The 72,089-nt window shown below is 43.8% G+C and overlaps 1 protein-coding gene across 1 annotated transcript; it reads right to left on the reverse strand.

The window, feature by feature from the left end:
• Nucleotides 1-3,199: 3,199 nt before the first annotated feature.
• Nucleotides 3,200-40,936, reverse strand: CCDC85A (coiled-coil domain containing 85A). The gene is made up of 2 exons (XM_078649309.1): nt 40,346-40,936; nt 3,200-10,904 (listed from the first exon to the last, which is right to left on the reverse strand). The coding sequence occupies exons 1-2, from the start codon at nt 40,553-40,555 to the stop codon at nt 9,942-9,944; spliced, it is 1,173 nt and encodes a 390-aa protein (XP_078505435.1). The 5' UTR covers nt 40,556-40,936; the 3' UTR covers nt 3,200-9,941.
• Between the last annotated feature and the right edge of the window lie 31,153 nt (nt 40,937-72,089).

A 72,089-nucleotide genomic window follows, 5' to 3' on the forward strand; every position in this document is an offset into this window, starting at 1 on the left:
ACGTTCGTTAGACATATAAATACCTTTCCAGATAGCGAGCAAGCGGGCATGTATTTCACAAGTCCCCTACAACAGCCTTATCCTAAGGCTCAAATCAACTTGCGCTCTTACTCGTCCCTACCTGGCACTGTCCACCTCTCACTAAGTCTCTATTTTCTCCATCTGATCTCACGCCCTTCACTATCTCTTCATACTGAAACCTCTGTTGCAGCAGCAAGAATCTGATTACTTTCCACTGTAATGTCTGAAATGCAACCCTGAAACTCAAAATAGAAATGGTCCTACAATGCTTAAAGACATCTCACAACCACTATCAGCCTCCATTTTCAAATAGCCCCATTGTCAACCACTAACTTGCTTTCCCTCTCTGATACTCTAGGTTGGGATAAGGAGCTATGAGTCTCCTGGTACAGAATTACTTTGATCAGCTCTTCATGGACAATACTTGAATAAACAATAATCAATGTGTTGAGTGCTCCTAGCTTTTTTGTTTCGCTTTCCCTGCATATGAACTGTATGTGGTACTTTGATTCTACGTACAGAATATCGGACTAAGATGCTACAGGAAAGAATAGTACTCTGTACATCTGTATAGTACTCAACCACGATCACTTCTACACCTAGTTGCTGCCCCCTTTGATGTGAGTGAACCAGTGTTTAAGTGCTGGCACAAGAGCCAGTAAAAATGGCTACTATGTGGGCACAGCTTCAGCAAGCGTTGGGGGTTGGTTCCGGTTCACACTGGGTCTGCTTATCTTCTTTGTGGCACTGTATTGCAAGATGCATGGGGGTGCCTCAGGTGTTTCTGAAGTACACTTGGGCAAGAGGCATGAGTAAATATGACCCTGTAATGCAAATGAAAAACGTAAACACAATGAAAAAACGAAAACAAATGACACACTATTTATCAGAACATTAATGTTACATTGTAAAAAACCTAGTAACACATCTTAAGTTAATAAAAAATATTTGAAAGGCAAAATGCATATGTCCTTCTGATATTTCATTTGAAACTATTGAAAGAAATGGCCCATTCCTAGAAATGTTTACCTTGGAAATCCATTGTTGCATGTCTAAATAGCCATCAACTCGCACATTTTGTATTGCCAAGTCGTACTTTAATAACCGACCTTAGATAGCACTGGCTTTGGGTTTCTGCTAAAATTTTGGCCACCAGCGCTTATTCTTTTACAAATTATAGGGAGCTAACAGAATACCTGTACCCATAGAGACGGTATGAATTTAAACAATATTTAGGACGCATAATGTATGCAAGATGATATTTCTGTAGATGTTATTCAGACAAAGTGTCTCGACTGCCAGCACTGTCTATCAAGTATTGTATAATGTATACGAAAAAATAATATTTTGAAAGTTTGTGATGCAGCTATATTTTTTTTAACACTTCACCATGCTCAGTGTATGTCCAACTTTTGATTAGCATGAAATGACTGCCACCAAAACTTGAGTTGCTGAATTTCTTTTAAAACATTCCTTTTTAGATCGTTACCCATCTGAACCACAAGTAACCACACAAAATAACAAGGAGCAGCAGACATCATAGTTGCCACAGATAAGTCAGAAACAACTCTAACCACACTTCCTCAAACACCTCCTGGTATCTCAACCCCCAATCTTATGATCAATATATAAGGAACGCCATTGAGTCCTCAAATATGTCAAGTCTTTTCTCTTAACACAGCTATAGACATCTTAAGACACAAAATGTACAAGGAGAGTTAAAACACACGCATATATTTAGCCCATGGTAGCCGAGTGAGTTGCGCCAAAACAACAGACAATTTTGCACATTTGTGGAACTCCAGTGCATGCAAAGTTTAAGATATTTTCATGTTTAACTCAACAACAATTCGACTCCTTCTGTGAATGCATTTCTCAGATGTGATATTTCCTAGAAGTAAACATGTTTCACAAATTGCTTTTGACAATATAAAGCTGGGGGACATTCTAAGGAGCTGTGTAAAGCTAAAGCCAAAGGGAATTTTTCTTATTTGTACAATGTGTTCGAGAGTGTCATATCAGATCACATACTGTGGCACTGCACATAATCACTGTTGGTTTCATAGCCTGCTGTAATGCCACAAGGCACTATGCAACCCGGTAAGAAAGGAACTATTACAAATATATTGTTGGATATGATTTGACTTTTAATATAGAATTACGAACGCTCACCAAAAATACTCTTTTTTTTCGCTGCTGTTGTGTGAAGCCAGCTTCCAGTTATTAATAAGAACATCCTTCATCAAAGAAAATCACACTTCTGTAGTCATGATTACATCAGCAGAGTTAAGAAATTGGCAGACATTTCTGTTTAAATTATCGTATAAGAATGTGGCTTATTGCTAACATTCTTGAGATCAAACAATATCAGTATTTGTGGATAGGCACAATGTGAAATGAGATGCCTGATTTAAAAGGAATGCATACCTTCTGAAGGTATTCCTGAATTTGAACAATAGTGGAAATGAAATGCAAACAAACAATACAACAAAAAATTGAACACAAACAGTCCAATATAAATCCAGTATTAAAGGCACACATATTGCAATCGCACGGAAATTGTTCAACAAAATATCAGAGAACAGTTTTGACAAAAGCCAAAAAAAGAAAACAAAGATGCGTTGCTATGGATAGGAAGCACATAATGTATTATCAATCAGTTTTATATAGCCTTGTAAAATTCTGAATTATTTGCATTTGTTGAAATTTGTTCGGAGGTTTCTTTGCTGAAAAATGTGATTGTCAACTTACTACACATGCCTATGTGCATCTATCTTAATTTGAAATGCTAGTATCAGGCTTGCCTGCATTCTAAACCCCGTAGTTGAAAACATATAGCTAGCCTAAAGGAAACGATCAACAGTCCATGGCTACTGGCGGCATGAAATAGGTAGCTTGGCTCTTAGTGTGTTCTTGTATGTATGCCATCAGAGTCGAAATAGTGCTATGGGCCCTGCTGCAAGCAAGGACATTTGATGTCCTGCTCTCCACCTGGGGAGTAAAAGACAGCCATAATTTTGGTGCAGAGGCCCCCTCATGCCCCTGGGTCCCAGTGCCCCCGCAGCTGGCTAATCATAGCCAAAGCACTGAATGCCACAGTCAAATATCACAAAGATTCGTTCAACTGTACCTCCAAACAAAACAAACACAATATATATATATATATATATATATATATATATATATATATATATAATATAAAAAAATCACACACAAAATAAAACATAAATCAATAACAACCTACAGTAAAGTTGTCCTTGTGCACAAGACAGAGCATTATCAATTTGAAATTCATAAAACATACATCTTGTTTTAAGCAGAGTATTCTGCACCATGAAATATGCAAAAAATAAGCTATATGTAATATATATTTATGTAATTACAAGTGGGCATATACATACATGTATATATACCTACACACACATACGTATATATGTGCACAACCAACACACACGTTTGCAATGAATTTCGCATGTGTATGAGTGTGCAGAGAGACTTTAACAATACTAATTGTTTGCATTTTCTAATGTTCACTCGTATACATGTGTGGTGTGGTTAGCAAACAGCATGTGTTACCTCATCAGTTCATTTACAGGTCAACTCCACACCATGATGTGCCATTTACCATTTAGTCTTTAACATTCTCATTTGACACAAAATCAAAGCTCATTGCTAATCATAAAGTGCCCAAGGTACAATAAACATAAATTCTACACCTCTTAAAGCTTCCAGATTAATCAATGCTTAGAGCGTGACAGCTGTTTCTCGAAAGTACGTCATGAAAAATTCTGGAGCCGTACACACATACCACAAAAACTTCAAAACCAACATCTCACTTTACCCACTTGGGTAATCAGAAATGGATCCGACCGTCTCTGCAGAGGTTACCTTTGTCTCTAACAAGTGGTCATAACTGTGTTCTTCAGAAAAATTGTAACTATGACCTTTGGTTAAACCTCTTGACGGTAAATATGTACTGAAAAGTAAATCACTTTTGCAGAAAGTCCATATTTCACCAAAGCGTCTGCCTCATGATTGAAGCTATCGTCCTCGGGTGAAGCCATACGAAAATTTTATTTTAGCCTGAAGTTTAATATTAGTGTATATGTAAATGTTCATTTGCAGGTTGGAAATGGTTTTTAAAAAGATATGCTGTCTCCTAACTAGATGAGTTTAATTCACCACATCTCCCAAAACCCACCCACTCTTGCCACTTTTGAACCAAGAATATCCCCCATGTAGACCTATGCTGTTTTTTAGAGTATGCAAAAATATCCAATTTTTAAACACAAAGTTCCTTTAAGGACTAAGAAAAATCTATCTTTGTCTCAAGAAATAAACATACAAGGCATAGACACAACACCTTTTCAGTTTCTATGACACGTTTCACTGAAGAAGGGAGATTTGCACTTCAGATGCCCTGCCACCTTAAGCTTGTGAAAAAAACTAGAGCACTTGATGGGATAAGGGATGACAGAAACCGTATGTCACAAAAACTACTACTTCCCAGCAGAAGCCGAATAGTCAGGGAAGGAAGAGTGAGATTTCTAAAAGTGATTTGAACTGCTGTCCTAAATGGACTCTTGGCAATGGCTGAACGCAAAATGATGCCTCCCACCCTCCCCTCCCCCTACTGGCAGAATATGAAGAGGGGTCCCTGAATCTTCAATATCTCAGACATTCATTGGCCTTGGGGTTGAATTGGGGGCCATAAAGGTTTGGGAACCCAACCATATGGGGGCCCTTTGTGCAGCAGGACCCTGTGAACCCCATCTGACTCTGGAAACGACACCCTCTACACACAGTGCATGGGGTGAAGAAACATTGACCATACCATTTCAAGCTAACCCCTTGAATACATGACGGAATACATTCCACAGTTGTTATTTTTGAATGTACTAGTTATTAAGCTACTCCGCCCTACTCCCGGACAAGCTTAGTAAAATAGCAGGCCTAGAAGCAAAGAATTTTGATTCTAAATACACGCTTGCAGTTCTTTCATCTCATGTATAAATTTGATCCATATTTGTAGTAACCTAAATGTTCAACCAACTTGAACTATGTCTTGGAGCAATAATGGTTCCTGGAAAACATTTAAACATTTATAGTGATTAACAGGGAGACATATGCTGCCATATCACCCCACCAGGGCCATGAGCATGGGGTGGGTTCTGCAATAAGAACATTTTGCAGGCAGGCATACCCAACCCAGAAATAAGTATACGATAGCGAATGGGCTGATTCCAGGATAAAACTGTATTTTTCTATATTGAACATTGCAAAAGGGAATACCAGTGTCATTGATGGATACAGCTGGTATATTGACAAAACTTTGTATAATGTTACCTTAATCCGGATAAAACAGAACATGAACCCATACAATGTCTGCAAGAGTAGAAAGGGAGGGTTCTGGTAGGAGAAGCAGATTACCAAACGTGTTGCAAATTCAGTTTTGGTGTCCCCTTCTACACCTTTGCCTATGTATTGTCACTCACCTCTCAGGCACCAGAGAGGCATGTACCATTACCCCACATCCAAGGCACCATGACAATCCCTAGCGTACCTTCCTCAAGATAAAATAGCATCTTTGGGAAAAAAAGGATAATTCAAAAGTAGCCTTTCACCAATACCAGGCACATGGAACCTTCAGACCGTGTAGAATTCTCAAGATTACCACCCCCCCTACCCTATACTACATATGCGCATAGTACCAGGCAGGAAATTTGTGGACTATCCCTTTAGTTATGGAGTACTTGCTCAAACTGTAAAACTGAACAATTACTATGTAGCCCTGGGAACCCAGGCACTTTGGAATATTCAGGATCCCTGCTAACACTGCTGGGGATTTGCAGGGCCCAGTATCCCGGCCAGGGACTCCTGCATGGCAATACTGATATCCGCCATTTTCTCATTCTGGCGTGTCTGAAATCAAGGACTCCGGCAGCTGTCATGAGGCAGCGGTGTCAAAAATTAAATTGTGGTGGCAGAAGATCCTCCAACCAAGTCTAAAAGGAGGGCCTACATGTCTAAAACATTGTATTAATTTAGTTTCTTGAAGTTTAATGCGATTATGCATTTCTGAAAACCCCGCTCTAATAGTGTAGTCACAAATGTGAGGAGGTTTATATCATGAACTCAAACACCAAAGGCGATAGAAGAGAGTCTTCAGCAATTTGATAATCTCTTTAGAATTATTAAAACAAGCCTGGCTTTGACGACAGGGGCCTAGGCTGCCAAACAAAGAAACACAGCTCGCCAGGTTACCTCACTGCGACCCAGACATAGTCTGAAAATCTCAAAAAGGCAAACATCCGGTTTAGCAAAACTTTCCATCACACATACTAAGAGTGAGACAATGCATGGAGAAGGCAGTTTAGGTGAACAAAAAATAACTTACTCAGTGAAGCAGAGCTACTATTCTAATAGTTCTAAAATTGTGTTTTGCTTCAGTACAAAACTAATGTATTGTATATACATGGCAAATACATACGCATAGCAATTCTAAATGTAAAAGGTCATTATTTCAAACATTTCCTGAAAAAATATTCATTTTCAGATTTCAGGCGTCTTACAACAGAAATATTGTGTCCTACAAAAAGATTCTCGTGGAATGCTTAACAATTCTGAGTCACACCCCTGCCCTTGTTTTTTATTCTTTTTTCAAACATGAAGAAAGTACTATTTCCAAAAACAGAATTTGCTGGCAGACCAAAAGTGCCCGCCACGTCCAATCTGACCATGATCCTGTCACATCATATTACAGGCAAAAAAGAGACAGGCGACCCAGTTGAGAATATTCGTAATTAATATCCATCTAAACATTAGCCATCAGACACTCCATACAAATAGCATCAAATGTCATGTCACCCAGTTGGCCCCTGTTGGCGGACTCGTTTGCTACAGTTGCAACTTCTCATCTAGCGAAGCATCTCTTGGAAAACGGAAACCTAACACCGCTGTGGTTGAAAACATAAGGCAAGCCAACAAGTCTGTAAAATCTCTCTTTCCACACATAGTAAAGTGTACGATCACCTCAACGATTGGATCTGCTTTCAGGTCCAATGTGATCTTCTGTTTGAAAAGACAGAAAAATATTTATGTGGAGCAAAACCCGAAGTATGCCCTTTCCAGTATTTTTTTTGCCAACACGGCAAGTATATTTTCAGCCATATCTACAGAAGGCATCTTTTTATCTTGCCGAAATAGTCATTGCAGTTCTGTCTTGGCCTAAACAACCTGGCATCTCTCATAAAATTTAGGGAGGGGCTAGGCCACTCCTGCAGCATTTTCAGCATATTTATGATTTACCACTTTTGCCACACAATCCACCATCTTCTGCATTATTTGGAAATCATACAGCTTAAAAGTTGCTGTAAAAGAGCCACATGTGCGGTGGACAGTGGCAGACCCTTTGCAAAGGTTAAGCAGTGCTTAATTTGTAACAAAAAAAAAAAAAGTGCCAGGGCCCTCCTCTGGACCTCTGGAAGCCACACCAGGGTGTACCACGTATTACCCCTGCCAGCGCTGCCAATTACAGTACCAACACAACTACTAACCCTCACACTCCTACAAGTGTGATAATTCAGACTGTTCAAGGCCCCCACAGCTCTAACAATGGTGTGGGAGCTGGTATTAGCAGTTTTTAATACATATTGAACGAATAAACAACAACTGTTCTGCTTATCTTTAAATTACCCAAACAGTGCCACCATGTGGCAGCTATCATAAGCGCCAGAGTTGTTATTTAAGAGCCGGTGCTGGGCGCCGGATACCACCGGCTCAAATTAAGCACTGTTAACTAGTCACTTTTACGTAACTTATTTTATTAAGTGTTGCAGTGGGTCTCATAGATATAACTTCTGGTAAGAGTATTAATGTGTTAAAATGACAAAATAATATCACACTGCATTATTTGCCATTTTTTACTGCAAAATGTAGCTGATCCTGTCTCATACAGATTTCCTTCATTACTGCATAATTCCAGTGGCCTTGGTATGGGGCTTGCTTGGTGAACATTGTTGTGTGCTCCCAGTAGTGTACTGCAAAGTACATGATGGTTCCCCCCTCCCCCCACCCCTTCCTGCTTGACCCAATCGGGAACTCTCTAGTCATGGGCCCGATGCCCATGCACAGTATCGGAGGGGACACCCCTGGAGCTCATCCGTCACCCTCCACAAACCGCGAGAGCCACAGGGGTTAATGTTACGCCACTGTGGTCTCCATATAATTAATAGTGCCGCAAAGTTGTTCGCCACAGTTTCAGAAACAGCCGTGCTTTTTTTTTTACTGTAATTTGATGTGGTAATTAAATCAGAGACCGAATCGCATAAAAATCAAAACATAACACAGATGCCCACAATGATGATCGTGTATCTTCCTCATAAATTTATGGTTTGTTTTTTTGGATTATCGGAGCGCATATTAGTTTCTTAAGAGCATGCTTTTCCTTCACTAAAGAGGTTTGATGTTTTACGTTATAATCAAGTGCACACTGTTTCATGGTGTTTGGTGCTCAAATTGCATTTTGTTGCATAACTTCCTATGCATATCAAATCAGGAAAACGTAAATGTACCATCAAATCGAAGTATGACCAGGAATTTACCTATGTTGTCATGTTTTATTATGGTACATCACTGTGACACAATGAGTACACTTTTTTGCATCCAACAATATGAGACCACAATGGGGAGACCTATGAGATCACATTGGCATTAATTAGTCACTTCCAGATCTGTAGAACAGGGACAAAGACATCAATTCTACCTGTATCACTGTCCAACAAACATAATAAATGAGGAAAAGTAGGGATATTTCTGGGTAAAAAAATCTTACTTTTCACAAAGGTAGGTGTAAGCCTTAGCTGAGATTCATCCGAGCTAGACAATATACCAATTAAAAGTCATGAAGTGTTTCTAATTGCATTGAGCCAATTCATACCAAGCACCTAGCCATTTCATCAAACCAAACAGCTTAGAGAACCTCAAAATATTTGGTCCATATAAAAAATTAATGCCATGACTTCCATAAAAGAAAGGGCAGCAAGTCCTCCAAAACTCTTCTGACCACACCATTACAAATCACATTTGAGCATCTCTAACTGGTCTGTCTTTCACAACAAAACTATTTAGTTTACTTCACAAATTGATAAATGTGTGCTCCTTTAGAATCATTGCATTTCTACAACTTTTTGGTAGGTTTTTTTTAACTGAAAAAGTGTTCAGCTGTGTTTTAAAATTGTGTACATGTCGTGTGGATGATGCTTCCATCTCTGCAAACGGTTAAACATGCCACAATAAACTCTAAACTTAACACAGGATCGAACCACGTTTTGTCAAATACCTTTTATAGAAATGTCAGCTTGCTTATTATACAAATTCACAGGTCTTACTAAGTAGAACATAATTAAAACTGAACCTAAGAAACACACAAAAGCCACAGTAACTGACACACAAAAGCCACATTTGCTGACTATCGTTAAAAAGCACCTGATCTTGGTGACAACTAAAAGGAATTGTAATTTGCAATAAGACCTTTAAATACCACACAATATTTCATTGTAATGAGATTGCACTTAAATGATTCATTCAAATATGTTAAAAAAAATAGCATATGGTGCTAAAAGCTTCTTTACCAGATGGATCAGTTTGGTCTAGCAAACTTAAAACAATGTTAGCATGCCAAGATGGCTACAAATCAACTCAGTTTGTGATGCTGTAATCTTCCTTTATAGTTAAAACCAACAGTTTACTAGTAACAAACGAAAAAATGAAACACACAAAAATATAGTGGTGCGTAATTGATGGTGAACTGAACTGCCAAATGAAAAATGGGGCTAATGCTCTGAAAGTTATGATGCATGCTCTATCCTTACGCGTGAAACCATGAAATCATCCTTCACTTCAAAGGTAGCATATGACTTCTACTTGAGCAGTCTTTGCAAGTGTGGTTTCAGCAGGCTTATGGACCCACCATTCATTCCATTGTATACACTCCTGTGATGAGCCGACATGTCGTCTGCGACTTGTCTCCGTAACGTGCCTTCTCTGCTGCCCCCGCCGAGATGCTTGAGATGTTCTGGACTGCCTGCGTAATGCTGTTTGAGATGTTCGGGACTGCTTCCTCTTGCTTTCTGAAGATGATCTGTGCTTTTCTGAAGGTGCTCCGGGCTGCCGCTTCTGTGCTTTTGAAGTTCTGGACTACTCACAGGTCTGTGTTTTTGAAAATGCTCAGGGCTACTCATTATGTGCTTTTGAAGGTTTTCCGGGGTACCAGCGGTGTGCTTCTGCAGCTCGGGGCTACCTTTGACCACCACAACTTTGTGATGTTCTGGACTGGCGCCCTTCAGGTGCCTCTGTTGATCAGGGCTTGCTGAGCCTCTCGGCTTTTGAAGATGTTCAGGGCTTCCACTCCTGTGCTTCTGCTGCTCAGGACTTCCTTCATGCCTTGGTTTCTGAAGGTGATCGGGGCTGCTGTTCGGATGATGCTTATGATGATCCGGGCTATCTGTGCTTCCAGCACTAGAGGTACTACTCCCATCACCCACATCCCGTAGGAAAGTACTTGTGGTTGGATTTAATTGGCTTAGGCTAGTTTGGCTGTCTATTGAACTCCGGCTGCCCGCTCCACCGCTTTTCTCCTCGTCCAACATCAAACAAACCTCCTTCAGCTCCACATTTTCTTTGATCATGTCTTCTTGCCTTATTTCCAGGTCCTTCAGTTTCTGTAAATACAAGGCAACCTCCTTGTGCATTACTCCGGATGTGAACCTGCCCAGCCTCTGCCACTCACGGGACACTTTCTTCCCTTTCTGACGATCATCGTCCAGAAAACAGCAGAGGTCTCTCAGCTCCTGGTTATCTTCTTGCAGCTTCTGGTTTACATCCTTAAAAAGAAAAAAGATCAGCACAATCAGAAATACGTCTATAGGCTTAAGTTTAATGTTATTGCTAAAAATGTCAGGTTTTAAAAAGCCTAACTGGTCTTTCTGATGCTCTTTTGTTATTTTATGTACTGTATATGTTCAAGTTTTAAATTTGGGACCCATTTGGGATTACCTTATTAAAATATTCAGGTAATCACGAAAGGGTAACAATATAACACTTTTAAATGCTTGAAACACACGCGTGAGCCACGAAAGATAAATTTTTGTCGATATACAAAGTAGCACCTATTGGCATCGCTTATGTGCAGTTGAACAAATATAATGCAATATTATATCTGCCTGTTTCTTAAATCTTTATCTTTTGTTTATGTATTATGTCGCACCTGTTGACTGTCAGATTGTTTTTTTTTATTATTACATGCCTGCGCATTTTGCCTGCTTTTGTCGACATATACTCAAACTACAAAAAAGAAACCGAGGATGAAAGGCAGATTTATTTAAACTAGATGTTACACGTCTGTAATTATAGTTTCTCTGAAACTTAAAATTAGGGAATTCATTGACACCATACACATACCCGGAATCATAGAATGTGCTTCTATTTTAATCCTACGACTATTTATTTTAAACAAGGTTAGATTCTGCTTGCAGTTATGCTTAAAAAATGATAGAAGTCTGATTTCTCTACCCAGAAGTGTTTGAAAGAATGAGTAGAAAGTTATTTTGGGGTAACATAAACATCCGGAAAAGGCAAATATGAATACTACAATGAATGTGTGAATATAGACTAAAGACGTGTAGGTCTGAATTAATTTTGCAGAATTACATATACTATATACACATAAACTATAAAAGAATCAGACAGATTGTCCCCATTTCTATATAGATATACTATAAAAGCATCAGCCAGCCTCTTCCCATTTCTTAACATTTATGCAAAGTCAGCTTTTTTGTTGCAAAACCACATCAGGACCACCATAATCTCCACAAAAACATTTATAATCAAACGGCGATGATCGTGCACATCTGAAACAAGAGGCCCAACTATCTTTCAGATACATTTTGGGTCCTGAATTGACTGAATTAGGTCATCCAAGCAGGGTATATTATGTTTCTATAAAGTAGAGCATCAACCTGCTAACATTCACTATCAGATTGCTGCATTTGCTAAAAACCTACGTGCATATGTAAACTGATCCTTTTAGAGCAGCGATAGGCAAAGGATTTGACGTTTAATGTATTACTCCTCGTTGAGGGTGTTCACAATATTACCATTTTTTCTCAGGTACTATTCTAATGTTTCATTCCAAAATGAAAAATAATTGCTTTTTTCATATGTGTCAAACATGACCAATGTGGCCTTATGTAACACTTATGTAGCACGCTAAAAAAAAGTGGCCCACATTTGCATATTGCCATTCTTCGAAACACTGCTTCGGCGAAGTCTTATATACACCTGAAAACAAGTGATGCCACTTCTGCTCAAGCCCCCTGCCCCGCTTAATCTGCATACATTAATTGGCCGGCCCAGCGACAGAAAGGGAGAGACATCTCTGCCCGTTGATAAAAAGGAGGTAATGGATGCCCATCTGCCTCCACAAAGGCCACTCAGGGCCTCACTGGGCCGCTGGCGACATCAGAGCACACCAGACACAGCCCAAATTGGCCGCCCAGGCTGCCGTAAAAGCAGCCCACAGCTGGAACTTCAATACCAGCCCCTCGGCCATTGCCTGAGTGCATGCCTTACCAATCCGACCCGGTTGATAAATGCTTTTAACCAGTACTCATGCAGTTCGTGGTTGTGATACCAATTGTCAACAGAAAACTTAACACAGATTCCGTTCGCTTTAAGTTTTGGTAATGTTAGCCCTATTGTTCACGGATTCATACCATATGTGAATTGTGTGGTGTACTATGTCTCGCTCTACACATCTGATGTACCTGTGCACAGCTTACTTCAATATTCAAGAAAAGAGTGTTGGCTTTGATGATTGGCACTGCTGGCTCTTGTGAGGCCAAGCCTAACCCAGTAGGGAGCCCAGGTCATAGCCGCCCTCCCCCCCTCCATGGATCAATCAGCAGGTCGGACTGGTGCGGGAATTTTGCCATTGTAGAGGGTAGCAGCAATGCATCAGAAACAAAGTTATGGAAGTATGCCCTCTGGTTTGCCCTATGCCCTTCAAACTGACCAAAGGTAACAGAGGGTCTGGTCTAGAACCTAAATGGCAGAATTATGGGGATAGTCTGGCAATTCAGGAAAAAGATACCCCACCTTCACCACCAAGAGACCAACAAGGGTGGTTGCATGCCTGCCAACTATTACAGAAATTTCATTCTGCGAGGATGGGGCTGGGCCTTGCAGAGGCGTGGCCTTTTGCGGTCAAAGCACCTGAAAAGCACATTGACCCCCGCCCACAACCAATCACCCTCCTCCAAAACAGAGAAAAGGCGTGCAGACAGGCTGGTGCCAATTTCCTGGGGTGTTTTCACACCCCTTAATGGACATTGGCAATTCAAAGGCACTGTAAAAGGTGGATTTCCAGCTCGTTTTCCCTGCCACCTTGTGATATCGGCTCCTTACCGGGTAACCATGTGAAGGGAGCCGATATCGTATGTCACTGTGTGAGTTGGCAGGTATGTGGTTGTTTTATTCAGCAGGCTGGAGCAGAGACAGCTGCTGGAAGGGATTTAGGTGGCAGAAACAGCAGTAATTGCTAACCAGATAAAACGTGATGGTCAGCTGGTAGACCTAGGGAGTGGTAAAGGTTGCCATTGTCAGGGTCTTAATATGCCTGATGGGAGAGCCACGTGGGTAAGAAAGTGACAGGGTATAGCTGCAAAGGAGATATGGCAATCAGTGGTGGCTGGCATCTACGGGGAGGGGCGGGCAGGGTCACGCACAAAATATTATTAAAAAATAAAACTTACCTAGCATGATGTCCTCACTCCTAACCTCTTCTTTGCAGGATCTGGAACCCCCTTGCCCAATCCTGGCAATGCTCACATGAAGCATGTTGTTCGGAGCTCCAGAGTGCACTGGAGACCTGCACTGACTCTCAAACGAGCGGTCTTAAGACAGTTGGGTTGAGAGGTTTGAAGTGCACATGTGTGGCTAGCCATCGCCAGACGGCCGGCCAAAAAGACATGTGCCCTTTAAACAGTGCATTAGACAGTCAACCCTCCTCCTTGTTGCTGTCAGTCAGCAGTGGCCCCACCCCCATTCTGGTGCTTGGCTCTGGGATGAAAAATAAAATAGTAATGAACTACCATTTTATTTTTCATCTATTGGGCTTGGGAGGGGGTTATTTTAAGTGGGGCGGCGCTTCTCCACTCCACAGGAGAAGCCGCCCCTGATGGCTCTTGCAACCCTATCACATCCTGAATGGCTTTAAGAAGACAGACAAACAGTAGCATGGAAAGCATGGAGCGTGCAAATGTGAATCCCCTGGATTTATTATATGTAATGTGCAATATGAATGTTAAATGTGCCAACAGATTTTTTGCTGCATGCGAGCGGTAACAGTGATTTATGGTGAAAAACCTGCAGACTGTTTTCTCCAACGAAAGGACAGCACGTGTTGTTGGAAGTGGGGTTTGTTGAAGTATGACGTCCGAAAGGTTAGATGGCTTGACTGGGTGGTTTAGATATGTACAACAGGTCACTCACTCAACAAAAGCAGTTTTAGCAGGTTTATTGTGCGAATGAGCCCATTTGATTATCCAGTCCAGGGTTCACCAAAGTCGGTCCTGGAGGGCCAGATCCAAGCCAGATTTTATTAGCATATCCCCATTTAGGCGAATGTAGTTATCTTTAAAATTTGGCATGGACCCGACATTCGAGGACCGACTTTGGAAAACCCCGAACCAGTCCACAAATATATACCAAAGGCAGTTGGTAATCTAATTAAACAAGTAAGCTCAATGCTACCTTTACCTTATGATGTAGCTGCTGGTATCAGTGTTCTGCACCGTGAACTCACATGGGAGTGGTTTCAAGGGGTATGTGGGCACTGGGGCTTGAGCCCCAACAATATTTTAGCTGACGAGCTCCACTCTTGAAGGGACAAGAATGGTGAATCTTACAGTGCATCAATGCAGCACACACATCATCATTGTAGTGTCCTGCTGGACACGTTCTAGTCTTTTACAATCTGTAACCTACACTTTACACCCACCCACCACTGATGTCACGAGTCATGTGACACAGTTAATAAATAGGGCGGAGCGCACGTGCTCTTGGCCAGTTTACCAAACCACTACCCTGTCTGTATGAGCGCCGTAATGCGGGCCGAGGGCCCAACACCACATTGGCGACGAGGCCGGTCTTTCCCGCGTGTGCTACCACTGTTTCATCAGTAGGAAAAGGGGGGAGAGAGCTGCCCGCGCAAGGGGCACCCCCTATGACTGGCGCCGGCCGCCGGGAGGCCCGCGGGGCATGTGCCGAGCTCCGGGGCCTGCTTCAAGACACAAGGTGACCAGGAGCCTACCCCGCACCTCTCGTGTCCGCTGTGAGCCGCCCCGCCGTGGGAGTACCCCGAGGGAGACCAGCGGCCCGACCGGAGCCCACCCGCGTCGGCCGGGACAAAGTGACCCACCGGGAAAAGCAAGCCGAGCGGAGCCCACCCGCATCGGTCGCAATCAGGCCGCAACTGAAATGCCCCACTAGCGCGACCCTACACGCGGAGCCCACCCGCGTGAAGGTAAGAGGCCACAGACTAAGTGCGGGCATAGCGGAGCCCATCCGCATCTGTAGGAGAAGAGGACATGACGGCTGCCAGCTAGTGCCGCCGGTAAGACTGAAGCGGAGCCTACCCGCAATACAGAGGGACAGTGTCCCGTAGTCAGTGTGCCCGGCGACACCTCCCGCACACCCCCACCCCGCGCAGCGTTGAACTACACGAGACTGCTGCGGTGAAACAGAGCATGGGCAAGAGAACTCCGTGCCTCAAAAGGTGCATGCCAGCAAGGTACGGTCCCAACCCGAGGGGCAGGGAGGACGACAGAGAGCGGCGACCCGCTCCCTTCCACCCCCGTGAAGACAACGGCAAAGTAGAGGGATTCCGCAGCATCCGCAAATCAAATACGGCCCCTCTTCCCCGCGCTGCATGAGCAACCAGTGATACTCCCATGAGACAGAGTATGGGCCTGTGTGTCAATGCCCGTAGAGGAGGAGAAGCGGCGGCGCTCATTTCTGATACCAAAGTGGAGGTCTTCCCGGCAGCGGCCCCATCCTCCGCATAGCTCGAAGGTCAAGTGTGCCTATTGCGAGGGGCTGAACACAGGCACTATCTATATGCAGCCAGTGCCGCCAAGAAGTATGCTGCAAACCCCCCTCCCCCAACAGCACCCATACACTGAATGCACACCCACACTACAGGCGCTCCACGAGTGAGATGAGCACTTACCCTGGTGGAGAGGATGTCTCTCGGTGCAACGCAGCAATACAGATCGGCAGACGGAGGACAGGTAAATGCAGCAGCATTGCCATCTAGTGGCCAAAGTACACTATTGCGCCCCCACAATGAAAGACTATAGCAGCGAATTACAGGCCATAGAGTGACATGTGCTAGCAGACCACAAGGCAACTGCACACCCAAAGGAAAGTGAGAGATCACTGCAGCCCTGCACGGGTGACCCAAAAAAAAAAAAAAAAAGCGCGCCAAAGAAAAGCAGACTTCCAGCAGAGGACCACAGGCAGCAAAACACCCATAGACTGAGCACAAGAACTCCACACACAAGGACAGCACGGCACTACGTAGGAACGCGCCAGGAGTGCCGTTAACTCCACACAGCCTCTAATGATACGGGGACGGCGCAGTAACGTGCAAAGAACGCACCAGGAGCGCAGCAGCCCAAGGCGTCAGAGCCTATGCCACCAAAGAGGACAAGCAGTGAATTTCAGAGGAAGGGCAGCACGCACATTGGTGCAGTCCACTAGTACAGCACAATACTGCAGCAACGTGCCAGGAACGCAAAAAAAACATGCCCGATTGGCGCCAAGTCGCCTTCCAGCCTTTAAGGACAAAGAGGGACGGTGCACAAACCCGCAAGGAACACGCCAGGAGTGAAGCAACCCCCCACAGAACACTTAAGAGTACACGCAACAAGTGCGCCCAAGAAAAGCAAGAAGCACAGCCATCAGCACGCGAAAAGAAAAGGTCAACGGAGCGGTGACGCAACCCTCCTGAAGCACCATACGGACACCAAAGCCTGAAACCCCATACGGAAACCCCAGCGAAAGTCACAGGAGCGGTGACGCAACCCTCCGGACACAGCGAAGCACATGAAGAGCGCAGACAAAAGCGCGCCAACGCAGAAGCACTGCAACGGAATCAAGTGACAATCCCAGGGATCACAGACAGCATGAAGACGCAAGACCACGCAAAGCCAGAAGCACGCAGGAGGTCGCGCCTGTGAACCTGACTGCGCAGTCAGCACCCAGGAAACCTCTCCACGCAGAAACACTGCTGAACGCAGGTCGGAGAGCACACACATCTCCACCTCCACTGCGAAGCCCTACGATAGGCCGAAGACCACCCACGGTGTCCTCCCTCACCCTGCCTGAAGACTGAGTCTGCCACGACCCAAGATCGGCAAGAGAGGAGTCGCACACCCCATGTGGCAGGCCGCCACAGCACCGTGTGCTCTAACGAACAGCGACACAAGACCAGACGTCACGTCGCCCAGCAAACAAGGAGCACCTCACTAAGCAACCAGCCCAGCCAAACATACCAGCACAAAGGTAGAAGCCGGCGCCACGATAGCGCCGCCCAAGGTCCAATCGCAAAACCCTCGAAGAAATGAAGAAGAGTGACAGCCCTGTCACCCCGAAGACCGGATGAGCACATGTGGGCTGAACAAGCCAACAAAGGGAGAAGACCGAGGACTCGCAGCCAGCCAAGAAGCACACCCTGACACACCAGACAGCCACCAAGGCGGACCGACGTCCCAGGGTACAGCCCCACGGATGAACCAAACATAAGCCGCAGCAAGCGCAGTCCACGTCTCATCCCAACGCTTCCCCAGGCGACCGTCCATCCCCGAGCGTCGGCAGTCTGAGTCAGTCGGCATCCCTGCTCCCGAACGCAGATGCCAAGGGCGAAGATCAGCACTGAGCGGCCGCCCTCTCACCACCTCAAGATGGAGTCGGCAGTGGCCCCACAACAGGCATGAGAGGAACCGTACACTCTACGTGTCAAGCCGCCACCTAATGTCAACCTCAACAAAGCGGAGGCACATGGCTGCCAAATCTCTCCGGATATCCAACACTCCCAGCAAGTCACCATCACCTATCATCCCGAGTCTCTACATGGCTGGCAACCACCATCACCCCAGCCATCGGCACCTGCGCCAATCAACACCACTGCCAGAGACCGGCAGTGTGGACTGGCAAGAAGTTCAAGTAAGACGTGGTCCGTGACCAAGGAACCAACGAACTTCGACACCCTTAAGTACCAGAAGTATAACCATTACAGGAGCAGGTCGCGGCGACTGGTCCAGTCACAGAGTGGAAAAGAAGACAGTGTCCTAAGAGCCAGGACAAGACCAGACGGAAACGGGCGGAGTGCACGCCGCTCGGAGAAGCCTGGTCAGGAGGACAAGATCAGCGAGATGACCAGACCACGCCGCGAAAAAGGAAAACCGAGGAGAAGGGCACGACGCCATGAAGAAAAGAGAAGAAGAAAGGAGTCAAGTGGCACGACGCCATCAAGAACAGCAACATCCAGAAAGGTGAGGAGAGGTGTGACAAGTCTGCACACCCACCAGAAGAGAAGGTGACAAGGACCACAACATCGAATACAAGGGCCTACAAGTCCAGGGGAACATCGGTAGCACTAGGTGAAGAACAGGCCTCTACCTACAAGTCCTCTGACAACCCGTCGACTGCAGGAATGAACAGGCTGGACCATTGGCAACACCCACCTTTGGGATTGAGCGGAAGTCTGGATGGGGAGAACGCTCAGACGCCCAGCAGAGGGAGAACTGACCACCCCACACCAGCCCGTGGAGATCCAAGGGGCAAAGGCCTCAGGGACACCGGTGGCAGAGAGTCCCGACACGAGAGATGGATCCGTCGCCGTCTACCCTGCACGTCCCAGGAAAAAGAGGAACTCGTGCGCAAAGGAAAGAGTCAACAACCACCCTCCAGGCAGAGCTACGGATGCATGGTAGTAATCTCATCGCCCCCTACATTCACACCGGCTTGTGGAGTTGGAGCAACGCTGCAGAGAACACCCTGCCCAGCGGAAACCTGAAGAAGAGGGCCTCCGGGACATCTCGTGGCAGGAGAACACCCGCGAGAGGGGCGTCCCAGTGAGAAGGATGCCTTTCAACCACTCACTCTTTTGCAATGTGAAGCCAAGCTGCCTACAGTGAAGAAACCCGACGGACTAGTAAAAGACAACCTCCATCAATCTACCTTCTGGTCATCCTGTTCGGCGTCACCCCAAGACCAAGCTCTCAAATGACAGGACCAGGACGTCGAGCCCAAGAGAACGAACGTTTCAGCTGAAGATTTCCACCGTCGTCATCTAGCAAGCAGCTGAAGAGACTCTTTCTAAAATTATGAGTTTGCATATTTTGTGTTCTTCCCCCCACAGGTTCGGACTTTTGTTTTGTCTCAACTTTTATTAAGTTGGGGAGGAATGTAGTGTCCTGCTGGACACGTTCTAGTCTTTTACAATCTGTAACCTACACTTTATACCCACCCACCACTGATGTCACGAGTCATGTGACACAGTTAATAAATAGGGCGGAGCGTACGTGCTCTTGTCCAGTTTACCAAACCACTACCCTGTCTGTATGAGCGCCGTAATGCGGGCCGAGGGCCCAACACCACAATCATGTCACAAAAGTGATACATGTGAGGCCCTTGAAAGCATACCAAAGCGTTGACCTGGAACAGACGCACATGCTCAGACACTTTCTTGTCAGCTGTTGTTCCAGTACAGTGTGACCAGAGGCGTAGCTTCTGGGAGGGTTTTTGGGGTAATACATCCCCTAGAATTCCATTATTTAGGAGGTAATTGGATACAGGAGCTTTCATTCGGGCATGCTAAGGTGTCTGATGGATTTCACCTGGGATTTTTAAATAGTCACTCAGAGACAATCATGCACACACACACACCTATTTTGAAGGTCTAAAAACATGGGTATATTACAAAATATCGTGTTTTAGGTACTCCTCAGAATCTGCACTCCTTTCCCTCTCCACTGGCCTTTAAGCCTCCTCATTTGCTGCTTCCCATTCAATGATTAATATGATATGCCAACGTGATTGTCAGAGATTTTGAAGCTCACCCGCCGCTACCAGTCTTACTGCTGACCAAGCACCGCCCCTGAGGGTGACCACAGGAGGTAGCGATCATAGCTACTGGTTCACATTCAACGGGGCTCTCTGTAAGAGGGGAAGACAGATTTTTAGCAAGCGCCATTGTTTTAGAGAAACGCAAATAGCACTGGGATCCACACTGAAGCACCTCCCTTATTGTGCAGATAATAAATCCATTGAAGTAAAACATTGTTCGAATGTGCGGCTTACTGCTGGAATGCGTTCAACACATCTTCTTTACTGTGAATCAAGTTGCGGTAATTATTTAAAACTTTAAGGACGATGGGCAAACGAATGATTAGGCTCATGCATTTTTATTGTGCCACATGTATTTGTTATTATGTCTGTGCATTTGTAGGTACATTTTTATGAATTAATTCCAATGACAAAATACTTTGGCGCCCCTGCCATCCAGCAGAGGGCAGTGACTGTTCAGAGGGGGCGGTTGTGAGCTGTAGGGGAAGATTGCACAGTGGACAGTGAGTCTTCAAGGCCTGCAGTCCATGGGTAGCGTGAGAGCACAGGGATGGCAGTGAATGAGCAGATGGCACAGTGTACATGCAGGTGGAAAACAGAGACTTGGAAATTAAATTGATGATAAATGTATATCAAATTGCATACATGAACCTGCAACACTTGTGTGACATCGCAATTCTTCTCAATTTATATTCAAACTTGGTCATGTGAACAAGGCCCCACCAATAATAGTAACCTGCCACGTTGAGAATGTTAAATATTTTCGTAAGACTCAATGCTGATACCTCAGGTAAAGCCGGCAAGAGAAGAGGCAGGTGTCAAACGGCCGTTCTGGTATTGTGAACTGCATCCATAGGCCAACTACGGCTAGAGATGGACTTCTTCCCCCCAGATGCCAGTTACTCCTTCTGATCGGATAGTGACCATGAGATCATTTGTCTTGGCTATGATCTCTGCAAAATCTGTCTTTGCAAGGCTCAAGAACACTGAAGATACAAATGCAACACAGTGATAATCTGACGTCATGCAACACATGTATAAACTGTGCAGCCACAATCAAGTGACTACTCAGGATTGTTTGGTCACTTAGCATTATAGGATGTAGATATTAAGTATGAACTAAGCCTTGGAATAAGTAGTATTAAGGCCACAAATGCATAATGTGAGTGTGTGCTTATTATACACTTTTGTACGGGAAACAACCATTACAACGCAGTCATTACAGCGCACTATCTTTACAACACAGTCATTACAACGCACTACCTTTACATCGCATGCGATTACAACGCAGGCATTACAATGCATGTCACTACAATGCATGCCATTACAACGCATACCATTACAATGCATGCCATTACAATGCATTATAAGGTAAGTAATGAAGTTTTTTTTTGTTTTAGGGGGGTATGGGTTTGAGAGTACAAGGGAATAGTAATTTTTACCCCTACACTATCCAACACTTACCCTACTGTTGCACTCACTGGAGTGGGAATAGTAAATTTACCCTTACACTAGCCAAAACTAACCCCACTGTTGCACTAAAAGTATTATCCGTTGTAATGGTATGCATTGTAATGGAATGCGTTGCAAAGGTAGTTTTTAAAAATGTGTTGTAATGGCATGTGTTGTACAATCATGCATTGTAAAGGTAGCTACGATGTAAAAACCGCGTTGTTAAGGCATGCGTTGTAATTGTTTGTGTGGGAACGTCATATATTCGTTTTGTACTGTATGCTACATTTGTATTTTACAAACACATACCTTTAAACAGGAAACAGAGTGAATACTTATTTTGTAAAAAAAACATGAGTGCAGGGGGCCCAAACTTTTTCTTACTAGCGCTACCTCTGGTGATGTGAAATACCAGGGTTCCAGAATTCCTAGGCTCTCCAGTTTTGATCCCCCCTCAAGGCTCTTCTCCCACTAAACCAGTCTTCTGGTCTCTACCTCATTCTTGTTGACCCGTTTTATCCTATTGTTTCATAACTTCCTCGTCCTTCCTCTTTCTACATATTCTGTCTTTCTCTCTCACTGTAGGTCAAAGTCTGCTGATGTATAATAAGCCCCAGTCTATAACAAGCACGGATTACGCCAATACCCTCTTTTTAAAAAATCAGCCGCAGACCCGAACGATCCCAAGAATTTCAGACCCATCACCAACCTTCCCTTCTTAGCAAAAATTCTAGAGAAATGTGTTCTCGCCGAACTCAACCAAAACTGGCTATCACACAACCACCTCAAACTCAACAAAGAAAAAACTGAAATTATGGTCTTCTCTAACCACGCTACTCACCACAGGACCAAGAATGGATACATAACCTCGAAAACCTGAGCTGCAAACTTACTCTAGCGGACTCCGCCAAAACTCTGGGGTTCTCACTGTACTCAAGACTGAACATGAGCTCACACATAAGGGCCACAGCAAAGGGTACTTTCTATAGCTTAAAACTTCTCAGCAAAATCAAGCTCTTCCTACTTCCAAATTGCCTAAAAACCGCAATGCAAACAATAGTTCCGTCCAGACTAGACTATGGAAATGGCACACTCACTGGAGCAGCCAAAGTACACATAGCCGCGATATGAGACACTCTAAATGTAGCAGCAAGAATGGTCACAGGAAGAAAGAAACACAATCACATGCAAATCCTAAAGTGGTTACAAATCGAAGCACACTGCTACTTCAAAACTGCCTGTCTCACCTACAAGTCCTACGTATGTAAAGGCAATAAACTGTGAAAATTTACGAGACAAATGCTCCAAAAAGTGTACTTTTTACATTTATTGCAACATCGTGTCTTCCTGGCAAAATACCTATAAATAAGGTGTGAGAAAAAGCTGAATTTGAAGTCAGACTTTACAAATACAGATTTCCAGAAGTTTTTAACAACAAATCCACTAACTACATGGGAAAATCCAGAGAGGGGCATATGTAGACGCTGAGATAGCGGTGGCCAGCCATAAACTTTTGAATTCAAGAGTATTCCAAAGCATTACTTAATGATTATTTTAAACAAATGTGTCCACATAGCTTTCCTTCTAAAAATTACTTTGGAGTATGTGTGCAAAATGGGTGGAAAAGTTCTCCAAATCCGTCCATATTTTCTGTAAGTGTAGGCAGAGATTATGGAATTTGTGAGTTGATGTGGAGACACAAATAAAGTTATTTGTGTAAACATATTTCTTCCACACTTAGGCCCTCATTACACTGGTCGGAGGCTTTCCGTCTGACATGGTAGGTTTGCTGTCTGACCATCTGTGGTCGGAGTTAAACCTGCGGGGGATTCCGAAAGCATCAGAAAGTCAGCATAATTGTTAGACTTGGCATCTTTGGCGTGGTTTCCCCTCAACCACCTGTATTTTTGATGCTATGCTAGATTTCATTTTTGCTGGCTTGGATGCTTTGGGCACTTTGCCTCTGCTTATCAGTGTTAAAGTGCAAGTGTTCCATGTGTAAATTGTGATTACAATTGGTTCTCCCTGATTGGCATATTTGATTTACTTGTAAACGCCTAATAAAGTGCACTGAGTGTGCCAGGACCTGTAAATCAAATGCTACAAGTGGGCCTGCAGCACTGCTTGTGCCACCCACATGAGTAGCACTGAAAAGGTATCTCAGACCTGCCACTGCAGTGCCTGTGTGCAATTTGTTAACTGCCATGCCGACCTGGCAAGTGCACCCACTTGCCAGGCCCTAACTTTCCCTTTTCTTACATGTATGGCACACTTATTGTAGGTAGGCCCAAGGTACCTCCCTTGGCAGGGTGCAGTGTATGTGAAAGGTAGGACATGTACTGGTGTGTGTGCGACATGCCCTGATAGTGAAATACTGCCATTTTCGTTTTTCACTATTGAAAGGATATCTGCCCCATAGCATAGAATGGGAAATACTTGGTAACATCTTACAAGTATAACTTCCCATTGGGACAAGATAGAGGAATAACGTTTAGGCTCTCCGGACTCAGAATGTAACAACACCTCATTTAGTAAAGATGGTTTTTAAATTGTGTGGTTGAAACTGCCACTTCTAGAAGTAGGCATTTCTTGTTTAGCCATTCTATGTGCCTCCGCCTGTTTGTGTATTGACTGTCTGGTTTTGGAGTGACAGGGGCTGGGGATGTCCATTCACTGTAGACAGCCACTGGGGGGGGGGGTTTGAGGTGTGCCTGGCCCTTCCTGGATGATTCAGAGCTGAGCTGAATAGACCATGGCTAAATTTAGAGTAGTGGGAGGAGATTTCCTTGCACGTGAATAGGGCCTGTCTCCCTTGCACAATGTGGTCTCCACCCCCTGTGGTCATACTGCACCGGTGAGGACATACCTGGTTTGGACTGGGCTCAGAGACCCTTGCACTAAGATAAAAAAGACATTTTAGGGTATAAGTATTACACCTGAAACCCCAGAAGTTTAGATTACTTCTGGACTCTAGGGCAACCTTTGCCACAGAGCTGAAGAGCTGTAAGGAAGAATACTGTCCCATTGTTGTGTGCTGTGTGGGATTGGCCTGCAGTTGCTGTTTCTACCATGGAAAAGACAAAGACTGGAACTTTGCTTTGAGCCTGCTTGAAGAAGATCTCCAGGGGCCCGAGTGTGCTTGCCTTCTGTTCTGAAGTCTCAGGGACACAAATACTTCACCCCCAACTCCCCTGGACTCTGTTGCTAAGACTTCTGATCTGACAGGAGGAGCCTGTTCTAGCTCTAGGCCTCTGGAGATTATTCCTGCTGTTTGGGAGCTCGAAGAAAAGAAGAACTGAAGAAATTTGACGCATAGCTCTTCTTGCAGCTGTTTTTTCTGTGCGAGAAAAATCTCCATGCATCGCCATGCCGCTGCCGAAACCGATGCACAGTATCAGACTACAAGAGGTAGCCCATATACCCTGAAGAGACTAGGGCAATCATCTATATCAAAAAGCAAAGTCTCAAAAGGGTGTAAATTCAAGGTTACTTACACATAGCACCATTAATTGCTGAGAATAGAATCAAAAAGGGAGAAGAAAAACCAGGAAACAATTTTTTTTCGTAACAAAGAATTGTATTTTAGTGAATCTACAAATTTGACATATTAAGCTTCATACAATCAAATGTATGGAAGGCACTGTGTTACATTGAATGACATGTAACCTGTGGGATACTGTGTACAAGTGCTCGTGAAAGATTGTGACAGCGCAAGTGACACGGGAGAAAGTATGTACAGCGATAGGAGGGGTACTACAAAGAACAAGTGAAGGTAAAGTTTACATAGTTGGAACATCCAAACAATAAATGGTAATGAATAAAAATTTAATCAAGTAGGGTGTCCTTGAGAGAGCGCCGAGAATTCCGCTGTAAAAAGTCGACTGCGTTTCGGCCTGTTGAGATATTTAGGCCATCATAAGGACCAGGTTACTTATTTATAAGGCAGTGGCGAGCAGGCGCACTGTCAAGAATCCAGGTGGGATGTTGTAGAGTTCCATATGGGACCTGCGAGGTTCTATTTGGAGGGATGTAAATGGAAGTCCCAAGGCGGAAAAGGGGAAACACAATCGCGATAACCCAAGGGCTACAGTTCAAGTTTTTTGGAAATGTCAGCACGGGGCATGGAGAGGCAAATCACGGGGCGCCCATCATGGCTGCAAGAATCGAAGCATTGAGTGATCGCAGCTTAAGAAACTGACGCAGTGCCTCTCTGCGTCTCATCGATCGCCAACGCATCCCGGATTTCCATGCATCGCACCTGCGCACCAAGTTTTCCCCGACGCATCATCTGCGGACCAGAATCGCCCTGGAGTGCATGCATCACTTCCCCTTACACACCGGATTTGATGCATCACTTCTCCTTCGTGCAGCGGAACTGTTGCATCACCTCCCCATGGTCTTATGAATTGACGCATTTCTATGTTTCTCGACGGTGCCCATCTCTGCGGCTGTTTGGCCTTGTGAATTTTGGCGCTTCTACAGATACTTTGTGATAAATCATGCATCCATAGTTTTCTATCGACCCAGTTGATTGAAACCTTTTTAAAGTCATATTCCTATAACATGTATGTTGGATTTTTGTCGTTTTTGTCTTGTTGACTTTAGATAAAGATACTTTATTTTTCTAAACTGGTAAGATGTCCATTTGTGGTGTTATCACTGCATTATTGTGTGTTTTGAATACAAATACTTTACACATTGACTTTGGGATAAGTCTGTCTGCTCATGCAAAGCTACCCAGGGCATGAGCAGGGGCTATCTAAAGTGTGTATCCCCCTTACCCTGACTACAAGTAAGGGTTCCCCTTTGGACAAGGGTACCTACCTCTGCCAACTACAGACCCCCATTTCTAACAATAATCACTTAATGACATTGGTTCTGCCGTCGGGATTATGATGTTGGTTTCCGGCAGTCATTCTATGTCAATCTTTCTGACATAGAAAGGCTGTCGGAGAGCGACATTGGGGGCCCATTGCAGGGCCCTCTTCAATCCGTGTCCTCTGCAATGGGTCCTGGGGGGCACCTATAGTGCCCCCTAAACATCCCTGCATGGTGCATGGTGCCTGCCACACAGTGAAGGGATGTTCACAAACATCCATTTTTCAATGGAAACTTGTACTGCGAGACTTTTCGGCCTGCCGCCCAAGCTTTCATTGGAAAATGGATGTTTGTGGTTGCATCGTAATTAGGCAGTCGGAACCGCTGAACTAAGGTAGGGCGGTTCCAAACAGCAATGGTGTTGGGCGAACGAAGGTCTGCCCGACGTTGTAATGAAGCCCTTAATGCTGTACATTGCCCGTCAGCGGAAAAGCCTCTACTGCAGTGAAGTATGAAAAGAAATCTATGATTTTCCTAGACTTCTGTCTACGATCCTCTGGAGTTTTAAGAATCGCCTAAAGAACAAACCTGTTGTGTAAAAATAAAAATGAAACTCTTTCCTGAATGCATTCCATTGGTGAGCTAGGCCCATAGGTGACATATTTTTTAGACTTATCATAGCGTTTACAAGTGGTTACGTCTGCATAGATCCTAAACTCCACTTATATTGTGAAAAAGAGTCAGAAAAGTCTTTAATAAGGGAATACTTTACAGATATGCCCAAAACATCAACAACGTCATCAGTACAAGACAGAAAGATAACAAGAATTTGATAGCCATTTGCTCTCGCATTATTGCGCCAAAACATTCAAAGACTGGCATTTAAAAGGCAGTTTGCAAGTGTTACAAGCACATTTTTTTGTTCATAACATTAAAGCCCGACATATTGGAGTCGCCAATTTTGGGAAATAAGCCAGATATATAATGTTGCATGATGCATTCCAAACAAAGTACTTTTAGGAAAGCGTAATGATGCACAAATCAGCCAATTGATTGTGGTGAGAGAGTAAAATTCCAGAGTGGAGCCAAATCCCTCCCAAAATACTTTGGTAACAGAGAGCCAGATGTACGAAGATCTGGTCACAACAATCCAGTCACAATTTGAGACACTACCTATAAGTTTGTGACCAGTAATGAATTTAATGAACCGATCTATGTTCGAATAAGTTGGTTTGTTACATTTCAATTTGAAGCGCTTGCAAACTGATTACCTCGTGAATATTGATGAGGCAAGTTGCAAATAGTGACTCACTCTGATTGACATCAGAGAGATGGTGGACTGCTAGTGTAAGCAGATCACTTTATCTGTGATCACCTTTCGATTAAGTAATGCTTTATAGCAGCCCATTTTCCTTAACCATTTCACTGCTAGCCCCCCTTCCCCTCCCACGTCTGCTAAGCCTTTGTTTGGCTATTTGGGGTAGTTTTTGCTTAAGCCCCTGTAACTTTTTGTCCACATAAGGTATTCATGACAAATGTGCGTCCTTTTCTTCCAACATCATGGGGATTTTAAAGGTACCAAGGGTTTGTGGAAACCCACTGGAGCGGACCCAGAAATTTGCAAAAATACAGCTAAAGTTTTTTATATTTTGGGAAAAATGGGGGAAAAAGTGCTGCAGAAGAAAGTGTCTGGTTTTTCCCTGCAAATGGTATCAACAAAGGGTTTGTGGTGCTGAAAAGTCAATAGGTAATAACAGTTGCTCTATAATTCTATGTTCCCCAAGTCTCGCAATAAAAATAGTACCTAGGGAAACCTAGCAAACCTATCCCTTTTTTAAAAGTAGACACCCAGAGAAATCTAGGATGGGGTGACTTTAGTGGCTCTCGCCGGGTTTCGTTACCCAGAATCCCTTACAAACATCAAACTTTGTAATTAAACAAAACACATTTTCCTCACATTTTTGTGATGGAAAGTTGTGCAACCTGCGTGGATCCACAAAATTCTACCCACCCTGCATTCCACAATGTCTTCCGATGAAAATGGTACCTCACTTGTATGGGTAGGCATACTGCCCGTGACAGGAAACGAGCTAAAACGCAAAGTAGACACACCACATTTTTACAGTGAAAACTGTGCCTTTTTTTTTTAAGTACGTAGCTGTGGATTGTGAACCCTAGCTCTGCGGGCACCTAGGGAAACCTAGCAAACCTATACATTTCTGAAAAGTAGATACCCAGGGGAATCCAGGAAGGGGTGACTTGTGTGGCTCTCACCAGGTTTAGTTACCCAGAATCCCTTGCAAACCTCAAACTTTGTAAAAGAAAATACATTTTCCCCACATTTCTGTGATGGAAAGTTCTGGAATCTGCGTGGGTCCACAAAATTCCACTCACCCCACATTCCCAAAAATATCCCAATATAATCGTAGCCCATTTGTGTGGGTTGGCTTAGTGCCGGCGACAGGAAATGGGCCAAAACGCAATATGGATACACCTCATTTTTACAAAGAAAACTGACCCTTTTTTTGCAAAGTGCCTAGCTGTGGATTTTGAACTCTAGCTCTGCTGGCACCTAGGCAAACCTAGCAAACCTATACATTTTTTTAAACTAGACACCCACTGGAAACTAGGATGGGGTACTTTGTATGGCTCTCACCAGGTTCTTTTACCCAGAATCCCTTGCAAACCTCAAACTTTGTAAACAAAAAAAAAAATCTGTGATGGAAAGTTCTGCAATCTGCATGGGTCCACAAACTACCACCCACCCCGCATTCTCCATAGTCGTCCAATGAAAATGGTACCTCACTTGTGTGGGTGAGTTAAGTGCCCGTGACAGGGAGGAACCCAAAACATATTGAGCCATAAAAATTACCCATCACAAAAAGACCTTGTTTTACAAGGGGGGCATCAGGGTTTTTTGGCCCCGGGCTCGGCGGCCATCTAGGGAAACCTACCAAACCGACACATTTCTGAAAACTAGACACCTTGGGCCCCATTAGGATGGCTGGCTGATTGCCCCCACCGGGCCGATGGTAGTCACCGCCGGCCCGGCAGGGGCAATCCACCTGCCATCCCCGTAGAAAAGACCCTCCGCCATATTACAATGGCTGGGGGTTCAGCGGCGGACGGAAAGATCGTCTGCCGCTTTTCCACCCAGACGGCCTGTCGACCGGGCGGAAAAGGGTTCAATATGGTGGTGGTGCCAGCCATATTAGAAGGGGCATTTTTGAATGCCTTTCCGTGGCGGCATTTCCGCCACAGAAAGGCATGAGGAGTCTGCTTGGGGGGGCCCGTTGCGGGCCCCCATGGACTCCTCCGGGGTGTGGGGGGTGGTACCCCCTGCCTTTCAAAGTACAACATGGCAGGCACCGCGCGGTGCTTGTCACGTTGTGCTTTGAAAAGCACAACATGCATTTTTGGCATTGCGGTGGGCGGTGCTTTCAGCACCGCCCGCCGCGATGTTAATAATACGGGATGCGCCCGCCAGTGTGGCTGGTGCATCATGATGGGGTGTGCGGGACCGCTGCTAGCATTGCGGGCGGTCCCATTTCCCACTGGTATTTGTGCCCCCTAGGGTGGTCCAGGGAAGTATGGCTTACATGGACCCCCCAAAGTTTTCTTACCCAGAATCCCCTGCAAACCTCAAATTTAGCTGAACATATCAACTATTTCTCAAATTTCTGTGTGGGAAAGTTGGGGGAATCACCGGACTGACACAAATTTCACACCACCCAACATTTCCCTAGGTCTCCTGATAAAAATGGTACCTCACATGTGTGGTTGGACCAAGTACCTGCGATAGGCAAAGGCCCAAAACGTATTGTGGAGACATCAAAATTACCTATCAGAAAACGATCTGGTTTTACAAGAGGGGCAGATAGGTTTTTGGCCCCGGGTTCAGCGGACATCTAGGGAAAACCTACCAAACCCACACATTTCGAATATTAGACACCCAGGGGGAGTCCAGAGAGGTATGGGTTGCATTGATCCCCCAACGTTTTCCAACTCAGAATCCCCTGTGAATGTCAAAATTCGCAGGAAAAAAAAAATCTATGTTTTCTAAATTTTCTGTGTGGGAAAGATGTGGGATCACTGGACTGAGACAAATTTTCAACCACCAAGCGTTCCCCAATAACTCCCGATAAAAATTACACCTTACTTGTGTGGGTGGGACAAGTACCAGCGATTGGAAAGGGCCAAAAACGTATTGTGGAGACTTCAAAATGACGTATCACAAAACAACCTAGTTTTGCAAAGGGACACCTGGGTTTTTGGCCCCAAGTTCGGCGGCCATCAAGAGAAACCTACCAAACCCACACATCTCTGAAAACTAGACACCCTGAGGAGTACAGGGAGGTATGACTTGCACCGATCCCCCAACATTTTCTTACCCAGAATCCCCTGCAAACCTCAAATTTAACTGAAAAAAAATCACTTTTCCCACTCATTTTTGTGTGGGAAAACCGTGCCAGTACAAATGCCCTGCTACCCAGCGTTTCTCTTGGTCTCCCGAGTAAAATGATATCTGAGAAAGCCGCCTGAGCACTTAGAAAGTGAAACTGAAAATAGCCTATACTGAAATGACGTCAGCGTGATGTGCGCACTGATTGTCATTTTAGGGAACCCACACAAACGGCCTCGGGAGCTGGGGAAGCTCTTCCCCAGCTCCTGAGGCTGTTGGGGGGGGAAAGGAAATCAATCTGGGGCCTGCACCAGAGGGATTTCAAATACCATGTGTGGGGACTGCCGGAGGCTGTCCTGCGCACACTAGCACATAGGCGCAGGACGGCTCACGGCCGTCCTGCGCAGGGAAGGGGTTAAAGGAGACAGGTATACGTTTAAAAACGAAAAGTTTCCGTTTTTTTAAAAAAAATTCAGAGTGGGAAACATCTTTCCTTTTGCAAATGTATTACCACCCCGTTTTGTGAGTCACTGATTTTTCAATGTTTTACAACCAGATTTTGGTCACAAAACATTGATACTTTGCATGGAGATTCAGTATTTGGAAGGGATGCCTAAAAAACGTCCCTTTCAAATATGGAATCAGTATGGAATCTCAATCTCATTTTAGGAGTCGGTAAATGTTTAGTGATTTCTGAAATGGGATTACTACATTAAAAAAAAACATTTAGGGTTGCAAATCTGAATCAGAGTGTTTGTTTCCATAAAATGCTTTGTACATCTGGCCCAATACTTCTTGTAGACAGAAGAACTAAACAAGCCTTTGCAATGCAATAGGTCTCTTAATTGCTATAATAGTAAAAGGCATTGTCATTTACAATACCAATAGGTCAAAGGTTTGTAAATGCGAGACCTATTACATTACAGAGAGCAGAGTGTCCCTATAGAGGGCACCACGCTCACCAGTATCGTTAATAAAAAATGAAACCAAGCATGGCCTCCTTTAAGCGGGTGCCGCGCTCACCATTAAAGTAAAGAAAAATTAAACCGAGCGCGGTGTCGCTTTAGAGGACGCCCCATTCAGTTTAACATTTTTTAAAATATTAAGCGGCCTCCCTTGTCCAGTGAATGCTGTGGGGGGAGGGGGAGCCACTTGTGGGCACACTGCAAGTACAAGAAGCAGCCGCCATTATCCCCATTATTAACTAAATAGTGCTCACCGACTTATACCGCAGACGGTGTTACTAGACAAGTAAAAGGTCCAGTGGTTATGGGAGGTAACAAATGCAGACAAGGCGGTTCCAAGGAGGGATTAACAAGCCTCACAACGAATTGGAAGCCAGCATTTACGAAAGACAATGACACAAGTCAATCAAAAATATGGATGGAGAATGGGCGGGACTTGAAGTCCATACTTCAAAACTGCATGCCTCGCAGCAGTGCATTCATCGCAGCAGCGCATGCTAGAGAATTATATTTTAGGAGTGTCCATCAGTTGTTTACAAAGCTAGAGCATTCTGAGCACTGAACAAGCAATAATTGACCAATACATGATCGGTTCATCCCGCTGCCTTTTGGTGAGAACCAGAACCATAGTCTGATTGGTACTAGAACACTGATTTTAATGTACACTTTGGAGCAGGCATTTAACTAAGTAAGTAAGTAAGTATTTCTGATTCAGCCGTAGTCGCTGCAAATGTTGCACGCTGTACCAATTCTAGGGCACAACTGAATCTGGCATTGAAAACATTGTTCATTCACCATAAAAACCGTCAATGCAAAAAAGGAAGAGAATCTTAGAGTTTCTGCAGAAAAAAAAAACTGTTTGTAGACCAAGTAAGATTTGTCTGGAATAGTTAGTTACTCGTGAACGTAAGGGATGATACCAATTCTTGGAAAATTATTTGGAAATTGCGTCCAAAGTTAATATTTCCTGATAAAGCTAAAAGATGTACCTTACAAGCCAAAAAATGCTTTAAAAAATCTAATTGTACCAACAACGGCAATGGCAGATGAATATCGATGTTTTACCTATATTTGCAATCATTATTGCATTGCGTTGTGTTTTTGGGGAGGTGGGTTGCTCGAGGCACCACCACAAATCTGACAAACACCGTCAAAGGTCAGCATGCCCTTCATTATGCCACAAACAGCATTTGGATCTTCCGAACAACGCAGCCCTTTCAAACCAAGCCAGGGATGCCCTCCTGCTCACATTCCATTACAGTATTTGTCAAAGGAGGATGCTTTATTCCTTTCTCCACTCGTTACTCCCTGGAAAAAAAATCAGAACGTTTAAAAATCCAAACTGAAGTTTCATAATTTGGCAGAATCATGAAAAAGATGCCAGTATGTCAGCAGTAAAAGGGCAAGTTGTTGCCGCGTCTCGGAGGGATTCATTTCCTTTCCCTTCATAAATAATGCAGGGCACTTCTCTACTTCTTGGCACGCTTCGGAGGCTGGCGCTGTAGCACTAATTCCAACATCTGTGCCAGTCTGGAGCCTGCTGGCTTCAATAGCAGTGAAGTGGGCTTAAGTTGTTCTCCTATTGTGCCTGTTTCGTGAAAACACCCACACACCGTGCGTTCACATTTGCTGGCCTTATATCGTCAATTTCACGCCAGAACCTAGGCACACACCAAAGAATTGGTTGGGTTTTTCCCCCCTCAATTATGAGCTGCCAAGTCTTTGAGGCGATTGGTGTCTTTTTTAGATGTAAACACAATATCAACTGCAAGCAGCAACTGTACTACAATTAAACTCAACACTCAACTGCTATGACCTGCACTCCATTCAATATGGCTCCTTGTTAAACGCTAGAAGTGGGACAGCCACTGAATGCTCGAGCTCGGCTCGTGGAACATCGAGCCCAAAACAAGCTGAGTTTTCACAGGAGGTCATGTGGTCAGGCAGGCTAAGGTTGCTTACCAGCGGTGGCCCATACAGGTAAGTGCAGCGGGTGCAGTGCAGGGGTGGGAGGGTAAAAGTGACAAACGATGGCCTAGGGAATTTTAAATAATTAAATGAATTAATTAATTAATAAAAGCAGTTAACTTGCGCTCGCCGCATAACCAAGTCGGCGATGCGGCAAGAGCAAGGCAGGTGGTTATATTTAATTATTTCGTTTACATTCCGTATCCTGTCAATTGTCACTTTCACCATCTCCATCCCTGCCCCAGCCCAGCCCCACTGTGGTTACCTGCATGGGCCACTATTGTTGCCAACAACCATGGGGCACGGGGAACCAAGTTGGAATCCTGACCAAGATGGGTGTCCTATGAATCCTGGTAAATCTCTCTGTGTGGAAAGAAATATAAGGTGCAACATAGTCTGCTGTGACAAGATTTTGCATCTCTAGGTAAAGTTTGCACTGTGTAAAACTGCTGAAATCAAATGTGGAGCCTGCTGCTCTACAACAATCTAATATCATGCTCTGATAATCAAGTGCAAAGCATTAACCTTTGATGTCAGAAAAACGTACTCATCTAATGGTTGGATTGTACAGTGTGAAACTGGAAAATATGACATGAATCTCGGTTTCCCCGCTTGACCAAATTATGAGCTCCTAGACAAATACTTTATTTCACCGACTCACCTTTTTGTTCAATATCAGATAAGTGAGCACACTCAAATAAATGAGTTCAGGGTGTGCACTGTACAAAAACCTCACTTGTGTTTCATTTAACAGCCTATAATGACGTTTCATCTATAAGAAGAATCTGGGCCACAAATAGGCTACATGACAACTGACTTGCCTTTTAGTTCACTAATCCAGTGCTTCCCAAACTTTTAAAAAACAAAATCCAATGTTTCAGAACCAGGCATGGTCCGTGCGGGGCGTAATACTGGAGCGGTGACGTCAGGCAGGTAAGAGTCAGGGTGGGGGGTTGTAAAATGCGGGATATGGACCATTAGAGGGAAATACCGATAAAAATAAATAAAACGAATTTCGTTGCCCACACTGCATCACATTTGGCGATGCAGCGTGGGCAACGAAATTAGTTTTATTTATTTTTATCGGTACTTACCTCTAATGGTCCATATCCCACATTTTACAACCCCCCACCCTGACCCTCCCCTGCCTGACGCCACCGCCCCAGTATAACGCCCTGCACGGGCCGTGCCTGTTCAGAACTACAAGCTTTGGTGACACACCTAGCTTTAATGGACTTGAGGCAGGCTATTATTTGATTTAACTAAAGCATCATGCAGTAGTGCACTCTCAATTACAGACAGCACATTCTCCATTGAAATGGCCACTACATTTGCACAGTCATACAGTTTTACTCGTAAAACAATAGCACATACATGATAATGTTTGGAAATTGGGTTTCAGCCAATAGCTATCATTTGTGCATCAGCAAGTTAAGAGTCTTGATTTAGTTCGAACCCATTAAAATCTTTGTTTCCATCACGCTTTGGAATTACAACACAAATGTTCTTCATGTTTGCTTTCCTAACTGCTGAATGTCTACCGTTCAGTTACATTTTTGCATTACATTTTGTTGTATGCTACCAAACATGGATATCCTACAGCCTTTCCTTTCACACTCCATGTACCCCAGCAAGATTTTCAAATATTCACTTTGCTTTTCTTTCTCTGACTGCAAAGTGAGAAGAGTCTGTAAACACCATGTTCAGTGTTAAAAAACATAAGCAGCAATTTGTCAGAAGACATAGCCTGACGTTTGACCTCAGTCTTTGAAGCACAGCAAATGTGACGTGATAAATATAGAATTTAAATGCATCTATATTTCTTGCTTGGACTTTCCCGACTGACCAAAAATCAGTTTGTGTCACACCAGTGGGAAGTGACCCACAGTTAGGGACACACTGTGCTAATAGCATTGTCTGCAATCTTGGTTAGGAACGATTCTCAGTTCAGGTTTAAAAGCTCTCACTTTTAATAAATACTTCTTGATGCAAAAATGTAATCAAATGCACTATGGTAAATCTGTATTTTAAATAAATAACTTTTTTTAAATGTGGAAGCCACCTTATTATAGTCTAATATTATGTTTGTTATATGATTTGTGTTCCAAATATTTTCACGGCTTGGCTCGTGCACGGGCTCTTAGAGTAAGAGCTGTTTGTTGGCTCGGCTCTCCCTATATATTAGTTTGCTCACCCACCTCTAGTAAGCACCAAGCGTCTTTCCTTATCAGCCTGCTCAAAACACAAATGCAATCACACCAGGAATATTAGTGAAACAAGAGGAACATTGGTTGAGACGACACCCGGCGCAGTATGAACATAGATCCTAGGACCTAGGAGGAGAGAGCCTTTACTTATCATCCACAAAAGTCTCCACTGGCTGCCGTTCCCGCCAAGATCAACTGAAAAAAATCTTGGTTTTACGTGTAATGCCTAACTGGCCATGCACTCCCATACATCTGAAGCAAAATGATCCTTTAAATTCCTGAAATAAGCCACTGTCCTCCCATGACTGCCATCTATTTGTTACCCCTCAAGATTTGTAAGAATCCGGAGCTTCAGGGTGGTTGTCTCAAAACTTTGGAATCAATTCTTGATTCATATTATTAATTTCCATTTCTTCTGGTATGTTGTAGTTCTTTTTGTAAAATGTGCAGCATTCATCATTGGTGGTGTGTGGCAGCTGTCTTTTGAATGTCCTGTGGTTAACCTTTGGGGTGACCCCCTGGGACGGCGCCTCCATGTGAGCAGTGGAATGTTGCCCCACTTTAAAATCCCGCCAAAGCACAGAGATGAAAAAAAAAATGGTAATTCATTACCATTTTATTTTTTAGCCTCCAGTCCTGAACCGACCGTGAGGACAGTGGGCGGGACGCTGCTGAATGACAGCAACAGGGAGGAGGGAGGGCTGTATGTGCAATTTTCAAAGTGAGCATGTCCCTTTGGCCCGCCGTCTTGCGACAGCCAGCCAGGCACGCACACTTTGAAACCTCTAACCCAGCTATCTTAAGACAAGTGCAGGCCCCCAGAGCACTATGGAGTGCCGAATAAGTCTGCTCCCTCCAATCAGGATGCTGCACTCACAGCATGAGAGCAGCACCATGATTGGTCTAGGGAGTTTCTTGGTGGCAGAGCTGCAATTGTGAGGGGTCAGGAGCAGGGGGTTCTGCCCTAAGGTAAGTTTACTTTTATTATATTTTAAGTTTATTTGCGCTACTGTCCTAAGGTAAGATTACTTTTAGTAAATTTTAAGTTTATTTGAGCGCCCCATTGATTTTTTTTTTTTTTTTGAGGGCACTGCTTCCTCGTTGATGCCAGCCACCACTGGTGACCCCGTAACTTCATAAGCATTTGTAAAACATCAACACAAGCACCTTTTCTATTTTATCACCTTTAATCGTGCTTGTTATGGCACTTTTATGCTTATTGATGAAGTAAAGTTTTAATGGTTTTATTCAATCTTACAGTAAATATCTATCTATCTATCTATATCCACCCGTCAGCATTATTGGTCTGGCAACTTTGGCCCGTATCGATGTTTAAGGTGGGTTTTGTGTCTGCGTAGTCTGAGCTGAGGAGGCTTTGAAAAGGGCGGGAAGGTTAGGGACCATTTGCCAAACCCAGCCGAAAGGATAAATTGGCATGGATCGTGGGCAGGGTTGGGTTGGTAATGCGGGCAATGGCAGAGGGGCCGGTATCAGAGTTCCTGCTGTGGGTTGCTTTTTGGGGGGGCGATTTGTGCGGTGTCTGTGTTGTTCAGATGCCGCCAGCTGCCCAGTGGGTGCCCGAGTGGCCTTTCTTGAGGCAGATGGGCGTCCATTACCTACCTCTCTTTTATCAGCGGGCAGAGGCAGGGCCGGACTGGGAACCAAAACCGGCCCTGGCAAAGTGCTCGGCCGGCCCCCCTCCCCTCCTGTCGGGGGGGGGGGCGGCCGCGCTCTTTGCCAGGGCCGGTTTTGGTTCCCAGGGCCGGTTTTCGGCCGATTTCGTTACAGGGCCGTTTTTGCAGCTATGCTGCAAAAACGGCCCTGTAACAAAAACGGCCCACAGGAGCCCCCAACCGGCCCCCACCCATGCGGCCGTCCGGGGGATTGCCCGGTGCCCTCAACGGCCAATCCGGGCCTGGGCAGAGGTGTCACTCCCTTTCTCTCGCTGGGCCGTCCCATTAATGTATTCATATTGAGCGGGGACAGGGGGCCTGAGCAAAAGTGGCCTCACTTGTTACTTGTTTTCAGGTGTGTTTTACCAGTGTGAACTAATCTGTGCATTTTGTTTTTATCTAAGTAAAGTTAAGAAAACATGCCTCTGTCAGAGACACCACCCCGCCCTCCCCTTCTTTTTATAAAACTTCACTGAAGTAATGTTTTGCGGAAAGGCAATATGCAAATGTGGGCCGGTTTATTTTTTTGTGAGCCCAGGACGATTTTTAATCCCAATCCAACCCTGGTCGTGGGTGATTTGCAGGTGCCTCACCCTGGCATTCCCCTTGTGCCAATTTGTAAAAGCCTCGGTTTTCATCCGAATGTTTGTTTTTCCCACACCTGAAAAAGACGTACACACTCTGGCACCCTCACCTGTTTACTTTTTATTACTCGGGGCCCCCGGTAAATAGTCATCGCCAAAAGCACTGATCTTTCCAAAACGCTGAATCACTGCGTATCAAAATGCTCGCGTTGTTTTCCCAACCTCCTACACAACACCTGTAGTCTGCTAGATTGTGCTGCAGTTCGCTGAAATCTGTGACAGGGTGGTGCCAGAGAGCCGCGGGAGCTCCTTTCAGGAGCAGCAAATATTGGAAAAAAATAGCATAATTTAAAAATATGCCAACGTCCCTCAGCCAGGCTGTCTGTTTTGGAGCTCACTTGTTGAACGGGGGTGGTTTATTATCACTGTCTGTCGGTTTTATTAGCCGCTCCCTGAGAGGGAAAACAAAAAAAAAATGTGCGTCTTCAACGATGACATAATGCCAGTCTCGGCTGTGCCAGGCCTCGCGTTATGGGGCTCGTAAACAGCAATCTCCGGGCACCTCTCTTGGACACTAAAACCGACTAGATGCTGACCTGCTTTTGATATAGGACCAGGAATTGGGGTTTCTTGCACTTTAATGCATTACGGATAAATCGTCCGCGATACAGAGCTGGAGGGTACTAAATTGATGTGCGCGGGGTTTGAATCGTGGGCTGCAATTGGAAGTCAAGAGCTCCTGGCTGCAGCATAATCTGAGCGCGAGAGCCCCGTCTGCAAGCCATGTGCTAGATTTAGGACAGGGACATTCCACTTCTTTTTTAGAGTGGACTTGTGCACATCTTTTCAAGCATTCCGGGGGGACCCCCATGCGTGCACAACTATGTATTTTTCAAGCCTTAAAGGAGCGTGGCTGTCGTGCAGCAGGTGCAGAGGCACCGGGTTGCCCCTTAATTAGGACTGATGTCACAACCAAACCAGAGGACGAAGGAGGAAGCACTTTACTTGCTTGCGCACCAGCCGATGGCACCTTTGCTAGCTACTGGCTTGGAGAGAATAGTCACCGGACCTCCTACTGAAAAGCCCAGGAGTGACGTTTACTGAATTTTACCCACTAGCTCTTTAACAGAAAATTGATAGTCCAAACTGTGAGACTATTAAAGTCAACGGAGCGACTCGGGCTAATAATGCCTCGACCTGGGGTTGAAAGGAAAGAAACATTAGGTCGGCAGTGGAACATCAAGGGTGTCACCGCTCCTAATGCCAACAGGGAAAATTACCCACCCCCGGATGAGTACTGAAAAATATCCATCATTTGAGTGCGCTTCGCTCCTTTGACCTTTTGGCGCCTGTAGGACTGCACCTGGTGCACTAATAATAACCCCGCTCCTGAGTGATAGCAGAAATGGCATTTAAGCTGCCCTTGCTGCGGGTCATCGTCGGTACACATTGGCAGCGCGCCAGTGCCTATGAGCTGCAGGGCGAGTGGTGCATTTCCACAGCTTCTCGAACCATGAGATCCAAGATTGTGGCACGAAGGTGGGACTGAGGTTTGTTTTGCCAATTCTTTAAAAATTGTACCCAAGTTCACATTCAACGTCCCCATTACAACTAACCAAACGTGGGGTGACGTGTGGCACGCAGTGGGTTGAGATAATGACGTCACGCAGGGCGCGTGCCCATCCCAGTTCAGACCATACGGCCACTTTCCTCTCCCATGCCGACACATGCACGCACATTACCCCCAAACAGCTATAACCCAACTACAGATGTGAATACCTCCATTCCCACACAGGTGTGACCTCCACGCTCCACCTAGGAATTGCGAGTCCTGGTGAAGCCGGTGCACTTCTAGAAAGTTGCACTGTTTGGAAGTCCATAGAAAACTGAACTTTTTTGTTGCAAACACACATTGTGAGGGGAGAGCAGAGATGCATGACCTTCCCACTGAGTACAGGACGAAGTGGTGATGGAGAGGAGTAGTCAGCACTACTTTCCTGACTTCTTCGCCCACATTATTCCCTCAGCCCTTACAGGGGCGCCGGAAACCGCCCGCTTCACGTACCTTGAGCCCCCGGATCTCGCCCAGGTGCTGCTGCAGGCGGCGGTTCACCTCCCGGATCAGGTTGCTGTGGTCCAGCATCGCGCTCATCTTGTCCGCCTCGGCCCTGCGCAGCCGGCGGATCAGCTCCTCCTTGCTCCACTTCATCAGCTCCTCGTCCGGCACCTTGGCCAGGTCCTCGGGCGGGGCGGGATCGCCGCCCTCCCCCGACATGGTGGTGCCCTGCTCGGACGGCGGGTGCGCAGCCCTCTCAACAGGTAGCAGGCACAAGGTGCGCCCCCATCGCCCCAGCAGTCATACCTACAGCCAGGGAGCCCTGCCTGGCGCACGGCTCTGCAGCGGGGAACCCGCGATCAAACACATGAGATCCCGAACCAGAGCGGCATAGTGCGGAGAGGAGGAGGCAGCAGACCCTACCCGCTGCCCCGCGAGGCTGCCAGCTTTGCCCCCGCTGCACTTCTGCCTGTGCAGGGCCGGGAGGGAGGCGGTGAGGCTGGCGCTGCTCTCCCCCGCATTCCGTCCTGGCGCTGCCCTTCCGCAGGGCTGAGGATGCACCCGGGGCTGCTTGAGAGGAGGGAGGCTGCCGGCTCCGGCTCCAGCCCACAGTGACTTAGACCAGCCGGCTACTGTGTCAGCTGAAGGCGCCCATAGGGGGCGGGGAGAGAAGAGGATCCTTCAAGTATGGCTCGCCGTCGCCACCTGCTGGAGACAACCCTGCCACTGCAGGCTTCCCGCCTATCCCAACCCAGGGAAATACCTTTGCAAAAAAAGTGTCTGGCGCGCGCCCACGGGGGCAGCCCCAAATAGCATATCTGTGCGAGAGTGGATCCAGGGAGAAGCGTTCATCTTGTGCACGCCATCATTTAGCTTTACAGTGAACATTTTTACACCACCTGCAAAAAACCCTGTATGTTTCATTCTTGTGTGCATATTTAAAAAACCGATCGCGTTGATTTAAGCACGTGACATTTGTTAAACACTTGACACCGTGTTAATTTATGTAGCGCATGCACACATAATTCATAACGCAAGGCTTGCAGTATGAGGTGGGATGCGGTCAGGATTTAGCAGAGAAAGCGCTAAAACCACCGCCGCACACCAATAACGGGTCACGGGTTCTTACAGTAGAGGGCCAATCAATACAGATAGGCGAATATACAAATTACATTCGGACAACCCAAGTTGTAGTTTGTTCAGAACCATAAAAATATTTGTCATCTAGCTGATGAAACTAACACCACGTAAAAATATTTTTTAAAAATGTGTAAATCTGCAACACGCAGAAAGGTTTAGCCGTAGTATATCAGATATATCACTACTTTGAGAGGCATATATTAAAAATTATAGTTTTTAAACATAAACTTAGAAATATTCCTGGTGACCACAATTCCATGAGTGAACTAAGATGCAAGCCAGTCGTTATATTTACCCTATATGTGGCCTAAATTTGCATTATAGACAGAGCAACATTATAGCATACTAAATCACACACAAGAGATTTCTTTACCACACGTGCCCTTACCTTACATATTTGAAGGTAGGTTCATATGTGATAATGAAGAAAATGAATGCTTGTGAAATAAGCTATTTTCTTACGATCACACAATTTGGTCAAGCGGGGAAGCCCAGGCCCAGTGGCGCCTCGGTTCCCTGGTTTCACCTTGTGGAATTTAGCCACTAAATGGATATCTCTTTCTCTCTCCTTTATTACAACAAATGTTAATGTTTAGTCTTTAATTTATAGTGCATGTTAGGAATGGGGTCTCCAGTTGGCAGAGGTTTGCACCCTGTCCAGTGGTCGAAGTGGGGAAAAAAAAGTAGGGAAACTGTAGGTGGGAATGACCTGAGGATTGGGTCAATGGGCGGAGTCAGGTGTGGCCAGAAAAAGCAACACATCCCAATTTTTTTAAATTTGTTTGGTATTTCACTGAGCAGTTACAGCTTATTATGTTATTTAATTCAACCAATGGATTCACATGTTTATTTAAAGTTTGATATGAGTTACTGACATTAAAATAGATTCACAAAGTGGGATATGTTTCCAATCACAGAATGTCCCAAATACGCTTAAAAGTAGAATCACAAGCCATTTGTCTCCGAGCCATGCTGTTTCTGACATCAGCAGTTCTCCCTTTTTCCACAAGAGCAGTTCAAACACAAATGGCAAAATATCCTAGTTTGCAAATGTTTTCCACATAATTATGACTTTGCCATATTTGCCACATAATACATCATCTGCTGCATAATCTGACAATTTTAACACAAAAAATTGTAATTCAAACGGATCAAAAATTACTTATAAATGTGACTTGTGTTGCTGTGAAGTGGAGGGCTTTTTGCAAAGGTTGACTGGTCGCCTTTCTAACTGCTGCATTTGCATATTACACTGTTACTACTACAAAGGGGCAACATCTTTTCCAAGACTTTTAGTATATGTAAAAAATGTAAAGATAATAAAGTATCAGAAAATGTACTGTAATTAAGCTGCAGCCTTTTTTTGCTGTATAATTTAGTCAACACTGCAACATAATTTTGTCCTCCATTGATGCATAATTCAAGTGGCCCAAAGCAGGAAGCACATGTTAAAAGTGCTTGTGCATGAATCAGAGAGACCGTGAAGTTTGCAAACTTAGGTTAGTGTGCATGCAAATCCTGCATAGCCGATCCCTGGTGAGTTGCACCACTACTGCTGAAAGAAGGCCAATGGAAGTACCAAACGGTGAGGCGGACTGGTCTCAAGGGTCCTGTGACCTCAGTGGCAGAGTCACTATTGCTGTAGGGTGTGCTGCTTCATAGGCTTTCTTGCAGGAATGGAGTTGAACCTCAGTATGGATTGTGGTGGACAGCCTTCAAGGTTAACCCACACTTGCCACCACTAGGGTCCACCTGCTGGTGTTAAGATACCAGGGCTTCTAAGGTCTAGTGGGGCCTTCTGAGCTGTAGCATGGGAATGTGTTCCTTGAGGAGAGTGGTATGGTGGACTAGTCAAGAATGCTGAACCTGATTACCCAGTTCCAAATTCGGCAGCTCAGGCCATAGTGCAACTTCTTCTCCTCCACAGAACACCATACTGCCCCACTGACAGAAATTCACACTGCCTTCAGATACAACCCAAATTGTGCCCCACTATAAACACCTGGATGCGACTCATTTCAAATTATGCACTAGACAAGAGTAATATGATGCCTGAAAAAAAAGTAATAACATCCTGAAAAAGCTAACACTCATATCGTATGCAAGATTAAATAAAGCATTTGAAATGTAAGCAGGAAAAACATGGTTACCTTAACACTTTTACACTCATTATTCAGAAATCAATGAGTTTTTTTGCCTGAAAAGTTACGGACATGACTACAGGGCCCGGAAGGGACCCATTTCAATGTCTATTGCTTATATCCTTACAGTCATTATTATTATTATTTATTAAATGTTCAATTAAATAAAATCATTACAGTAAAAAAGCATAAAACTGGTCAATGAAAAATGGATAACATTAAAACTATGAAGACTGCCAGTTAAAACGTTTTATGTTCAAGTAATATATCCCCTCTTCGCTGCACCCACTCGGGCCGCCAGCACTGCGTCTTTATCATAAGTCCTTGCACTGGGTTTCTTAGACAGCTGCGTCTGCCTTAGCGTTTTTCTGCTACAGCAGTCTGTGGATCGTTGTCCTTGTCCCTTCCATTTAGAGCCATTGATGTGGTGCGGTCTCTATGGGACGGGTGAATAGGATCAGGGCTCTTCCCTCATTTGAGGGGAGGTTGCGTTGTTCCTCTTGTTATACCTCACTGGTGGCCCTGGTTTGTTTGTTTTCATTTGCTGCCTTTAAAGCCGTTCTAATCAAATGAATACATTTCCCAAGATTTGCCAAGGTAATCGTGGTTGTTTTAGAAAAGCACACGGTTGATGCTTCGTGACATATCTTTATTCCCTTGGTGATGTAGACTATATCCTTAGAAAACGTAAGCAGTATGGTTTAAAAAGACCACATCCTTGAACACAGAGGCGGGGTACACATTTTATAAACTAAAATAAGGAAAACAGCTGATAAGGATCACATTAAATGTTTTCCACTCCACTCAACAACCAGGTATTGCAGTACCTCCAGGAAGGGTGCACTTCCCCACCAGGGGGGAAACTATGTTGTTCAAAGAAAGACGAGAAAACGAAAGTAGCGATTCACTTGCCAACTCTGTAAAGTGGTTTTAATGTGTTGGGTGTGAATAAAACCAATCTGGCCACTTTGTGACCATTCTGTCTTGCTTTATTTAGTTATATTTCGTAGTTGTAACCTTTTTTTCCCCTCCGTCCCTTAGCTGCACTTTGGAATAGAAAAATGTCTGAAAAAGACGAAATTTTCAGCAAAATTGTTTCTTTCTCTTTTGGATCCTTTTCATAGGGGAACAAATGAAAGACAGGGTAAGAGTCGCTTCTTAAAGTCATGGTTTTCTTTCAGCAAGTGAGTAGGAGTGAGACAGAGACAGAAAGAAAGGCAATAAGAGGAAGAGGAAGAAAGTGAGAGGGAGGGAGGGCAGCTGACAATGGCAGAGCAGGAGAAGTGAACACAGTCCTTGTTTTTTTCTGGGCAAGAAGTAAGAGACAGAGTCCTTTTCCTCCATTGCCCCAGTGCCTGTAACAGAATGGCCAGGTCTTATCTATTGGCCATGGATATTTCTCCCGTCCTGGGATGCATTTTAAAAATAAAATAGATAGGGAATGGATTCTATTAAATTTAAAAAGTGGGGGCACGTAGTGCCCTGCCGATTCCACCCCTTTGACCACTGACCCTGTCCAACTAGGCACCCTGACTCTAGTCACAGTAAGGGAGTCACACAGCTAAGGTAATCCCTGCTAACCCCCTTGGTAGCTTGGCACGAGCAGTCAGGCTTATCTCAGAGGCAATGAGTAAAGCATTTGTACATACACACACAGTAACACAGAAATAACACTACAAAAGAAGCCCACACCATTTTAGAAAAATAATAAATATTTATCTGAATAAAACAAGACCAAAACAACAAAAATGTAACACACACAAGTAAAGATGTCACTTTTCAAAAGTTAATAAAATGTAGTCCATAGAAATCTATGGATGTGTCACTTCTAGCAGAAAGTACCTGGGACGTGTCAATATTCAAAGATGAAAATAGGTGAAGGGGAGAAAGGTGCCGGAAAAACAAAGCGATGCATCGGTTCCTTACTGCCAGGGAAGGTGATGCATTGGTTCCTTACTGCTATTCAGGGGAGGTGAGTCGTCAGTTCCTTACTGTTGGGGGAGGTGATGCATCAGTACCTTACCAGATGGGGGGTGATATATGTTGATCTCCATCCTCGGTTCGATGAAGAGACAACGGCAAAGTACGATGCTTTACCTCCCCTGGCAGTAAGGAACCGACTCATCACCTCCCCTAGTAGTAAGGAACCCACACATCGCTTTGTTATTCCGGCGCCTCACCTTCCCTGTGCCTGTTACAGTAATTAGCAGCATTCACTATTAGGGCATGTAAAACCCACCAGTACATGCCCTATCTTTTTGAGTACACTGCATATTTTGCGGGTGAGCTACATGTAGTAAAAAAGAAGGTTTGAGCCTGGCATGTGGCAGGTCGAAATGGCAGTTTAAAACTGCACTCGCAGACACTGCAGTGGCAGATCTGAGACATGTTTTCAGGGATGCTCATGTGGGTGGCACAATCAGTGCTGCAGGCCCACTATTAGCATTTTATTTACAGTCCCTGGGCACACATGGTGCACATTACTAGGGATTTACTAGTAAATAAAGTATGCCAATTATGGATAAACCAATCACCAATACAATTTACAAAGGGAGCACTTGCTCTTTAGCACTGGCGAGCAGCGTATAGCGCCCAGAGTCCTAAACCCAGCAAAAAAAGGGTCCAAAAAATAGGAGGAAGAAGGCAAAAAGCTTTGGGATAAACCTGCGAAAAGGGCCAGGTCCAACAGTGCACGTGGCAGGCAGAAATTACCTGAAACCATGACTCATTTTGGGCTCAAGTGTCCAAGAGGACCTTGAGCTGAGCCATAGCCATGCATCTGGCTTGAACTTTTAGTGGTTCGCCCACCTCTAGCAATCAAGTTTAGCTTTCTTACATGCTCAGAGAGAATGTGAATATTGTTCTCTTCATAGTGGGGGCAGCACATCTGGCAATCCGTCAACGTTAGAAATGTATCTTTTTTAGGGCATGGGGAAAGTGAACAATTTTCCAAGACCCATATTGACCAGATTTTGAAAAAAAGCTGGAATATTTCACAAACATAATAGTAGGAATGCAATTTTGCACCCACTAAGAGGCACAGAATGACAGCACTGACTAACATATAAAAGACAATGAGACACTAAGTAAAAAAAGAATGCAATACTTCTTTATTCACAACAGCTGCTAACTAATTCTGACTGAAACACGTGTACACTTGCCCTACTCTGTTTTCATTAGACCGTTTCTGAAAAATGAGACATTTGCCAAATTTGCTAATATTTGCCAAGTTAAGTGGTGCAAAAAAGTACTGGCCTGGAAAATCTGTGATGCCTTGTATGCTAACTATATTGACTGCACTTACTGCCATAGAAGAACTACACTCTCACATCGAACAAATCCACGAGACAACCGATATGTTAAAAAGACAAACAAGATAAACCTTTTAGTGATGGTCCCTTTGTTCCAATTTAGGTAGCTTTGCATAATCAAAAGAAGACATTTCAGAGATCTCAAGTTGCCCCATGAGTAGTTCATTCAGTCTGATTTCTGATGCATTTAAGGACTTGTAAGTTTGTATTTAAAAAGATGAATACATAATTAAAAGTACCACAAAGCAAACTAAAACCAGGACTTGATAAGAGTAAAAATATGCTTTCGCGATATGAGGAAAAGTGATGGAGAGATGCACATGGACCCAAAAGACAATTATTTTACTTTCCTATCTTGTGGAACTGAAAAGAAAACTCTGCACTCTGTTTTAAATCTATTTTAAATATAATGTCCAGCGTACCCAGGGATAGCCCAGCTTCGGCAAATCCTCTATAAAATGTGTGAATCCCACAATTATTTATTTAGTTTACAATGGTGGCTGCTAGGAGAAGTCACCCTTTTATTCGGGTAATCAGGGATAAAGCTTGACAGACTTTCGCAGTGTCCAGTCCTTGACATCAACAAGGAGTACAAGGTTTTGTGTGACCAGGCATCCTCAGAGCAGATGAGTAGATAAACACACTTTTCAGAAGCAAAAAAGTTTGTTCTGTTTCTGAGGACCAGGGTAAAGGTTCAGGACTATTTGTTTTTAAGAGATCCTGCATGGGTTTGAAATCGTTGCCATAACCTAAAATCCATTCACAACAATAACTTCCCATCCCTAAAAGGCTGTATCACTGAGACACCTTAACGGTAAAAGTTCAGTTATTGATTGCTTGGTTGCGATCGTGTTGTAACTTAGATATTAAACACAGAGTAAATGTAAGGTTTTCCTAAAGCTTCGTGCCCACACTATGCCAGTTCATTGATCAGATAGAGAGATTAACAGCTGCAGAGGTCTGCAGAATCAGACACTGCCAACTAATCGCTAAAGTACTGAACCAGGGTAAAACCACACGAGAAAATAAAGTAGTTGACTCTTTAAACCCATCAGGAATATGAGTTCAAATCATGTGAGAGACACAGAATGAAAATCCCCCCACATTTGGTTCCATACATGACAAGGAATAGATGTCCTGCTGTGCAAGGTCAGGTAGAATGACATGCAGAGGTGGTTTGGTTTCTCCATTGAGGACTAGACATGGTGGCACCAATATGGTTCTAGAAGGTGCTGGGCTCTCCTGATGCCACTCATCCTTAGTACAGTACAAAATAGAATTGGTCCGAGTTGCAAGTTAGTAATATCATACAGTTCAAAAATATTTAATTCAACACACAATCATCATCAACTTAAAAATGATTAAATGGAAGAATATTTTCACAAAATTAAATTGTTCAATTCAGTTTCATTGGCATTTATTCATGCAAAGTCAATGTTTGATCAAATTGCAGCCAATATTTCATCATGTAAAACGCAAGTATTACCATGTAATTATGAAATCATTACATTCGGTTTTGGAATCAAGTGCTCTCAGTGAAGAAGGGAGGGGTAAGTGAAAAGTGAGAGGGACAGGGTAAAGGTGTAGTGCCATATTCATAACATCATGTTAAAGTTCCAAAAACCTTTACAGTCAAATTAATGAGCAAAGGTTCCCAAATTACATCACACATAGAGAAGGAGAATCAATCTCATATTTGGATCCTATGGTGTGTGGAGAAAAAGGCGTAGTTCTACGTTTCGACCCCCGATTACGCTAAAGGGTTGATTCAAGCCTCATGTTGGGGTCTTCATCAGGAAGGTAAGGAGAGCCTATGGGATAACGTAAAACTGAATTCAGTAACTATAGATGATTGTGCATAGTTTAATAATGGGAAATAGAATACGGTTGTACCTACATCAAAAGACGGTCGCCATCTGTACCGTCTGTGAATGGGCCTTGTCAAAGCTCCAGGGGTTTCTGAAAAAAATTAGGACTACACATCAGGGCGCTAGTTCAAAATGACTACCAGGGGTAGAGAGACTAAAAGATAGGGGGAACTTACTTGTGCGACGTACTCGCGGTCACTAGACCAATATGTGCCGTGGGATCATTCCTCACGCCTGGGACCGTGAATGGCTTCTTACTGTAAGTTAAAAAGAGGCGCGCTATCAGACAAGATTGCGGGTGTGGGTTGTTGCCAGAATTTAAACAGATCAGAAAATACCGTTTAGTACTCTGTCACCCCTAAGAAAGAGGCTCCGAAAGTGTGAGGATTCCGTTTACCTTAGAATCGGGACCTCCTTCACGGGTTACCGCTCTGCTGGCGAACTGCATCTGTGTGAGCTCGCGGTGCAGTCGCTGGATACTAGTAAGCGAAAAGGGCTCATCTCCGGGGACCAATCAGAATGTAGGAGTGACGTATGGGCTCAAAGGCTAAGGGAGCGTGTGTCGAGATTCGGAACATTGCTGTGTCAATATGGAACTTGAGACCCTGTCTTATACAGAAGATTATATAAAGAATTTGATTGGGGGTGAGACGGGGACTGCTTTCCTGACCACCAACAATGCCAGTGTAGATCATTCTCTCAATGAGAAGATCAACAGACTTGAACGTTTAGAGAAAAAATTGGTAAGAACCAAACTACATGGACATTTACTAACAGGCTACCTTAGAGCGAACATCATCCCAACCGGACTACAAGTCCGGAACGAACCCGCCATCTTCGTCGATAATCCGAAATTCAAGGAAGGTTTTAGCTTCGTGGCTAACAACTGCTCCCGGCACTGGATGGTGCTGGGAGTGGAGACAGCCAGGGACCAGGCGGAACAACTCACAAAAGAAATTGACGACCTCAAGGCGGAAATTGCAAACCATTCGGCCTTTGAGGATGCCAAAGAAATGTTAGAAAGACTGAAAAAGACTTTGAAAGACTTTGATGTGGATACCCAAACTAAGAAATTGGACAAACTAGCCAAGGACATCCAATATTACGACCGCAAAAAGACCTATCCTTACCTACAGCCAGACTACTATAGGCAAGATAACCAAGGCCGCTTCTCCAACCGAGGCAGAGGAGGATACAGAGGTACCAGAAGGTACACAAATTTTTCGGATTCATCCTACAGTGGTGACAGCGAGAACGACCAGACCGCATCCAGTGCTAACTATCACCAACAGGACCAATGGTACCCACCCCCTCAGCAACCATTGCACGAACAACAACCGACTTTTTTAGGGGACAGCCAGTGGAGACCACCGAGAGGGAGAGGTCGAGGAGGATCATGGAACAATCGCCCCAATCGAGGCCACAACCAACAGAATTGGGACAGCGGAAGACAACAGGGCAACACCACCAAACAAGTGCGTTTCCAACCAGAAGACCACGGGGAGAGGAGCACGAGGAGGAAGAGCTACAGATGGTAACCAATGCACATGACAGGACCGATCCCATAATAAATCTATCCAAACACACACTTACGAAAGATGAGAGAAGTATACTCTGTAAAGGCCTCTCTTTTGTACCAACCTCCTACCCCAATAAGTTTAACATACAAACTGAACTCACCAGGTTTTTTAGAAAACTGAGGTTGAAATTTTTCTTCAGGAACAAACCTACAACAGCCTTGACGGCTTTCACAAACTTACGACCTCCGTCTACCTTTATGCCCACAATGTCATCAGTATCCCATGAAATACTAACATATGAAAGTGTAGTCATGAGGGATGTCATCAAAACTATCGATAAAAAACATTATGTGAGACACAACATCAGTAGGGGCGAGAGAAGTGCACTGGAATCCTTGAAAAACAACAAGTCAGTAGTGATTAAGCCAGCTGACAAGGGGGGATCAATAGTGATGTTGGATGTGGAAGATTATAAGACAGAGATCCAATCCCAACTTACTGATGGTGTCAGCTACAGACCAATAATGCGAGATCCTACCAAGGAAACACGAGCAGACATTTTAGCTATCACAACCAAAGCTTTAGAGATGGGATTTCTATCCAAAAAAGAATTCGAGTACCTCAACGTGGAACAACCAAGGACACCTACCATATATGTCCTACCCAAAGTACACAAGAACCCAAACAAGCCACCGGGTCGACCCATCATATCCGGATGCGGTTCACTGCTAGAACCACTCTGCAAGTATATTGATATATTCTTGAAGCCAATAGCAGAGGCCACCCCTACGTATTTAAGAGACACCATGCAAGTCATCAATCTCATCGACCAGAAAACATTCAACAAACACAATCAGATCCTGGTAACCATGGACATCGTTTCCCTATATACCAGCATCCCCCAGAGACCGGCCTTAGAGTGTATGAGGAGAGTACTCAACAGACGGGAACAACCGATGTCGGTACCAACAGAGTTCCTGGTGGAACTGCTGGAAATTGCAATGACCAAGAACTTTTTCATTTTTCAGAACAATTTCTTCATACAGAGTAAAGGAGTAGCCATGGGCGCTGCCTTCGCCCCAGACCTGGCCATTCTTTATATGTCGGAATTGGAACAGGACTGCATCCTCTCGCAGCATAATCCATACAGGGAGATGATCACAACATGGCATCGATATATCGACGATGTCCTAATGCTATGGACAGGGGAAGAGGACACCCTACAGGCATTTCTAACCTGGTTGAATAATCAATCACAAGACATCAAGTTCACGATGCACCTGAACAGAGAGTCGATCGATTTTCTTGACATTAGCATTAAGGAGAAGGACGGATACCTATACACCACTCTCTTCAGGAAATCATCAGAAAGAAACTCCCTCCTACGCTATACAAGCCACCACACAAGAGGATTGAGGGACAACTTGCCCTTCGGACAATTTCTCCGCCTTCGAAGAAATTGCTCCCTCAAAGAAGATTTCTTTAAGGAATCGGATGACCTTATCAATCGTCTGATAGACAGAGGCTATCCCAAGCGTCTAGTTAAGAGATCCCGCAAAAGAGCATGGTTCTAGGATAGATCAACCTTACTTGAACCCAAGAAACAAACAACATCACAGGAACGCATGAAATGCGTTACCACATTCTGTACTCAAAGTAATGCAATACGAAGAATTGTAAACAAACATTGGGGTCTAGTAGCAGACATCCTTGAGGTCCCTGAACCCCCTATGCATGCCTTCAAAAAGGCCAGAAATGTCAGAGACTTTGTGGTACGATCACTGCTGGATACCCCACAGGCACCTACGATTCGGAGTCTATGGAAATTACCGGAAATTGTGGGCAATTTCAAATGTACTACTTGCAAAGCATGCTCCATGTGTTGGAAGACTAAACAAATACAGTATAACAACCTCACAATAGATCTCAAGTCTTTCACAAACTGTAACTCGAGTGGTGTTATTTATGCGATTCTGTGCCCATGTGGCCTCATGTATGTTGGACAGACTCAGCAAAAAGTCAAAAATCGCATATTCCAACACTGCAGCAGGATTCGCTGCTCCACAGCGGGGGCACCCATGGTCGACCATTTCAAAGACAAAAACCATACACCTGATTCTCTAAGATGGCTAGTAATTGAAAAGATCTCTCTCGGCCCACGGGGGGGTAATTTGAACTCCATCCTCAATACTAGAGAATGTAAATGGGTGCAGAAACTCCAGACCATAAGGAGGGTGTTAAATGAACTGGATGCGAATTTTTCTCAAATGGCTGGACTCAATCCAGAATAGACAATATACATTCTGAATGGGGTCCTTTGATATGTTCTCTGTGCATGTTTTCCATGTTCAGACCGCCCTATGTTCATGGTCACTCGATCCATTCACTGTATTAACATGTTTGCTGCTCTTAACACTTGATCATGGGCATATCGGGCATTAGACTTACGTTATTGCCAACAATGTGTTCTGTTAAATATGTTTTCAACTGTACCGTCAGAATAACTATGTTTTGGTGTTCATGTGCCGTCAGAATAACTATGTGTTGGTGTATCACCCCCACGTGTCCGACTCAGGCCTGCTTCCCCGGCATCCAGTCATGGCCAGCCTCTCCGGCATTCACACATAACAGGCGAACTTAGAGGTACTACCCTTCGTTTTGCTCACAGCAATGTTCCGAATCTTGACACACGCTCCCTTAGCCTTTGAGCCCATACGTCACTCCTACATTCTGATTGGTCCCCGGAGACGAGCCCTTTTCGCTTACTAGTATCCAGCGACTGCACCGCGAGCTCACACAGATGCAGTTCGCCAGCTGAGCGGTAACCCGTGAAGGAGGTCCCGATTCTAAGGTAAACAGAATCCTCACACTTTCGGAGCCTCTTTCTTAGGGGTGACAGAGTACTAAACGGTATTTTCTGATCTGTTTAAATTCTGGCAACAACCCACGCCCGCAATCTTGTCTGATAGCGCGCCTCTTTTTAACTTACAGTAAGAAGCCATTCACGGTCCCAGGCGTGAGGAATGATCCCACGGCACATATTGGTCTAGTGACCGCGAGTACGTCGCACAAGTAAGTTCCCCCTATCTTTTAGTCTCTCTACCCCTGGTAGTCATTTTGAACTAGCGCCCTGATGTGTAGTCCTAATTTATTTCAGAAACCCCTGGAGCTTTGACAAGGCCAATTCACAGACGGTACAGATGGCGACCGTCTTTTGATGTAGGTACAACCGTATTCTATTTCCCATTATTAAACTATGCACAATCATCTATAGTTACTGAATTCAGTTTTACGTTATCCCATAGGCTCTCCTTACCTTCCTGATGAAGACCCCAACATGAGGCTTGAATCAACCCTTTAGCGTAATCGGGGGTCGAAACGTAGAACTACGCCTTTTTCTCCACACACCATAGGATCCAAATATGAGATTGATTCTCCTTCTCTATGTGTGATGTAATTTGGGAACCTTTGCTCATTAATTTGACTGTAAAGGTTTTTGCAACTTTAACATGATGTTATGAATATGGCACTACACCTTTACCCTGTCCCTCTCACTTTTCACTTACCCCTCCCTTCTTCACTGAGAGCACTTGATTCCAAAACCGAATGTAATGATTTCATAATTACATGGTAATACTTGCGTTTTACATGATGAAATATTGGCTGCAATTTGATCAAACATTGACTTTGCATGAATAAATGCCAATGAAACTGAATTGAACAATTTAATTTTGTGAAAATATTCTTCCATTTAATCATTTTTAAGTTGATGATGATTGTGTGTTGAATTAAATATTTTTGAACTGTATGATATTACTAACTTGCAACTCGGACCAATTCTATTTTGTACTGTTTCATGGACCCAGGTCCTGAGTTCTTAAGGGCCTACCCCTTTAATACTCACACTCTCAGAGCAAGAGGCTTCTTGCGAGGGTATTTGTTTTCATAAAAATAATTTTGATTGATCCAACTGGTGTATAGAGAGGGCTCCATCAATATGGAACTTGAGACCCTGTCTTATACAGAAGATTATATAAAGAATTTGATTGGGGGTGAGACGGGGACTGCTTTCCTGACCACCAACAACGCCAGTGTAGATCATTCTCTCAATGAGAAGATCAACAGACTTGAACGTTTAGAGAAAAAATTGGTAAGAACCAAACTACATGGACATTTACTAACAGGCTACCTTAGAGCGAACATCATCCCAACCGGACTACAAGTCCGGAACGAACCCGCCATCTTCGTCGATAATCCGAAATTCAAGGAAGGTTTTAGCTTCGTGGCTAACAACTGCTCCCGGCACTGGATGGTGCTGGGAGTGGAGACAGCCAGGGACCAGGTGGAACAACTCACAAAAGAAATTGACGACCTCAAGGCGGAAATTGCAAACCATTCGGCCTTTGCGGATGCCACAGAAACGTTAGAAAGACTGAAAAAGACTTTGAAAGACTTTGATGTGGATACCCAAACTAAGAAATTGGACAAACTAGCCAAGGACATCCAATATTACGACCGCAAAAAGACCTATCCTTACCTACAGCCAGACTACTATAGGCAAGATAACCAAGGCCGCTTCTCCAACCGAGGCAGAGGAGGATACAGAGGTACCAGAAGGTACACAAATTTTTCGGATTCATCCTACAGTGGTGACAGCGAGAACGACCAGACCGCATCCAGTGCTAACTATCACCAACAGGACCAATGGTACCCACCCCCTCAGCAACCATTGCACGAACAACAACCGACTTTTTTAGGGGACAGCCAGTGGAGACCACTGAGAGGGAGAGGCCGAGGAGGATCATGGAACAATCGCCCCAATCGAGGCCACAACCAACAGAATTGGGACAGCGGAAGACAACAGGGCAACACCACCAAACAAGTGCGTTTCCAACCAGAAGACCACGGGGAGAGGAGCACGAGGAGGAAGAGCTACAGATGGTAACCAATGCACATGACAGGACCGATCCCATAATAAATCTATCCAAACACACACTTACGAAAGATGAGAGAAGTATACTCTGTAAAGGCCTCTCTTTTGTACCAACCTCCTACCCCAATAAGTTTAACATACAAACTGAACTCACCAGGTTTTTTAGAAAACTGAGGTTGAAATTTTTCTTCAGGAACAAACCTACAACAGCCTTGACGGCTTTCACAAACTTACGACCTCCGTCTACCTTTATGCCCACAATGTCATCAGTATCCCATGAAATACTAACATATGAAAGTGTAGTCATGAGGGATGTCATCAAAACTATCGATAAAAAACATTATGTGAGACACAACATCAGTAGGGGCGAGAGAAGTGCACTGGAATCCTTGAAAAACAACAAGTCAGTAGTGATTAAGCCAGCTGACAAGGGGGGATCAATAGTGATGTTGGATGTGGAAGATTATAAGACAGAGATCCAATCCCAACTTACTGATGGTGTCAGCTACAGACCAATAATGCGAGATCCTACCAAGGAAACACGAGCAGACATTTTAGCTATCACAACCAAAGCTTTAGAGATGGGATTTCTATCCAAAAAAGAATTCGAGTACCTCAACGTGGAACAACCAAGGACACCTACCATATATGTCCTACCCAAAGTACACAAGAACCCAAACAAGCCACCGGGTCGACCCATCATATCCGGATGCGGTTCACTGCTAGAACCACTCTGCAAGTATATTGATATATTCTTGAAGCCAATAGCAGAGGCCACCCCTACGTATTTAAGAGACACCATGCAAGTCATCAATCTCATCGACCAGAAAACATTCAACAAACACAATCAGATCCTGGTAACCATGGACATCGTTTCCCTATATACCAGCATCCCCCAGAGACCGGCCTTAGAGTGTATGAGGAGAGTACTCAACAGACGGGAACAACCGATGTCGGTACCAACAGAGTTCCTGGTGGAACTGCTGGAAATTGCAATGACCAAGAACTTTTTCATTTTTCAGAACAATTTCTTCATACAGAGTAAAGGAGTAGCCATGGGCGCTGCCTTCGCCCCAGACCTGGCCATTCTTTATATGTCGGAATTGGAACAGGACTGCATCCTCTCGCAGCATAATCCATACAGGGAGATGATCACAACATGGCATCGATATATCGACGATGTCCTAATGCTATGGACAGGGGAAGAGGACACCCTACAGGCATTTCTAACCTGGTTGAATAATCAATCACAAGACATCAAGTTCACGATGCACCTGAACAGAGAGTCGATCGATTTTCTTGACATTAGCATTAAGGAGAAGGACGGATACCTATACACCACTCTCTTCAGGAAATCATCAGAAAGAAACTCCCTCCTACGCTATACAAGCCACCACACAAGAGGATTGAGGGACAACTTGCCCTTCGGACAATTTCTGCGCCTTCGAAGAAATTGCTCCCTCAAAGAAGATTTCTTTAAGGAATCGGATGACCTTATCAATCGTCTGATAGACAGAGGCTATCCCAAGCGTCTAGTTAAGAGATCCCGCAAAAGAGCATGGTTCTAGGATAGATCAACCTTACTTGAACCCAAGAAACAAACAACATCACAGGAACGCATGAAATGCGTTACCACATTCTGTACTCAAAGTAATGCAATACGAAGAATTGTAAACAAACATTGGGGTCTAGTAGCAGACATCCTTGAGGTCCCTGAACCCCCTATGCATGCCTTCAAAAAGGCCAGAAATGTCAGAGACTTTGTGGTACGATCACTGCTGGATACCCCACAGGCACCTACGATTCGGAGTCTATGGAAATTACCGGAAATTGTGGGCAATTTCAAATGTACTACTTGCAAAGCATGCTCCATGTGTTGGAAGACTAAACAAATACAGTATAACAACCTCACAATAGATCTCAAGTCTTTCACAAACTGTAACTCGAGTGGTGTTATTTATGCGATTCTGTGCCCATGTGGCCTCATGTATGTTGGACAGACTCAGCAAAAAGTCAAAAATCGCATATTCCAACACTGCAGCAGGATTCGCTGCTCCACAGCGGGGGCACCCATGGTCGACCATTTCAAAGACAAAAACCATACACCTGATTCTCTAAGATGGCTAGTAATTGAAAAGATCTCTCTCGGCCCACGGGGGGGTAATTTGAACTCCATCCTCAATACTAGAGAATGTAAATGGATGCAGAAACTCCAGACCATAAGGAGGGGATTAAATGAACTCGATGCGAATTTTTCTCAAATGGCTGGACTCAATCCAGAATAGACAATTTACATTCTGAATGGGGTCCTTTGATATGTTCTCTGTGCATGTTTTCCATGTTCAGACCGCCCTATGTTCATGGTCACTCGATCCATTCACTGTATTAACATGTTTGCTGCTCTTAACACTTGATCATGGGCATATCGGGCATTAGACTTACGTTATTGCCAACAATGTGTTCTGTTAAATATGTTTTCAACTGTACCGTCAGAATAACTATGTTTTGGTGTTCATGTGCCGTCAGAATAACTATGTGTTGGTGTATCACCCCCACGTGTCCGACTCAGGCCTGCTTCCCCGGCATCCAGTCATGGCCAGCCTCTCCGGCATTCACACATAACAGGCGAACTTAGAGGTACTACCCTTCGTTTTGCTCACAGCAATGTTCCGAATCTTGACACACGCTCCCTTAGCCTTTGAGCCCATACGTCACTCCTACATTCTGATTGGTCCCCGGAGACGAGCCCTTTTCGCTTACTAGTATCCAGCGACTGCACCGCGAGCTCACACAGATGCAGTTCGCCAGCAGAGCGGTAACCCGTGAAGGAGGTCCCGATTCTAAGGTAAACGGAATCCTCACACTTTCGGAGCCTCTTTCTTAGGGGTGACAGAGTACTAAACGGTATTTTCTGATCTGTTTAAATTCTGGCAACAACCCACGCCCGCAATCTTGTCTGATAGCGCGCCTCTTTTTAACTTACAGTAAGAATCCATTCACGGTCCCAGGCGTGAGGAATGATCCCACGGCACATATTGGTCTAGTGACCGCGAGTACGTCGCACAAGTAAGTTCCCCCTATCTTTTAGTCTCTCTACCCCTGGTAGTCATTTTGAACTAGCGCCCTGATGTGTAGTCCTAATTTATTTCAGAAACCCCTGGAGCTTTGACAAGGCCCATTCACAGACGGTACAGATGGCGACCGTCTTTTGATGTAGGTACAACCGTATTCTATTTCCCATTATTAAACTATGCACAATCATCTATAGTTACTGAATTCAGTTTTACGTTATCCCATAGGCTCTCCTTACCTTCCTGATGAAGACCCCAACATGAGGCTTGAATCAACCCTTTAGCGTAATCGGGGGTCGAAACGTAGAACTACGCCTTTTTCTCCACACACCATAGGATCCAAATATGAGATTGATTCTCCTTCTCTATGTGTGATGTAATTTGGGAACCTTTGCTCATTAATTTGACGGTAAAGGTTTTTGCAACTTTAACATGATGTTATGAATATGGCACTACACCTTTACCCTGTCCCTCTCACTTTTCACTTACCCCTCCCTTCTTCACTGAGAGCACTTGATTCCAAAACCGAATGTAATGATTTCATAATTACATGGTAATACTTGCGTTTTACATGATGAAATATTGGCTGCAATTTGATCAAACATTGACTTTGCATGAATAAATGCCAATGAAACTGAATTGAACAATTTAATTTTGTGAAAATATTCTTCCATTTAATCATTTTTAAGTTGATGATGATTGTGTGTTGAATTAAATATTTTTGAACTGTATGATATTACTAACTTGCAACTCGGACCAATTCTATTTTGTACTGTTTCATGGACCCAGGTCCTGAGTTCTTAAGGGCCTACCCCTTTAATACTCACACTCATCCTTAGTAAACACCATGCTGGTTGGGCACCACAAGTCTTTACCAAGTGCCGCCAGCTGCAGATGCCACGCAACTCGCAACTTGCTCTCTTTATGGACACAATTTTGGCAAAACACACCACTATTGTGAGGTCCAATTACAGTGGAAAAAAGCCACACTTACCTTAAGCCAACATTCATAATATATATGGATTTTTTTTCAGCTCTTTTCAGCTCTTGAAAAACAGGAACAAGGCTGGGACTAAACTATAAATGTAGCTATAAGGGCATCTAGTGATCAGATGAGAAGATTACACGTCAAACAGGTAGTGCAGTGTTTTTCTATGTGTTTTACGCACCATGGTGATGGGAAATTACTTCATGGGTTCGGAAGAAGCATCGGCACTGCCTCCCTACATAAGATTTCAAAGTCAAATCCCCGGTGTATCTCAACATTCAAGGATCCTTCTTCATTGCATTATTTGCCCACTGCACTGCGTGCTCTTATTTCTGCTTGTTTCAAGTTCTAGGGTATGTTTTTCCTCTCTACCTTTTGAACTGATTGTCTCTAGATTTCTAGCCAGTTGTTCTATGTCTAGTTTATGCATTTTTGTTTTTTTTCCCCTCACTGAAGGTGTCTCCTACTTTGCCTGCTGTCCACCTTCAGTGCAAAGCCTTCATAGTGCCTTGCTTGCGCGAGGCTCCTAAGGAAGGTCACCTTTTTCATTCTTCTTTGAAGAATGGGAAGGGCCGAAACATAGGACCTTGTGTTAAGTCCAGAAATGAAAGCAGTATTACTTCAATACCATTTAACTAGGGGCTGATCAAAGGTCACACGAAAGAATAGTGATTGGTTTCGGCACAAAAGGAACATTTGGCCACACAACAGCATTAATGGCGCACAAGTTCTGCAGAAAATGTTTGTTTCTTTACCATGCAGCAAATGTTTGTTTCTTTACCATGCAGAATATGTTTGTTTCTCTACCATGTTTTTTAATGGGTAGACTAGGAGTCTTACCAAGCTAAGCATCAGAGTTTTCCATTGTACAATTTGGATACCCTATTGTAGAAATGATGAGTGTAGATTTTTGCATTAATGCGCAAAGCACATTAAATATTTGGCTCATGACTGTGTTTCACTATGGGATGAATTCAGTTACCAACTTGGCTCACATGATGTATACATGCATAAATAGAAGAGCATAACGTGTCACAAGCATACATCAATACAGGGCAGATCTGTTTCTAAATGTAAACCAGATCCTGATACTGAAATATGAGAGACGCCAATACCAGCTGTATTCCGACCAATGAAATCGGATTTTACCAGGTTCCAATTTTTCAGACATCAAGTCCTGCTTGAACTTTTCCTTTTAGGAGCCACTTAAGGCCTGGCTATGCTACATTGAGATGTTTTTGAAACACATGCTATATTTAGCTAACTATTTAACAGGCTGGGAACGTTAAAATGATACTTCAGATGAACCACAAAAGCATACAAAGTATGCGTTAATCTAATAACTTAACAAAACTTCTTCTATCATTTGAATGTATGACCTCATGTTGCTCTCTGCACATTTTACTCTTACTGTTTGCTGATATACTACTATAAAAATGTGCCATCTTGAAGATATTCAAACATTAAGGTACCATCTAAGTACATTGTTTCAATGTGTTAATATGCAATTTCATCATATCGGTATCTTTGCATGAATACTCCGTGACCAATCCAGAGGACTCACTAAACAAACACAAATTATCTCATGTAACTCACCCTCACAATAATGGACTGTGTCCTTAAATAGTCATAATGTCATTACAACGTTGTGGGCCATCTGTCACAGCAAAGGCATCAGACAGTCACACTTGCATCACTATTTGTAAAGTTTGAGGCCTATGTGATCACTGTCCTGAGCAATAAAACCCTATTTCTAACCCCTGGCCGCTAGTCTTGTGAGTCAGGCCATGCGTATAGCCGAATATAATGTATTGCTATGCTTGTGTTTCTCATTGTTAACAATTAGAAGATCTATTTGACAAATACATTTGAGTACAGAGCCCAACACACTCAGTACAGATTTTCACGCTGCTGTTCTCACCACAAATCACTACCATGAAGGGAAATTTTTCATACATCCCATCAGAGATGAGATAATAAGTCGAACGTTGAGGAATGAAACAGCCCAGGGAGCAACTCTTTGAAGATGCCTGGGACAAAGCTCCATCCTATTCGTTGGTTGTCCAGGCCAAAGGCTGTATTCTAACTGGTTTAGATATGCAACTCTCTATCTCACCTGCCATGATGGCAGAACTTACCTAAAGAGTATTAGGGCTAGGATACATAGGAAATATACTGCAGAGACATATCATGCTTTTGGTCTTCATCCTGGATACTTTCATCTTTTCTGCTACTGCCAATAAAGTCATTATCTTTGGCACCCTTATGCGACATATGTTCTGTACTGGCTTAATGCATAATAAACAACCATAGTTTCCAAACGAAATGCCTCATTTTTGTGAGTGTCAAGACAAGGTGTGTCTGACTGACTGAATAATAATAATGCTGTGGCGTCTTGGTGCTGAGGTAAGTAACAGGCTAGTGCAATGTGACAGGTTAGCATTGAGAGAAAAGCCATGTTTTTATTTGCTTCCTGAAAAGTGTCCTGCTGGATTGAAGTCGGAGTGGTGTTGAAAGTGAATTCCACAATTTTGTTCCCTGGCTGACAGGAATGATGATAGTAGGGCTAGGGCCTTTCCGCTGATGCCGACCTCCTGCAGCCTTTGTATCAGTATTTTGTGATTTACAGTGTCGATGGCTGCCATGAGGTTGAGCAGGATAAGGGCAGCCCACCCAGTCCCATCCATAGATTTACGAACTTCCTCTGTCACCAAGATCAGGGCAGACTCAGTTGAGTACCGGGATCTAAAGCCATGTTGAGTAGATAGACAGCCCGCCGGGATCGCCGCATTCAAGTCTGGCTCACTAACTTCAGTGACCCAAGTTTCCGTAAGGAAAACCAAGTCAGGATGTTTTGTTAAAAGATCAAACAGTCTAAATAATTTTGTGTTTGACCATCGATCTGGTGTTAAGCAGGATGCAGCTTAAAACTTTTGAGTTATTGTTAGATGTATTTTGAGTAGTGGTTGCAGATGGGAAATTAATGTTATTCTTAGTGATACCTTCCCTATCCCTGTTTACCTGCTTGATACTAAAATCTAGGGCCCTTAATCCACATATATTGCCCCGTAAGGAGCTACCATTGGCTATATCCAGCTTCCATTTGTGAGTGGAGCACTCACCCGTGTTTAAGCTAATGAGTTCGCTTTGCGTATAACGATGGTAGATAGATGTGGCAGGGGTTCTGGCTCTGGTTACGCTCCAGGTGCCGATGGGCGCAGACGGGCACAGATGAGCTTGCCTTTGTTGCGCCACCGGCACACCCCCTGCACGGGCCTGCTGCACGCGCCCGCTATGAGGTCTCTGCATCCGGTGTTTTATGCCGGTATGGGAAGTGGGCTGTGAAGCAATAAGGCAGCTAGAATGCTAACCTCAGTTTGGGTCCTCTCTGACAGACGGGCACCGAAGTAACAAAGTGCAAAAGGCAATAGATTTAAAATAGATTTTACAAAACACAGAAGTTAAAATAAACACAATTCTTATTGTCTATCCCCAAATGAGTTTGTTCTCCAATATAAGGGGCTCATGCGACGCTTGTCTGTTTTCTCCTCTTGTCACTTTAGTAGGTGTCCCTTCATAGTCTGGTTGCAAACAAAAACTGTGGGTGAGTGGATTAAAAATATCTTTGCACCACACAGGAGGCCACTGTAGTTTGCACTACACATTGCCCTTGTCATGCTGCCAATGATTGCAACAACACAACTACTAACCATCACACTCCTATAAGTATGACAATGTCGCCCCCAAAGCTATAAGAATGGCTTGGGCTGCAGGGAATAGCCATTTTTGATGTATATTGAAGTAATTTGTGGTTATCTCTAAATTAACCAGACAGCCCCACCTTTTGTCAGACTGTCCCTATAGCCAGTGTTGACAATTAAGTGCCAGTTCTGAGCACCGGAAAGCACCGGCTAAAATTATGCACTACTTTGCACTCATTAAAACACATCTACATACCGGTTGATTAATTTACAACCCACACATGCCTCCACCTAAATTTTTGTAGTTAGACACCAGCAGGTCACAACTAACTTATCAATAGAATAAAGAAGGTATTTTATAAATTCCCACCTCCAAACTGCTTTTTTCTTTATAAGTGTCACTTAAGGGTAAGTGTGCCGACCTGAATGTATCCCTAGACTAATACGCTTATACCTCAACTGAAAAGTGATGACACATGGATGGAGATAAATCAGAGACGCTCGTGTCTTGGCTCCTGCTAAGATTGCAACCTAAGCAAAACATTTTACAGATAAAAGATGAACTTTGAAATTCTAAAACAAAAAAAAAGAAAAATGATTAGGGACAGACGCACAACTCAGTCTGCTATTTAGTATTCTGTGGCGACTTTAGACTACTGTGTTCACAAAGCAATTCCTCTAATCGGAACTGATAAAAGAATGCTCAGAGAGTATTGATCACCATAGGCTATCAGGTACGAAGAGAGCTACTTTGGGGGCTCCTTTAAAGAAACATGAATTGACATAGGCCCAGATGCATGAAGCTAAAAACCGCTCGCAAAGGGGCAGATTCTCAGAATCTGCCCCTTTGCGAGCGGTATTTTTGCATTTGGGATGCATCATCCTAAATGCAAAAATCGCAAATTGAGAATTCGCTAAATTGCGATTATTTGCATTTAAGGAATCTCAAATTGAGATTCTTTAAATGCAATGCATTAAAGTTTAAAAAATAGCGATTTCGGTAATAGGGCTCGCAAATTACCATGAAGTACAACTTCATGGTAATTTGCAAAAAGTTTGAAAAATGCACTAAAGTGCATTTTCAAAGTTTCATGTTGCGCACACACATGCCCTAAGGGCATGTGTGTGCGCAACATATGTGCACAGATCAATTTCAGGGGTGCAACAGGGTGTCCTTTGGACACAACCCTGCACCCTTGAAATCGCAATCTCATTTTGCGAATCGCTAATTGCGATTCGCAAATTGAAAATTCTTCCCATTCATTCCTATGGGCCTGGGGAGGTATTCCTATATTGTGACTCGCAATTTGCGAATCGCAATTAAGGAATTTTAAGAAATCGCTATTTTTAAAGTGATTTCTTCTTGCATACCATTTTGCTATTCCTTATTAGCGATTCCTTATTTTTCGCTAACAAGGAATCGCAAAATGGATGCTTGATGCAATCTGGGGGATAATCTTTTGAAGTAATGCTGAGGAGTAAGACCCCGGGACCAGATGGCTTCCTTTCAGAATTTTAAGGAATAGCACCATTTGTTATAATAGGCTAAACAGAGAGTGTATGAAGGCCTATCATAGATAAAGCCTATTGGGCTCAAAGACACAATCTTTCATAGTGGGCGTATCGCAACTAGATAAAGAACACACACAAACTGTAACTCGAATAGACAATTATTGATGCTCAATGCTGCTTCCAAAAAGTTCACTAAGACTCTTGCCTGCTACTTACTGATCTACCCCATCAGCTGATTCATCCAGATCAGTTGGGATTTATCGTTCATTTGATTGCTATAATTAATCAAACTCATCAGGCATTCATAAAATGTTTTCTTAATCTGAGTAAAGAAGAAGGCCATGCTGGCGTGAACTTAGAAATAGAGAAGGCATTCTGTGGGGTGGGTTGGTAAAAATTGTTTTTTTTTAAAAACGTTTTTTATTGGAATTTCGACAGAACAACAAACAGCGAATATCCTTTGGGTTGGTAACATTTACTCGAAGCATTGTGGAGAATTAATTTTGGACTCACAGTCAAGAAATTAACCACATTGTTCTACACAACACCACCAGCAAGGCTCAGAGATAGTTGGGTGTCTGTCTAGTGCTGTCTAGTACCAGGAGGTACTAGACAGTGGTGCCCACTGCCTCACTTTTGCTTGTGCTTGCTAGGGAGTCCCACCTCAGAGGAGACAATTCCACTCAAGCTGAATGCTCTCAAAAGAATGAGAACTCTCAATAAGCTCCTCCTAGCCCCTGGTTATGCATCAGGAGGAATACAATTACAGCACAGCTTTAAGTGTTAATTTCGCTCTGTTCTATTTCAAGTGCGGTAAAATCACATGTAAAAAATTGCACAGGATAAAAGTTTTTGCATTTTTGTGATGCTAGAAAAATCTCCTTGTGCAAAAGGGAATATGATATGTGATTTGTTGCCACATGTTAGATCAAGTTTTGGTACTGTTGTTTTAGACACCAATGGCCATATTACGTATGTGGTAGGTTTTCCTGGTGAACACAGGGCACGCCTTTCAAAAAGTGCGCCCAGTGCTAAAAATGTGCTGCATTATAGAGAATGTGTTGCCCTGAGGGTAGCCACGAACTTGGGCTGCCCTGGGGGCAGCGCATTCAGGTGAAAAACAGAGCGGCTTCAAAGCAGCTGCTCTGTGTTTCACTGTGCGGGGGGCAACCCGTATGCACTTTGAAGTGGGATTAGAGATCCCCTTGCAGGTGGGTGCAGTGAGTGACTGCACCCACCTGCAAGGGGAAGTCGGGGGGGGGGGTCCATGGTACCCCCTCCCCACTCCAGAGGGCTGCCATCTGGGGTTGCACTGACAGTGCGCCACCTTTCAGGTGGGTCATGTCAGTGCGACTTTGCTGCTTCTCTGTCTCTGCTCCCCAATCTGTAATATGGCACGGACGCAAAGGCAAAGGGATGCCCTCATTTACATGGGGCCACGCCCCCATGCAAATGAGAGAACACCCTCTGCTGATAGAGCTGGTGCGTTATGTACACCAGCGCTATCTGGATTACAGAAGGGGACGCACAAGCGTCTGCTGCGTTTTCTGTAATACCAAAGTGGCCCAGGGCACGTAAAGCGGGTGCAAAAGCCCATTGCGCCCCCAGGGCACTCCAGTAATACGGCCCCAAGTGCCCCATTAGTTGCAGGTCCTCTTTAACTACTTCCTCTGAAATAACTTTTAGCACTGTCCCACTGAATATGTACTGTTCAACTCTCTCAAGAGCCAAGATGGATAATGGAATCCAGAAAAACTGATGGATGGTTCTTCAAAATTGTATATTAGTATGAAATGAAAATAACAAAATACTGCCTGCCAGATGGTTAACGTTCGGAACATGGCTATCAGAGTCAAAGAGCTGTATGCATCTTCTAGCAAAACAATCTCATCTGCACTGCAAATGAGATGTGATGCAGGAAGTCACAAACTTCTTGTTTTTATATGTCATTTTCTGTCAACACTGTGCACATGAGCAGTTATCATGAGATTTTACTGGCCAGAAAAATCGCTTGGGATCCTCTAGGCTCTTGGACAATTTTTCTGACCCATAATAGTAAGATTGTGCGCAATTTTAGTGCACCCAGTTTACCGGCCAACTCGTCAGTGCCTAATTTGAACCAGTGGTTTCCGATGCTCGGCACAGGCACTTAATTTTTTGCACCCGGCCCTGTGACAGTCTGCCAGAAGGTTGGGCTGGTTGGCTAATTAGGGATGACCACAAAAATAGTTAATTATTAACTCAATATACATTGAAAATGAATATTACCTACCACCCAAGTCATTCTTATAGCTTTGGGGACCTGAAATATTCTGAACTGTTACACTTATTGGAGTGTGAACGTTACTACTTGTGTTGTTTCTATCGTTGGCAGCATGACAGGTGCAATGAGTGGTACACGGTGCAGTGGCCTTCTGATGAGAGCCCTGGCACTTATCTGCTTGCAAATTAAGCACTGCAACTCGCAGTCAGGGTTCAAGTCTCATTTGCTCTCACTGGTAAACCTGGTGGGAAAACATAGCTCCAAATTAACAGATGGTAGACTGGCTAAGCAGTACCACAAGCTTAAGCATGCAGGAATACAGTCAATTTCTACCTGTGTAGGCCAGTTAGTCATTAATATTGCTAGGGTGTTTGGCTGGGTAAGGGAATTTGCTCCATTTTCTCCCTTTCACTATCTCCTTCCTCCCTTTCACTATCTCTAACAGGAAAGATAGCACTAATAAATTGATGAACCAGCTCCCTTGTCAGTATGTTTTGCAAGGCATTTTTAGTCAAAGTTCTAGTCTGAAAAGTAAGTGATAGGATCAATTGCTGAACTCACTGATATGGGAACGTAAATGGCCTCAGATACGATTAAAGACCTTAAAGCTATTATATGACTGAGGTCGCTTGACATGATCTAACGTGGAAGGATACTACATGGTTTGCCTAATTACGGGATCTGGTAGAATGGAGAGACATCAAATGTAACCAGGAGAAATGACTTCTGGCAGGGTGTCATAGCAAAGAAGAAATAAGTCTGCTGTTCATGAAGAAGCCAGGATAAAATCTTGAATATTCATGCCTGATTACCAATGTGCAGGCCACAGAGAGTTTAGTTTTACATATCATTCAGCAGAAAATCTGTGAGAAAATGGATCTTTTTGCATGGTCAACCCCAATTTCTTGCTAACTTTTATTGCTGGTCCCTTAAACATGTACACATTGCCTAATCCCTGATTTGCATATTTATATCTCCTAAAAAGCCATAGCATATGGTGTAGAACCTGCACCCATGGCATTGAAAGTTAACTGTCGCTGGTGAACTGCAGCACATATTGTGGCATTCACCAGTGCAGAGGTCTTCAAACTTTTTTTTTCTGAGCCCCTCTAAGCAAAATGTCTTGAAGTCGGGACCCCTCCAAATCTTTATGGCAAAACTGACACATGCACTCAATCACCGATATGGCCAGACACTCACTCAGCCATACAACTTCTCACACATGCACATAGTACCCCATACAGGCAGTCACACACCTCCTCACCCACACACACAGACACCCAGACAACCATAGAGGTAGTCGTACAACCAATCAATCACCCATAAAGCCATTCACATACCCACTAACACACTTATACATTGACTTAGACATCAACTAACAGACAAATACACACATTCACACAACCAGTCACTCATCCATACATTCAATGAGACACCTAACCACTCACTTAGACAGTCAGTCATGCACCCACTGAGTCATCCATACAGTCAATCATACACCCACTGATTCACCAATACACCTTGGTATATATATTTAATGCTCATAAACTTTTTTAAGACACTCACAGTCACTGGATGATGTAATCACAGATGTCATCAGTGATGTCATTTGAGATTTCATCACTGATGTCATCAGTGATGTTACTGACCATGTCATGAGTGAGGTAATGTTAAGGTCATAAGCAGTGCATTGTGGGGGTGCATGTTATAGTGAACTCAGCTTCAATCATGTTATAGTGAACTCAGCTTCAATCTCCTCAACAGCTGAATTTCTCTGGTTTTGTATGAGTAAAATCTGACCCTAACTATAACTTCCCTGTAACCTTTGGTTTTGTTTGGAATTTATATAGATACATACGCAAACACACACACACATATATTTATATAAATATATATATATATATATTTACATGTGTGTGTGTGTATATAAAGATATGCACATATAAAGGCTTTATATTTACCTATGAAGTACTTCCATTTTCATTGTAAAGGCATGCGCGGGTAAGGCATATGAAGTGTAAAATTTAGTATGGTAAAGACATGCGTTGTAACGGCATATGCGCTATTAAGGACTTACTGTACGTTGTAAAGGCACGCATTGTAATGGCATGCATGGTTCCGCCATACAACCGTTTTTAAAAGGTGACTTAGATATTCACAGTTTTTAGTCTTACAAGTTGGGACCTTGTAGTACTATAAATGCAGAGCCCATGTTCCCCACTGCACAAATCACGATTCAATTTTGTGACTCTGGCCTTACACTCAGACATCTGCAGTGTGTGCATTAACCAATTGAAGTTTCATAGTAAAGAGTGCATGTCCGACTGATTAGTTTAACTTGCGTTTATTTTTTATTTAAGGTTTGTGTATTATTATATCTACAGTTTAAAGGAAGATAAAAGAACACCAAAACAAAATACCTAATGAAAATTTAGCTTTTTTAATAATGTCTTTTACCCAGCCATCATGACGCTCATAGTCACAGTGCTAACACCTTTTTTTTAATTACACTTCAGCTATTGCTTGTAAATTAAAACAGCCTGGAAAAGCGCCAAATAAACAAAGTTGTGCTTCCAGGCCATCTTCATTTACAAGTACTTGCTCAAGCATTGGCGCCCCCCCTAGAATATAGACATGGCTCCCCAGGGGGGTACTACCCAAAGTTTGAAGACCTCTGCACTAGTGTCACAAGTAAAGTGTGGCTTCAGGATTGTAGCCTGACTGCTACAGTATACACCTGAAAAGCGGCCTGGTAAAATTACCCTTTTCTGGTAGTAAAAACCTCCAATATAAATATTGGCAAGTGTCCCCTGTGTAGACCTTGTAGCCAACAAGGCAGGGAGTATGGTATTTAAAAGTGGGACAAGTAGTAAATCAATGTTAACATGTTGCTAGCGACAAGACCAAAAAAGATTTTTTTTCACTATGTTTGGCTTTTCTGTCCTATGCAGATCAAAATACTTGTACTGCTAACTAGGGAAAAGGGATAGCTACAAATATAAATAAACCACTATTTTTAATAGTTTAAAAAACTTCAATTCAATGGTAAAGTTGGATTTTTAGGTTTTTGATAAGTATTAAGGAAAAGTACCTTTTAGAAAGTTACCCTTCACCTGCTTGAATTTCTGGGGATAATTTGCGCTAGCTCTCCAGCTACTCTTAGCCAGTGCTCAGTCCTGAATGAGGGGTGAAGGAGGTGTTAAATTCCTCCCAGGCGCCCACAATTGAATGGGCAGACATAACTCCTATGAGCTCAAAGGAATATGCCAGGTAGGTGCTGAAACCCTCCTGTTGACACCATACTGTCAAATTCTGTGTGACAGGTCTGACTGATGCACATGCAAAGGTTTTACCCCCTTCAAGTGAAGCAAACAGGATGCCGGGACAATTCTTGTGTGTAGGATATCTGGTTGCTGAAGAAATTACATTTGGTTCTGCAAGACTTCTTTCTCTGGGTTTGTTGAGATTACAGTGGCTGCTTCAAACTATAGTTTAGTGTTTGATGTGGGAGGACACTAGGGTTACCATGGTACTACCCACTCACACCCCCAGCCCCAAGAGCCTACGGTTAATGTGGTTGAAGTCTTTCGCTATCCTGATAAAGCCCTGACAGAAGGAAGGCATTTTGGGCATGGTTGAAGTAAAGCAAACAGGAGCTACTGCATATGTAGGTAGGTCATGGCCTGGAAACCTTTACTCCATTTGTTAGAGAGGAGGTAGAAGGGTCTTAGAGTCCCCTTCACTCACAGGCTACAGTAATCTCAGCAATACAACACGGTGTACAACTCTAGAAACTGTTCAATTTTCATAGAGCAAGACATCACCTTTTATACACAATATTCTCATTATAAATGCACACCCACTGCGACAAATTCTGACGAATAGAATACAATTCCCACACATTATCACATTCCAAAAGGCTCACTTTACATCGTACCAACCCATAAGTTAATTATTAGGATTGTCCCAAATTCGATCTTTGCAAGCCGGACAAATTTATAATTGAAAAGCACAACCCATGAAATGAAAAGTCGTAAGGAAAGAAACAATTCAGATGCTGATCAGGATAAGATATGGGCAAGGAAACTAAAAGTTAACGATTTCCTGAACATTGATTAGCAATTTCAGACAACGATCAGCTAGAGAAACTTGCCTCGCAAAAGGTCAGTTTCAGGTGAAGAGGGCAGTTTCTCTGTAGTTCTTTCAGAGTCGAAAAGGGCCTGTTAATGCATACATGAACAATGAGGCCCATGCAACTTTGTTCGTTCGTTCACCTCTACGGCCTACGTGAGGGCAACACTAAAATGGTGTCAATGAATAATTCAGACAAAATGAAGTCAGGCTTAAGAATCACAGAACCTCAATAGGGGGTAGTAATGTATGGATTACGGACTTTAAAAGGTAAGTAAACATAAAAATAAATAAAACTAAATTCATTTTATTTATTTTTAAATAAAACGAATTTCGTTGCACACACTGCATCACCAGATGCGATGCAGTGAGTGCAACGAAATTCGTTGGATTTATTTTTATGTTTACTTACCTTTTAAAGTCCGTAATCCATACATTACTACCCCCCACCCTTCCCCTCCCCCTCCCCACATCACCGCCCGGCCGGTACTCCCACTACCTGCTGCGGCTGAAAGCAGCTGCAGATTTTCCAAGCAACCCTGGGCGTGTAGGGCACCAGCCCTCTATTTTACAGGGCTACTTGTCGATCATTACACTGGGCAGCAACACCCTTTTCCAAGTCCTCACAAGGCGATGAATTGGAACAGAGTGGGGGTATAACATGCTGCCTGTGAGTGATCTTGTGGCGGTGAAAAGCCCCCATTGCTGCCCCTTATGGAACTTTAGCTGCTAGTACAATATAAGGTATTAGTACGGCACAGGCACTGTAAAATAAAAGCAAAGGGGTTGTTTAAACTAACTGTTACATGCACAGGGCACAGTCCAGTGCTAATAAATGGGTGTGCTGATTGATAATTGAGTTAATGATGGCGAGTCACAGTATGAAATGAGGCACAAGTGACAAGAGTTAATTTTTGATTAATGTCCAGCTGGGGAGAGTTGCATTTTTTGGAAGTGAGTGCAATTTCATTCTTATAAGTCTTCCACTTGGAATGTATTTAGGGTCCATAAAGTTTTAGGGATTGGCTATGACATAAATGAGATGTGAACAATAAGGTGTGCATTTTTTGGGAAGTGGAGTGCGATTATATCTTTTTTTTTTTACTTTTGGCTGCTTGCATACGGTCTAAAAATATAAAGGTTGCAAGTGTTTATCTTTGGATAGGACAGGAAG

This window comes from Lissotriton helveticus, chromosome 6 (genome assembly GCF_964261635.1).
Source record: "Lissotriton helveticus chromosome 6, aLisHel1.1, whole genome shotgun sequence".
NCBI classification, from domain to species: Eukaryota; Metazoa; Chordata; class Amphibia; order Caudata; family Salamandridae; genus Lissotriton; species Lissotriton helveticus.

Coding starts and splice junctions, on each gene's coding strand:
- CCDC85A (XM_078649309.1), bottom strand. CDS start 40,555: ATGTCGGGGGAGGGCGGCGATCCCGCCCCGCCCGAGGACCTGGCCAAG. Junction 10,905..40,345: donor GCGAGATCCGGGGGCTCAAG/GTACGTGAAGCG, acceptor TTTCTTTTTAAG/GATGTAAACCAGAAGCTGCA.